The sequence below is a fragment of the Spea bombifrons genome, chromosome 3, assembly GCF_027358695.1.
Source record: "Spea bombifrons isolate aSpeBom1 chromosome 3, aSpeBom1.2.pri, whole genome shotgun sequence".
In the NCBI taxonomy this organism is placed as follows: Eukaryota; Metazoa; Chordata; class Amphibia; order Anura; family Pelobatidae; genus Spea; species Spea bombifrons.
In genome coordinates this window covers 101,598,274-101,669,072 of record NC_071089.1, presented here as the reverse complement: position 1 = coordinate 101,669,072, position 70,799 = coordinate 101,598,274, and the positions used below count along the sequence as shown (strand labels likewise).

General features: G+C 39.5%; 4 protein-coding genes, 2 long non-coding RNA genes and 3 other non-coding genes across 12 annotated transcripts in view; 5 read left to right on the top strand and 4 right to left on the bottom strand.

Annotated features, from left to right (window-relative positions):
• Positions 1 to 6,105, bottom strand: part of LOC128483058 (claudin-15-like) — a 13,748-nt gene extending 7,643 nt beyond the window's left edge. Inside the window, exons 1-2 of the mRNA XM_053459095.1 lie at positions 5,918 to 6,105; positions 5,332 to 5,613 (exon numbers count right to left, since the gene is read on the bottom strand). Coding sequence (XP_053315070.1) covers positions 5,332 to 5,551 — 220 coding nt within the window. The 5' untranslated portion in view covers positions 5,552 to 5,613; positions 5,918 to 6,105. The remainder of the gene's footprint in view (positions 1 to 5,331; positions 5,614 to 5,917) is intronic.
• Positions 6,106 to 12,808: 6,703 nt separating this feature from the next.
• On the bottom strand, positions 12,809 to 13,658 carry LOC128483871 (uncharacterized). The gene is made up of 2 exons (XR_008351119.1): positions 13,598 to 13,658; positions 12,809 to 13,430 (listed from the first exon to the last, which is right to left on the bottom strand). It is a non-coding gene; the product is annotated as an uncharacterized LOC128483871 (long non-coding RNA).
• Positions 13,659 to 18,445: 4,787 nt separating this feature from the next.
• Positions 18,446 to 18,992, bottom strand: LOC128482801 (uncharacterized). Its single transcript, XR_008351017.1, has 3 exons — positions 18,792 to 18,992; positions 18,674 to 18,692; positions 18,446 to 18,511 (listed from the first exon to the last, which is right to left on the bottom strand). It is a non-coding gene; the product is annotated as an uncharacterized LOC128482801 (long non-coding RNA).
• A 53-nt stretch (positions 18,993 to 19,045) lies between these two features.
• Positions 19,046 to 33,046, top strand: ATG16L1 (autophagy related 16 like 1). Of its 4 annotated transcripts, XM_053459918.1 has the most exons (19): positions 19,046 to 19,352; positions 20,996 to 21,089; positions 21,595 to 21,700; positions 22,354 to 22,427; positions 22,607 to 22,858; positions 23,820 to 23,885; positions 24,715 to 24,798; positions 25,397 to 25,456; positions 26,002 to 26,046; positions 27,258 to 27,360; positions 28,031 to 28,136; positions 29,047 to 29,117; positions 29,515 to 29,586; positions 30,263 to 30,383; positions 30,812 to 30,917; positions 31,131 to 31,280; positions 31,853 to 31,900; positions 32,058 to 32,159; positions 32,523 to 33,046. In XM_053459918.1, the coding sequence occupies exons 1-19, from the start codon at positions 19,220 to 19,222 to the stop codon at positions 32,614 to 32,616; spliced, it is 1,887 nt and encodes a 628-aa protein (XP_053315893.1). In that variant the 5' UTR covers positions 19,046 to 19,219; the 3' UTR covers positions 32,617 to 33,046. The 4 variants fall into 4 exon arrangements, with proteins under 4 accessions (XP_053315893.1, XP_053315894.1, XP_053315895.1 ...); XM_053459919.1 differs by lacking the exon at positions 26,002 to 26,046; XM_053459920.1 differs by lacking the exons at positions 25,397 to 25,456; positions 26,002 to 26,046.
• LOC128488296 (small Cajal body-specific RNA 6) lies at positions 27,458 to 27,732 on the top strand. The gene has a single exon (XR_008353720.1). It is a non-coding gene; the product is annotated as a small Cajal body-specific RNA 6 (non-coding RNA).
• On the top strand, positions 28,689 to 28,955 carry LOC128488295 (small Cajal body-specific RNA 6). Its single transcript, XR_008353719.1, has one exon. It is a non-coding gene; the product is annotated as a small Cajal body-specific RNA 6 (non-coding RNA).
• Positions 29,643 to 29,914, top strand: LOC128488297 (small Cajal body-specific RNA 6). The gene has a single exon (XR_008353721.1). It is a non-coding gene; the product is annotated as a small Cajal body-specific RNA 6 (non-coding RNA).
• Positions 33,047 to 39,222: 6,176 nt separating the features above from the next.
• On the top strand, positions 39,223 to 49,539 carry SAG (S-antigen visual arrestin). Its single transcript, XM_053459148.1, has 16 exons — positions 39,223 to 39,345; positions 41,709 to 41,791; positions 42,243 to 42,303; positions 42,592 to 42,636; positions 42,941 to 43,134; positions 43,405 to 43,464; positions 43,976 to 44,043; positions 44,333 to 44,468; positions 44,588 to 44,672; positions 44,792 to 44,864; positions 45,160 to 45,297; positions 46,562 to 46,639; positions 47,090 to 47,113; positions 47,475 to 47,530; positions 48,205 to 48,214; positions 48,805 to 49,539. The coding sequence occupies exons 2-16, from the start codon at positions 41,735 to 41,737 to the stop codon at positions 48,905 to 48,907; spliced, it is 1,188 nt and encodes a 395-aa protein (XP_053315123.1). The 5' UTR covers positions 39,223 to 39,345; positions 41,709 to 41,734; the 3' UTR covers positions 48,908 to 49,539.
• A 1,968-nt stretch (positions 49,540 to 51,507) lies between these two features.
• Positions 51,508 to 67,863, bottom strand: YEATS2 (YEATS domain containing 2). The gene is made up of 28 exons (XM_053460143.1): positions 67,684 to 67,863; positions 67,198 to 67,317; positions 66,123 to 66,220; positions 65,746 to 65,838; positions 64,375 to 64,605; positions 64,106 to 64,215; positions 63,661 to 63,822; positions 63,240 to 63,351; positions 62,120 to 62,164; positions 61,639 to 61,795; positions 60,953 to 61,177; positions 60,280 to 60,383; positions 59,606 to 59,713; positions 58,593 to 58,745; positions 57,850 to 58,099; positions 57,600 to 57,761; positions 57,142 to 57,254; positions 56,911 to 57,057; positions 56,017 to 56,190; positions 55,478 to 55,670; positions 54,999 to 55,110; positions 54,640 to 54,713; positions 54,460 to 54,539; positions 53,972 to 54,173; positions 53,235 to 53,458; positions 52,502 to 52,576; positions 52,276 to 52,349; positions 51,508 to 51,879 (listed from the first exon to the last, which is right to left on the bottom strand). Exons 2-28 carry the CDS (start codon positions 67,301 to 67,303, stop codon positions 51,756 to 51,758), a joined length of 3,708 nt encoding a protein of 1,235 aa, XP_053316118.1. The 5' UTR covers positions 67,304 to 67,317; positions 67,684 to 67,863; the 3' UTR covers positions 51,508 to 51,755.
• Between the last annotated feature and the right edge of the window lie 2,936 nt (positions 67,864 to 70,799).

Below are 70,799 nucleotides of genomic sequence, written 5' to 3'. Positions count from 1 at the left end.
ACATCTATGATACACACAAACAGTTATACAGTCACTCACTCATTCACTCTTTCATTCACATAATCATTCATTCTCTCACTCATTCACACCAATCATTTACACATATTCATTAATGCATTCTCACAAATCATTCAAGCAATTCATCCACACAATTCATTCTCTCACTCGTTCTCACTCTTTATTTCAATATTCTTATTATCCCCTTTCTCACTATCTACCCCCTCTCCTCCCTCTCACTGAGTATCCCCTCTCCCACTTCTCACTATCTACCTCCTCTCCCCACTTCTCACTATCTACCCCCTCTCCCCACTTCTCACTGTCTACTCCCTCTCCCCACTTCTCACTATCTACACCCCCCCTCTTGGAGTTCACTTACCTTGATGAAGTCTTGTGGTGGGAGCGCAAGCCTTCGGTTTTGCTTCTTTGCCGCGGCTTCACTGCTGAGCGCTGGGATTTGATGTCATATTCTGGCGCTCAGCATGAAGCGCCGGCACCAAGACAGAGGCCTTGTGCTCCCACCACTGCAGTCAGTACAGCGACGAGGTGGGTGGCAGTAGGGACCGGAGGAGATAGAGAGGTGCGGAGTCGTTGCTGAAACCTTTTTCATAAGCGACTGCTCGGCGCCCCTCTCTTGCCTCCACTCCCTGCTGCCTGGGTGCACACCGGCCCTGGCCTTGTTGATAGGACAGCGCCTGGCGCCTAGGGTGACCACATTTTATTTCTGCCATTCAGGGACACACTATGAAGCACATGAGATCACACACACAGGTGTATATATAAATATATATATATATACACGTTAGACATGCATTTTTAACTACATACTATGTACTTATCTCTTTGAAGTAAAGACCATGATTGAAATATGATTTCAAAATAACAGCTGAACTGGCAGTTTCTTTAATATTAGCCCCTGCTACCAATATATATAAATATTAGACCCTGCTGCTGATATATATTATCCACAGTTCATCCACACACTAATTCATTAATTCTCTTACTCATTTTCACTCTATTTCAATATACTTACTATCCTCTTTCTCACTATCTACACATCCCCCCTTTCTATCTACCCATCCCCCCTTTCTATCTACCCCCTCTCCCCCCTTCGTAGTTGACTTACCTTCAAAAAGTCCTGCGGTGGGATCGCGAGGCCTCTGTCTCCCTGCTCGGCCGCGGTGCGCGCTGCTTCACTATTGAGCGCCGGAATATGACATCAAGGAGGAGACGGAGGGGCTCTGAGCGGTTTCTGAAAACTTCATGAGCGACTGCTCTGCGCCCCTCTCTCTCCTCTGCGTCAATTTTAAAAAAAAAAGACGGTGTTTCAATTAGGCTGCACGGGACGCGGGCAATCCGGGGCATGTGGTCACCTATGGGCGCCCCTGCTGCCATGGCGCCCTGTGCGGCCGCACAGCTCACACACCCCAAAGGTGAGTTGGATCCAGCTGGCTGGTATTGAGCATCATGTCTATGCAATTCTTATCAGGTGTTGAACCAAACATATCTCCTACAAGGGAATGAACTGAGGCAAAGAAAGAAAGCAAATCCATAGTAGGGTATTTTAATGAATCTCTGCATGCGTTTACAAGGATACACCAAGCATCATATACATTAAAGTGTATATGATGGCTGAAGTGTCGCTTTAACGTGCTACAGAGTGCAATTACTGCTTTGTCTAAGTGGAACAGCACTCTTTAATTATGGCAATGGCAAATAATCAGAAAAAAAAAACAATGTTATCTGATATTCTGTACTTTGTTTAATCCCGTTAAGTATTTAAATGATCACATCTCTTCTTTCTCATCTTTCCTACAAGCTATACATATCTTCCTCCTATAGAGGGCACCGGTAGATTATTAACTAAATCAAATTTTATTAAGCAAAGTTCCACACTAGTCTGGCATAATAATTTTATTTAAGATTTTATGGATGGTGAGAAAGCCTTTGAGTATTTAGGAAAGTAACCTTTAGCGAATTTTAGGTTTAATCGACCACTTCTGCATAGCAAAATCAGTGTAGACAGAGTATCTACACTACAGAAAAGCCATTCATTTCCAAAACACTTTTTAGCGGAAGATTTGTTATTTTGGCTAGTCGTCATAGGTATGAGGTCTTGTGTTATGTCTCTTGGCCATCATTTCTAAATCAAATGTTAGAAATAAACCACTTTTTGAGTAATTTTAATTGCCAACAAAAATTACCACCGTCACACAAAAGACAGAAGACCACAAGGTCCATAAACGCTGGCGTCAGTTCAAATGGCTAATTATTACTTCTGTATGTTTTTATTCACGTTTGATATTAGTCTGGCCAGGTATTGTCATTATTTCACATTTTCTGTGATCTGAACATCTTCCCTCAAAATTCCATGCTTTCACACCAAAAGATTCTGCAGATAAATTGTGCTTTATGATAAAGCTACGCTGTGAAACATAAAAGTGCATTCCCTTAACAGGTTTTAAATAGCTGCACCTGCTGCTCTCTGCCCACACTCATTCCACTCTTGGAACAAACAGCACAAAAAGCAATTAATGTTTGACAGATTATTGATGTTCAGTGGGACTTAATCCTTAAGCAAACAGTCTCTGTCACAGTTTATTTTATCATCTGATTACGTGACTTACTTTGCTTAGAAATTGACCAAAGGTTCACTTGGAGGATTAATTCTCCGCTGACATTGTGTCACATCAATTTTATGACTCCTTCATGGGGTGTACTACACACACCTAATCACCATTACCTGATCCTATACCAGTTAAAACACCAAACAAAAGCAACATGAACCATGCGCTACAGAGTAGTGTCCTATACCATATACCATGTTAAATTGGAACAAAGACTTCCAGTATAATTACTAGTTCCATTTTATCTCTATTGTGCCTTAAAATCCTATGTTTTAAAGTACATTAAGTACACATATGTAATTGTATTTGCAAATTAAAGTAAGATATGTACATTATAGGCCTTAATCTTATACAAAAGAGAGCAGCCATTTTAACTTCCTGTTCACCGGGTTTCCATGATTATCTCTTTTGATTATGCTTATTTTTTCTCTCCTGTATTGGTAAGCTGATGATTTTGATCGGTAAAAATGGGGTAGGGGAAGGGAGATAACTTCATGACAGAAAAATGATTAGAAAATTCTCATTGTGCCACTTTTACTTGGTTTCCAAAGAGGCCCAATGTTATACTAAACAGGCAGGATTCAATGCCTCGATCATAAGTAACCGAACAGCAACCATAAACAGCAATGGAAAAATGACATAAAAGCATATATAGGCTTGGGTTCTTATCACTGTTTTATCTTGTTTTTCCCAGTGTAATCCATGGCAGTTCTACTATTCATTATTGAATCCAGCCCAGTATCTATGAAACAATTCTTCGGAATATGACGTGCATGTAGAGGTGGAAAATAGCGGGGAGGTGAAGGAAGGGGCAAATACACATGGCAGGGTTATGCAGCATACCCTCCATTCAATTACACAATGGACACCTTGAAAATTGAAAGGGATCACCTAGCTATCCAGTCTGTTAAAGTTCATATTATGGCTGGTGCGTCTCTTTATGTTAAGCTAATTGGAAAAGTAACTGTTGCCTACCCTAAATCCAATACATAAAACACATTATTGTAGCAACCTTTGCTCGAGCTCTATGGTTATAAAGTGGTATCAGGTGTGGTTGCAGTCTTTCATGTGATTCATACACATTACTAAATGGTATGCAACACAACTTTATCTAGACATTTTCAATTGCCTTATAAAAGTAATAGTTTTTTTACACTAAAAGTTTTACTTTTTTTTAATTCCATGTGAACTCTTTATTATGCATTCTCTGTTCTGCGATGTGTTATTATTCAGAATTTATGATCCTTGTCCATGCAATCTGATCTGCTTAAAAACAATTTATATTCCTCAAAAATGGAATGTGTGAAACAAATATCTATGTGTTTCCAATGAATTCCCCAAATCTGTACTCTCTATCTCCTAAAATGCAGTGTCTAGATGGTAAAGAAAGTAATCTGTACCAATAAATGGGCTTTCGATGCTTATTTCAGGAAATTATCATTTTAAAATATGTTTATTTTATTCATATATTCAAAATAAATTCAGTTTCTAAATATTCTAACCTTTTGACAGAAGAATACATAACACTAATGAGCAATAATACCCTATGTACATAAAAAAGGGAATTGCTGCACTAACAAAGTACTAATGTAAAATAAGCATATATTGCTGTAAATTAAAAATATATATATTTTTTTACATTTTTTTAAAGTGAACCGAACTTTTTAAAAAAGTGCAAATAGTTTGGGGGTTAAAAATTTGTCCTTAGAAGGAATATCTGAAGAAGAGGCCTGTGGTGTCCTGCAAGCAGGACAGGTGCCTTGAGATCTTACTACCCTGGCCCTCTGAAAAGAGGATCAAACTGTTAAACACTGTAACCTAACTATAACACTAACCTAACTATAACTAGATCTGTGCATTGATTTATATACCGCCATATTATTTCCCAGAACTGTACAACGGGGTGGTAACAAAGTGTTTTTCATGTAACAAAGGGTGATGTCATGGTTTGGCCACAGCATTGCATCTTAATGAGACAAGGTTGACCTGTGCGTTGCGACATATATTTGCTAATCCAGCAATGTTACCCAAGTACAAGATTAGGAACGCTGCATCGTAGGCGGTTCGTACGGAGTATAACCCATCTGGTCAGTTCAGGTTAACTACATTCAGCCTACTGTGTTTCACTTAAATGAAGCTATTTGTTACATCTGTGATGGTATCCCTTTAATACATTTTGTTGCCTATTACATTTACATTTTATATTTAAAAGGCCTAGATCCAGTTGTCGGACAGTGTTATTAATGCTTTAGACTTCATTATTGCATAGGGTAACAAGTGGTGTTAAATGGTAGAGTTACGTTATACATTTAGGTCAAATTCAGATTGAACACTGAAACATGCTTTATTGAGTCTGTTTAATAACAGCTTCTGCTGCCAGGTCTGTGTAAAATATGTTACTTAACGTGAAATACAAATGTGGGCATTGCCAAATTGTTTTACTTGGCATCTACAGCATCTACAGCCTGGATGAGCCCACTGGTGAGAAGGTTGCAGAATTTCTAAGTAGACAATTCACTGTGCGAACGTTATATCCAAGCCTATGGCGATTGATTTGGTTTCAATTGGACTATCTATTATTGGGGTACACTGTCAGCGAAAAGATTGTGGCATGTTCATTGTCTTGTTTCCAGCCTTCTGTGTCAAGTATTTTAGTGTGTAACAGTAGGTTTTTAGAAACATTGACATATTAGCTGAAGTTACTTACTGGTCAGGCTGAAGATAGAGGAAAACTTCTTGCATTGCACCGATCCCATTGCGTTGGTTACGCAGGTCATCCAAAGCCCTTCAAACGTACTGGTGGAGGTTATAATGGAGCCGGTGCTGCTGGATGTTTTCCATTTACTGGATACGGTGGAGACAAGGACACTGGTCATTCCAGCCAGTGAAAGGATCAAGGCACAAACCTGCAGAGCAGTCTTGCTCATGGTGCACTAGATGTATCCAGGAACCTCAGCCAAGCATTAGGAAAGAAAAATTCCAATCAGCCCTTCAGTTGAAAAAATGCAAAAAAAAATAAAAAAAATAGCCCAGTCATTTAATATAAAGAAATAAATATATAAATATCTAAATGTAATGTATGTCAGTATCTTATTTTGAAAACAAGTTCTATAGTTTGACAACCCAGTGGTTTTCGAGCCTAATAAATAACTTTTACTTAATCTACTTAAACCCAATATTTATTTTTGATTCCCAAAACAGATGGATATATAAAGGAACAAATTGCCTAGTCCCGAATAAAATAAAATAAAAAAAAGATGATTTTTTCAGTTTGAGTAGAATTTGGAAAATACCTTTTATGATGTTAATTCTTGTAGACGTCTAGTTTTCTTCCTTTCTGATAGGATAGGAATCCAAAATGTATGAAGCAGAACAGTGGGATTCAGCTACACAGAACAGATTTAAGAAAATATATACTGATTTTGGCTTTTTGCTCTGTGGACAGAGCAGGACTTTGCCACCGTCTGACTAGCAGAACATTTGCTGTACAAACTCTGGGCAGAATTTGTTTTACATCACAACACTATATGGGGTTAAATAGCAGAGACCTCGATGTCAGTTTACTTTAAAGTCTCTCTTTAGATGTTCCGGCAAAAAACCAAACATGTAAATAGTAACCTGTGCCGAGAAAGTACTTTCACCTTAAATGATGGGGGGGTTTTAAAATAAATGTTATACCTCTCATTATTTGCAACAATAATTATTTAAATATTTGGCAAGAAACAAAGACTAGGTGTAATGTATGAACAGGGGGAACATTTATGTGTGACATAACATAGATGATGTGGTTAACAGGTCCATCCTAGTAAATATAAATATAGATGAGATACATTAACAGGGTATACTGTAAAACACTAGATAGAAAAATCGCTCAATTCATGAACCACATAAAAAGATAGGTGGCTAAATTTTAATCTTCGCTACAAGAAACTGCTGGGCACTGGACACACGGGACACTAAACCAACATGAGGGTTGAGGAGAAACATGGATTCATTAATGTCACCACCAGCATACCCCCAACATCTGGTTCAGGTGGCAACTCCACTGTCCAGGCAAGATAGGAGACTTCTGTAAATAAAAAAAAAGAAAATCTACAAATAAAAGTAAAGGACAAAACCAGGACTAGAATATACAGTCAAGCTCAAGTGGACACTAGAATGAGTGTGTGACCACATAATCACAATACCATCTAATTATATATATATATATATATATATATATATATATATGCTACAAATGCACTTTATGTTTATTGCAGGGGTGCCAAGCTCTGGGGCCACAACAAGGCTCAGATTATTACGATATCGCAGCTTGAGCACTGGCAGCTCAAGCTGCAAAATGGTTGAAACTGATCAGATCACCTGGATATCTCACCCCTTTTTATTACATTACTATGCTCTTTGCTGGATGCTGACTTGTTGGGGCAACCTTAATAATGGAAGGGGCGCAAGAAGGTGTAAAAGCAAAACAAGAAATTAATTGATATGTAGGTTTTGCCAGCTCTAGCCGCATGTCATAGTCCCTTCCTGCAAAATCAAATATTGGCAAATCAATTATACTGATGGTGATACCATATGGTAATTGAAAATAAAAAAGCAAAATGTACCGTAGTTTTAATAACTAAGCTTAAAGTTGCTATGCTAAAAGTTGTAACAGCCCCCCTTTAATCATCCACATATGCATAGGCAGATTAAACAGCTACTAAACTTGTACTGATTTAAAGAGGCGATGTGATGCATATGATAGCTGAGTTTCCCCTTAAAGGGACACTCTAGCAATCACATGCACTTTATTGATGATTCTGCAGAATTCCCCAAATGCATTTGCCCCTTCTCCTGCCACCCTCAGCTATTTTGCACACAGGGGATATGCGAAACAGTCCTGTCTTAGCAAACTCTATACTCCTATTTATTTCAATGACACTGCCTTCCTGTTAGTGATTTTATCGGGTGCTTTAAGCCAAAGTGGTGGTATTTTGCAGATCTGGTAAGTGTTGTTTTTCTCCTTCATTTCTGGTAAAGATTATTTACCTCTACAAGTCACACTCCACATAAGGTTATATAGATGCACTGTATTAAAGAAAATGGGGTCATAAATATTATGTTCCATTGTTTATGCATAATTATTCTGTGAATTACTTGTTTTAAGGATAGTTCACTGATATACTTAGGGTTCCAGAAAACAAACAGCTGCCCACAAGCACCCTATTTTAACCTGTTTGCACCCCTAAGGACTTATGTACCAGTACATACTTAGGACCTGTGATAAGACGCCCCTTAAGACATCCCAGTATGTTCTGACTGCAGTAACAGGGACACCTCCCTGCCGCTATACAGCCTGGATTATTCTCTGTCAGCAGAAGCCATCATCTCTGGCACAACGTTCTATAAGGAATACCTGATGACACGATCGGGCATTCCCTTCTGGTCGGTGTCAATGCTGACACCCACCGGAAAGTCACTGGAGTACAGGAGAGCCCCAGCAGGATCTGACTTCTCCCCCCTGGTGACTGAACGCATGTATTGCGATCAGCAATGCAAGGTTTTTAGAGCCCTGCTTGCTGATCCCAGAGGTGATCAGCACAGAAAGGCCTGAGGGAGAAGAGACACAAAGGGGACCCATCCAAAAAATGAAAAAGAGGAAAATAAAAGGTGTTGGGAGCCCAGTGTTGTCACCATGACATCACTGGCATCCAAAATATATAAGAGATCCCCAAAAGGCTCTTGATCCATACTGCACTGGTAACAATGGGGAAAAGGAAATCATTTTTTTATTTTTTTTTCAAATTTAAGTGCCCCAATTTCACTACTTCAAAACCTCTTAAGCCAGCAGTATTAATAAATGTATAATATAGAGTAATATGTAAAGTATGGATGTAACCCTCCTGAAAATATAAAAAATATGTATGTGGGGCATTACTGTAATCGGTAGATGTTGCCGAACATACAGTGAAATATTCAGTAAAAAAAAAGGGTAGCGCATATGAGAATTTGTTTACTTGTCTTTCATAATATCTGTGTTGCAACACCAGAGAAATTCTCCATGAATATAAAAGAAATTAAAAACATATACAATACAAATATGTAACTCTGTATGATTTATATAAATTGATATCCCCTGTATTCCTGTCAGATTTATACAGCAAATGGATTGCAAATCCAAAACTAAATTAAGACTTTTACCACTTTTAAATCCTCCAGGAATCAAGTGTTCAGATTGTATACCTTGCTTTTTTCTGCCTGTCCCAAATTTTGTTCTTTATGAACCCCAACTCTCCCCCAATGGATTGTGATTTTTTTTTCTATACCCATAAAACCTAATAGTTTCGGCTTTGTGGGGTTTTTTTTCCCCCCATCTTCAACTTTTCTCCACCCACCATGCATCAATGTCGCTGTTAAAAAGAATGAGAAGTCAAGATATTGGGAGACAGCAGCAAGAATTCAGGTACAAAAAAAAAGAGGGAGCAGGTAAAGAAGCATTTCTTTCTAGTGATAGATCCTAGGGAAGAGAAAATGTGCTTTTTTGCTTTTATGTCCGATCTCTCGTCAGTTCTTTTTAAATTACTGTTTCTGCATCATAAGAGATACCATTATTCTACGTGGGATGATTCTCATACACTTTGGAATTCACAAACCATATGCTGCATAAACCAGCCCAGTTTTAAGAATCTGAGTACAAGTCTGATTGGAATATAGGGATATCCATTTATATAAATCATACAGTTACACATTTGTACTGTATATGTTTGCATTCACCGATATTTGTTATATTACATACTACTTGTTATGTCCTGTCTACCCATTGTACAGCGCTATGGAATTTGATGGCGCTATATAAAACAATAAATAAATAATAATAATAAGTTAAAGTTCTCTTATGCACAAAACACTTTTTCACTGACTTCCGTGTTTATTTGTGCAGTTTGGGGAAACAGCACAAGTGTTTTTGATGCACATTTTATTGATAAAATAAGCACCTAGTTCACTTTTCTATTTATAAATTTGTTCAGCTGTGGCACTTACAACGTAGAAAAAATTCTAGGCAAACCCCCCCCCCCAATACCGGATATATATTTTTTCCTGTTTTATGTCTTGCTATGCTTTTAAAAAAGGCCTGAAGAGTGTGTGCCATCTTGTGGTCTTCTTTGGGTACTACATGAAATAGGGCTTTCTTCTAATATGTGTAGTCTAACAAGATGTTCATCACATGACATGATATAATGGTACAACAAATATTTTACCCCCATTATTGCCAAACTAAATAATAAAAATAATGAAAATGAAATATTCTGTAAACCCCACCTCAGTAACATAGCCCATATAGGTGATATATTATGACAGGGTAGGCACAAATAAAATGGGGTTAAATACCATAAATATACCTAAATATAATAAAATATACTAATATCCATTTCCAAAATAATACTACCTGCTTTTAAGAATTACAATTCACCCCCATTAACAGTCTGGTTGAAGGTGAAGAGTTGCAGTCTTCAAATCCTAATCTGCCAAAAAAAATTAAATATACTAATATTGGCACCATTGGTAAACATGAGCAAAGAAGGCTTTGAAAATGTCTTAAGTGTTTAACCTTTTGACCTTTTCCTAAAATAAAAAAAATACACAAATATCTCATGGATATCAAACAATTTCAAACAACACAGGTTTATAAAAAAAAAAAATTGTTAAATTAAATACATGTGCCACAATTAATGGCACACTTTTAGTTAATAATTTGTGCTACCTCCCTTTGCCAAGATAACAGCTATAATGCCTGACAAGGTTGAAGAATACATGGCAAGGTATCTGAGACTGTTCCTCCATACACAATCTCTCCACTTTTGCAAATTTTAAGGTCGACTCTGGTGGACTCTAACCTTCAGTTCACCCCACAGGTTTTCTATTGTGTTCAAGTCACGGGACTGGGATGGTCATGGTAGGACCTTGATTTAAGAGTCCATAATGCCATGTATTCTAACAAAATTCCCAGGCAGAAAACCAGCCCCAAAACATTAAAGAGACACCACCATATTTAGCCATGGGAATGAGATATTTTTCATTTTGGCTACCTCTCTGCAAAGCGGGACAAAGGTAGGGATAGGCGGGACAGAGACCCAAAATCGGGACCGTCCCGCCCAAATCTCATATGAATTTATAGAGGTGCCAATAATTGTGCCACACTTATATTTGACATTTTTTTTATAAACCTGTATTGTGTTAGCAATTGTTTGATATCCATGAATGCAAAGATTTTATGTGTATTTTTTGAAGAAAAGGTCAAAAGGTTGAACAGTAAATTTGATCATATTTACCAAGGGTGCCAATATTAGCAGGGGGCACTGTACATTTATGTCTTTGTGGTTTATTATTGGCATTATTATCTTTGTTAGTTATTAGGGGAGAGTAAATTTGACAAATGGGTGGTGGTTGTTATGGAACAATGCCTGATCCCCTACATATTAACTGGGTCGAGGGAATGTGAAAAGTCAAAATTATGGTGGGTGCAGGCGGTAGGGAGTGCAGAGATTGTATGTCTGATTAAAGCTGCAAAGTCATAGGCTGTAAGGCTAGTGGTAGGGGGAATGACTGGGCAGAGTAGCAAATTCAAGATACCAAAGAGGTGCTCGGGGTTGTGATCCAATAAGGAGATAATGGTGATTCAGTAGGCTTGCTTGGCAAGGGATAGGGTTTCTTATAGGGACACAGGAAAGATGTATGGTTTGCTACTTCCTTTCAGCTACATTCAGAAGCTCATCAACATCATTTGGGAAGTCTAGTTAGTGTAGTGTGCCAGGGTTCAAAATGTGAGTGTTGTGAAAAGCTGGATATGGTTTTCTTCCTTATTTTAAGAGCTGATGCTAGGGTGGAGTGGATTGATAGATGGACAGTTTCTATTGAACAACACAGTAGCTAATAAAATGTTATGTTGTCCATACATTAAAATAACAAGAGTATGTGTGCACATTTATTAACTGCATTATGTACAGTAGTTGTCTTAAACACCTTGTCGTGACATTTGGATGAGTATTCCTCTCTATTTTATTACTGCTCCTTGTTCCCAGTAGTGAATTGTTTTTGGCAGTGTTAGGAGTGACAGTTTTATCACATGCCACCGAACATAACTTACTTGTGATGATTAGATCCCAAATTTACAAATATCTCTAGAACATTTACAATGAATGAAACAACCTGTTTTGAGACCACGAGTTTGTGTCATTTTTACCATATTTTTGTTAAACTATGAATTCTCTTTTCCATATTTGATCTACCGTCACATATTAGACATTGTTTTGTTCAGGACACAAAGGGCCTTCTTTTGAAATAAAAGAAATACGTAAAACCTAATAATTCTAAAAAGAAGAAAAATTCTTTTTTTTGCAATTTTGCTTTCTCCTACACAGTATGTTCGGCTGAGTATAAAGACTATTACTGTTCTCTATTGAGGTCACTGAATGGTAAGTTAGAGTACAGCTGGCGTTGTTGTGTGTGTGGTGTTATAGAATGTTTAAAAGTATCCAATCAGTAGAACCGTGTACAGTGGGTTAGAAACATAGATACATTTATTAAAACAAATACAAAAAATAGGGTCAGCTGCAGGGCCCTTGCAGCTAGACTCTCAAATAAATTGCATAAAATAACTTTCCTATAAGATAGGGTATCTCGTTATGATAAAAATTGAAAAATAGGTATAATATGGGGAAAAACAGGTTATTGAAATGACACAATATGCTCAATGCAGTTGATTATTGCATCAAGAGATAATGTCTTTCTCATGTAAAATATGTACAAATTTCATATAGTTGGTTTCTATAAATATATCAGAGACCGAGTAGATGACACAATAATATTGCTGTTTGTTATGTAAAGTATTTCAAATATAGTCCTCTGTGGAAAAAGAGTATATCATATTATTCACAGTTTGTAGGTAATAACACTTATCAGTGTTTGGTGTGTCTTCTATGAAGACTCCCTTAGCGATCCTTTCTATGAAAATGTTTTTAGATACCGTGTGTCTTTATTGTGATTTTTCGGGAGAATTAAATATGGCGCTTCTTATGTTGTGTCCGGCGGAGCTCTCACACTTACCCTGTAGGCTTTATCGATCGTGACTTTGGGGGCAATTCAATTCATTTAAAAATGTTAATGTCTCAAACCAAAGTGGCACACCAATAATAATACAGTGATTCTATCTAGTTAGATTTGGGCTTAAGAGACAGTATAAGGGCTAATGTACACTTATGATTTGCTCTGGTATTAAACATTTCAATCTTCTAAATGGTGGGTCCAGGGCAGAGGAAATAATTACAGTGTTTTGGACCTTTTAGAAAAGGATCCCCTTCCATCTGCTTTGAAGCTGGTCTGTTGCAGTGGCTTGGAAGCTCTTTAGCGGAGATGAGTCAAAATAGGCACTCTCATTTGACCACAACAACCCCTTCACAAGGGCAGGCATGGAAGATAGTGTTATATATTCCTGGCCACTCATGAATACAGTAGCGCATTCAAAGGGCTTAAGAGCAGTGGAAAGTTCTTCCAAAATACTCTACTGGTCTGGTTTTAATTCCAGATAATGTTTGCCCCTTTTTGTAACTGATGGGTCAGACAGAGTGGCAGTTACCGGACACCTTTGTTCAATGAGTCTGCCAACCATATAGTAAGTACTATTCCATCTTGTGCTTACATCTTAAAGAAGCTTGTGCTCAGCTGTACCCATTTGCTTCTCCTTCAACTTGCTGCTGGCTAGCTCACTTTTTTAAAATGTTCAACTAGTGCTCTTGCAGCACTAACAGCTCTCTAAATTCCTGAATGCTTTAATGCAGTATTGATCACCAGCTGCAAGGTGTGGTCAGTGCAGCAGATACTGGTCCACTCACGCTTGTCCTCCAAGATGTTTACAGCAGTGACAATATTTGCACCACTGGCATGCGCAATGGCAATAAATTTTTTTAGCCGGAATTCCAAATTTTGCAGTAAACCTCCTCTAACCAGTTTGCAATGTTTGCTGCTGTATGCCTGTCTTCCAGAGGCATGGTAGTGAGACAGATAGAAGACATCTTCTAATCATCCCCTACGTAGTAGCGTGTAATGCCAAGGTAAGCCTCGGTAGCTACACTTGTCCATATCTACGTTGTAAAAGCAATTCTGCTTTCATTAGTGCTGATGGCATCCTTTAAATTCTGAAATTCCTCTTAGTCCTTCCTCTCCACTAATTTGGTAAAATGAGTTCTTAAGGGAAAAGTATATCCAGGGTTTAGTACACTGACCATGCTTTTGAATCCTTGGTCTTCCACCATGGACGGTGGCTGCATGTCAGTGACTTGCGTTTTCAGAATAGAATCTGTTATAACTGCTGCTTGTTGTGGAGTGCGTGGGGGATTTCGTGGAACAAACTCTGTCATAGTGCTCTGTCTCTTCCTGAAATGAAAAGATTAACATATTAGATGATTAGTAGTATGCAGAAAAAGCTATGTAACGCAATTAATATATCATATTATCATATGGGTTTAATTTACCATCCTGATGTTTCACCTTCCTCTGTGAAGCCCACGTGTGTCCTTTGCCACGCAAGCTCCATATTGCAAATTTTGCAGGTAACAACCTTCTTTGCAGCATTTAAAGTAAAATGCTCCCATGCCTTAGAGAACCAGGGTTGCACACTTTATTCCACGGTTACTGTGCCAGCACCATGCAGATAGAATTCTTTTTAAAAGTGTGTGCTGTATTAATTATTGCAATGTAGTTATCTCAGCACTCAGTTGCACTCAGACTTGCCACAGCTCTATGCACTCAGACTTGCCCCAGAACTTTCTTTAAAAAAAATACAATGGTATCATTTGAATGCCAGTAGTACATTGATTCATTACATTTTTCCCCAGCACTATGCAATAAGACTTGCCCCATACTTGCACTCACAGGACAGGACTTACCCCAGATATGCACTCGCTCCAGGTAGCAGAAGAGTTTCTTTGGGAAGCAGATAGCAAAACTTTCTCCGGGCAGCTGACCAACACCCTTTTCTTTAACTGAGCGCTGAGGTCACATGGCTGCGGGAAGATGGAGACTGCAGAGCGGGTAGCAGATACCGGAGGTGGTGACAGAAGAGGGGAAAAGATTGCGGAGTAGTTGAAGCAAATGGACGAATCTGCAGAACTACTGTATTTGCTCGAATATAAGACGACCCCCTAAAATGTATGAAATTATCAATTTTATTAATTAGTTGTTATCTATCATTAGGTTCATGCATTCTGCAATTTGTGAAGTCACAAAAGACAAAAAAATCGTCTATGTATCTCATCATCCTCATACTGTTTTATCTGAGCTTGTTGCCTAATAGATGCTTGAGGGGTTAGCAGCAGCTAAAGTGCAAAGTGCTGCAGATATCGATTCATTAGGGAGTATGACCATTAATAGTGTCATCTGAAAAACTTTTATTTATCTTCGTTTATCACCCAAGCCTTTTAGATTAATGAATCAAATGAATCTCTCCAGTATATTAGTAAATGTATCCATACCATAAGTCTACTGAAATCCTGGAGTGGGTCAGCACCTATATTAGTTAGAACCAGGGGTATAACTAGAATCCATGGGCCCTGGTGCAAAAATTGCCCCGGGGCCCCCCAACTTTAACAGCTGGTCTGTGCCTTCTTTGCCCCTTGCCCCCCCTTACAACACATGTAAACACACACAAATTACACACACTTACTCATACTCACTATTACACACTCCATCTCACACCACTTACACATCCATGCTCACACACAAATACAGTCATGGTCAGACTTTTGAGAATGACACAAGTATTAACTTTCACAAAGTCTACTGCCTCAGTTTATGATGATGGCAATTTGTATATACTCCAGAATGTTTCGAAGAGTGATCAGATGAATTGCAAAGTCCCTCTTTGCCATGAAAATGAACTTAATCCCACAAAACATTTTCAGTGCATTTCAGCCCTGTCTCAAAAAGACCAGATGACATCATGTCAGTGATTCTCTTGTTAACACAGGTGAGAGTGTTGACGTGGACAAAGCTGGAGATTACTTTGTTATGCTGATGCTGATTGAGTTAGAATAGCACATTAGAAGCTTGAAAAGAAGGGTGGTGCTTGAAATGATTGTTCTGCCTCTGTTAACCATGGTTACCTGCAAGGAAACACGTGCTGTCATCACTGCTTTGCACAAAAACGGGCTCCACAGGCAAGAATATTGCTGCTATTATGATTGCACCTAAATCAACCATTTATGAGATCATCAATAACTTCAAGGAGAGAGGTTCAATTATTGTGAAGAAGGCGTCATAGCGCCAAAGAAAATCTGGCAAGCACCACAACCGTCTCCTAAAGTTGATTCAGCTGAGGGATCGTTAACACCAGTGCAGAGCTTGCTCAGGAATGGCAGTAGACAGGTGTGAGTGCATCTGGACGCACAGTGAGGCGAAGACTTCTGGAGGATGGCCTGGTGTCAAGAAGGGCAGCAAAGAAGCCACTTCTCTTCTGGAAAAACATCAGGGACAGACTGATATTCTGCAAAAGGTACACGGATTGGACTGCCGAGGACTGGGGTAAAGTCATTTTCTCTGATGAATCCTCTTTCCAATTGTTTGGGGCATGCGGAAAAAAGCTTATTTTATTATCTTAACTTAATGTTATTGTCAATAAAAGCCTTTGACGCTTATGAAATGCTTGTACTTCAGTATATCATAGTAATGTCTGATAAAAATATCTAAGAAAACTGAAGCAGCAAACTTTGTGAAAACCAATACTTGTGTCCTACACACATATACATAGAAGTACACATGCATCCTCACACACAAGTACACATCAATACACATATATCCCACCTTCCGCCCACGCTTACCTCGCAGCTCTCATGGAACTTTCCCTCTGGTTGCTCGCACACGCTGTGCGGGCAGCCTCGGTTTCACCACTGGGTCACGTGACCCCGATACGTTCCTATCTCCACATGCCAGTTCAAAATACCTTACAAAGGGCCATTCCGACCTGGTCCAGGTTGGAGAGGCCCTTTCAAAACAATATGGAACCGCCACGAGGAGACAGGAAGAAGGGGTCGCAGGGGTCATATCGAACCCCCTAGAGCAGGCATGTCCAAACTTTTTTCGAAGAGTGCCAGATTTGATGAAGTGAACATGTGCGAGGGCCGACCATTTTGCCTGTCATTAAAATTAAATGCAAATTAACCATTTAATGCAAAGTTTATATAAAACGGCATACCACATCTATCCCTTTCTCACTATCTCCCCTCCCTACCCCCTTCTTACAATCTCCCCTCTCCCTCCCTACCCCCTTCTCACAATCTCCCCTCTCCCTCCCCCTTCTCACAATCTCCCCTCTCCCTCCCTACCCCCTTCTCACAATCTCCCCTCTCCCTCCCTCCCCCTTCTCACAATCTCCCCTCTCCCTCCCTGCCCCCCCTTCTCACAATCTCCCCTCTCCCTCCCTACCCCCCCTCTCACAATCTCCCCTCTCCCTCCCTACCCCCCTTCTCACAATCTCCCCTCTCCCTCCCTACCCTCTTCTCACAATCTCCCCTCTTCCTCCCTACCCCTCCTTCTCACAATCTCCCCTCTTCCTCCCTACTCCTCCTTCTCACAATCTCCCCTCTCCCTCCCTACCCTTCTCACGATCTACCCTCTCCCTCCCTACCCCCCTTCTAACGATCTACCCTCTCCCTCCCTACCCCCTTCTAACGATCTACCCTCTCCCTCCCCCCCTTCTCACGATCTACCCACTCCCCTTTGTAGGTCACTTACCGTCAACTCCTGTGTTGGGAGCGCCGAGACAAACGCCTCACGCTTCCAACACTGCACTCTGGGCAGTGCAGAGGGAGGCAGCGGCGGCAGCAGCAGCGGCGGCGAGAAGAGGAGTCCTGGATTTCTCTCAGTCAGGGGGGCCCAAGAGGTGCCGAGCGGTCGTTTTCAGCAACCGCTCGGCACCCCTTGGGCCCCCCTGACTGGCAGAACTCCAGGGCCCGGTCGCAGTTGCGACCCCGGTAGTTCCGCCACTGCCTACAATTTCTTCATCAGATGCCCTTGTGGCTGTGTGTGCCGGCGCAGGGAGAAGGAAAGCCCAAATCTAGCGACGTCCGAGATCGCAAGATTTGGGCTTTCCTTCTCCCTGCACCGGCACACACAGCCACAAGGGCATCTGATGAAGAAATTGTGTAGGGGAGGGTTAGATTTCAACCCTTGTCTACAGTCAAACATGAACCCTGTTTAAAGTTACTGTAGACGAGGGTTGAAATCTAACCCTCCCCTACACAATTTCTTCATCAGATGCCCTTGTGGCTGTGTGTGCTGGCGCAGGGAGAAGGAAAGCCCAAATCTTGCGCTTTCCTTCTCCCTGCGCCGGCTAATGACGCCAAGTCCCGTGGCTCACTTGGGGGGCCGTATCAGTCCGGAACGCGGGCTGCAATTGGCCCGCGGGCCGGACTTTGGGCATGCCTACCCTAGAGGCATGGGGCTGGTTGCAGCTGCAACCGCTGTAGTTATGCCAGTGGTTAGAACCATTTTTGTATCTGTGATAAGGTTGTGACAGGTTGTGCTTCCTCTTTTTAGGCTTAAGGCTACGTTGGTATTACAGTATATGTTGCATTATTATTTCTCCCATAATGCATTATTTTACATTTGCCTGTATTGAACCTCATTTCCCACTTGCCTGTCCAATCCCACACTTTGTCCAAATAGAAGAAACTTCAAGGTTAGCCTGTATTACGCTACGCTTCTAGGACGTAGTAGAAGTAGTGTCCCACAGCAGCGAAAAGATATATCCATAGCTTTGACTGTATTTGACGGACACAGAAAGCTAGTGTTTTTTCCAATGGGACTCCATCTGTAACTCACTTCCCAAGTGTCCCTCTTAGGAGGAACAGTCCCTGTTTGGAAATCAAATATTTTGTAACAAAAAAATACAACCGACGGTAATATGTAAAGGATGATTGTGGCCCTATAGAACATAAAAAGCTACATATGTGGGGCATTGCTGTTATCAAGGAATGTTGCCAATCGTAGATTGGGACATCATTCAGCAGCCGCACCTACTGTGTAGAAGAATTCCTAAGCTAAATTGCAAAATATATATTTTTTTTATTTTAGTATAGGTTTATTGGAATAATATGTTCTATGGATTTCTATTATTTTAAAAGAAGGCCCTACAGTGTCTAACTTCCGTGAGCACATCAAAAATGGAAAATGAGAATAATGGTTTACCAACATATTGCTAAAAATAAAAATGACAAATTCTGGTCTTTAGAGTATGAAAAAAAACCCGGTCCCGAACGGGTTAATCAAAGCCATCCGGTAACCCTGGCACCTCATTCCGCAGCGACTATAAAGAGTTTAAGCTCCACCCTAGTACCGTCCGAAGAGTGCGACAATGTGACGTCATTTCATGTGCGCCGCGTCGCTGACGGCTTGTAGTGCGGGTGAAAACAGGCGCCCGGACTGGCTGAAGTCTTTCCCTTCTCCGGCGCAAACTCCATAATTGCCCCATGCGAGAGCGGGAAGTTGTTGCTTCGTAAGCGTCTCGCACGGCTTACATTGCGCCCCCTTATCTGCGTTTTACACCCCACAGCCTGGCTGCCATGTGGGGACTGCGGGACGGCGGTGCTCAGTTCAGGGCGCCTGGCAGCCCTGGCTGGAAGCTGCACATAGCTAGAGAGCTGAGGCGCAGAGACCGCGAGCAGAGGCAGGCGTTTGAAGAGCTCATCCAGCAATGTAACTATCAATTCCACGGACACGGCGGGTATTTATGTGTGATGTTTACAGGCCTCGGAAATAAACAAACAACCACTCCGGGAACATTAACCCACAAGAGGGTGTTTTATGCGATGACTAATAACCCCCCCCCCTCCCCGACATATATGTACTTATGACACTGTCCCTTTAAGACTGCTGTATGTACACATAATGGGTTAATGTGTATAAATAATATAATGCATTCTGTGAAACGGTGCTGTGGAGCGATGTATAACACTAAGCAGTGGGACTGGCATCTGTGTATTAGCCTCCCGTGCTCTTTTAAAGGCATTTCGTTTTGGCCGTAAGTGTTTGTTTTCCTGCGCTGGGGGTGATTGTGTTTAATGCTGTATTGGATCTTTCCCGGTAACGCAGGGTTAGCGCAGCACTACGTGTCCGTAAGTCTTCAGTATTTCAGTAAATCCATGGAGGTATTGCTAAAGCGTGACGTATCTGCGTCCGGCTGATAAAATGTTTTGGGGTTTTAAGCCGTGAGCCGCTTCTATTTAGTTAGAATTCTCTGTGGTGACTTTTTAAATAGATCTGGGAAAATATGTAACGTCTGTAGTCCGCTTTATCCGGCAATTCTCCTGAAGCACTTGAGGAATGGAGTTAGACGTGACTGAATCAACCCTGGCTCTTCTGCTTTCAATTAGTCATAATTTAATTAAACTGCAACTTAACTATCGTTATTCCCAATTGGCATAATTGCATTATTAAATGCATACCTTTCTCGTTACCAGCGTGAAGCTGCCGTAAAGTCACCTTTCATATGTTGCGCAGCGTGTATGATCGTTGTGCGTTCGCTTCCTCGTGAGCATCTATTTTTAGATTGAAATCCTACTTTCTAATTAAGGGCAAAATGGTCATCTTCCTATAATATAAGATACTTGCTGGTGTAATTTAGCATGCGGCGTTCGTCTGGCCAGTACATGGAGAGCCGTGAAGCCATTTTTAATATTAACCCCTTAAGGACAGAGCTGTAACAATGGTTTAACACTTGTGCTGTTGCTGTTTAGCTGTAATTTTCTTCTCTCTTTTAGTGCACCCGCACAAATTATATATGGTTTTCTGGACAGGAATGGATTCTTTAGATACCGTTAATTTGCTCATATTTTGACCCAGAAGGATCTTTACAGATCTGCTCTTCAAAGTGTGCCTGCAATATACTCACCTCCTGTCAGTTCCCCCTCAGGCTTGTGTGAGAGTTCCAGGGGTTCTAATAAGACCCTTCTTCTCAATTTTTGTTTTTTGTTCCCCTTTAGGTTGCGAAACGGATATTAAATCACTTTAATGTTTGTTAATCATAGCTAATCTGTGACACTGTACTGTCCTTTTACATTTTGTGTATCCTAGTCCAGTTCTATGTAATGTATATACACTTTTTGTTTGTGTTGTCTGACGTTTCCGTTAGGTGTTGTATGTACATGCTAGCAGCGAGTGAGTTAAACAGTATTGCCCCTTATTGATGAGTAGCAGTAAGTATAAACTGTCCGTCCCTGGGGGAAGAACATGCATAGACGCACTGGTCAAGGGCACAGATCTGACAGTTAAAGCACAATAACCCTCAGGGAGTAAGGATTTGTCACAATGCCAATTGCTTTTGTTTTCTCTTTTAACAGATAACCGGCTACTCGAAAAGTCTGACCTTCAGTCTGTTTTGGCTGATAAATTGCAGTCAGAAAAATACGACCAGCAAAGCCGCCATGACATCAGGTATCAAAATATAGGGGCTCATTAATGCGTTGACTTTTTCATGTATGTATTTTGTATGGATAATGCTACTTTGTGCAAATTAGTCTATGAATTCCTGTCGTGTACGGATTATTTTGGTTCAATTCATTGCATTATTAGGTAAATCACGTGTAACAGAACATATCTTTCCTGTCCACGTAATATTTAGAAGATGATGCAACATGTATTGGAGGCTCTGTTTTTCATCCTCCACCTACTCTGGTGGAATTTAATTTTTAGAACTATATATAGCATTTAAAACCACAATCTTTCTCAGAAATAACCATGTAAAAATTTGCCTTGTTTGTAATTTTTTTTAGGCTGCTGACTTAATGTAAAAGCAAGCACTAATTGATTCCCTTAAAGGCAAAATGTACTGTTTAATTAAACTTCCAGAGAGAATACAATGATGCTCTAAACTATATTTAACATGTTAGAGAGCTTAATTGTTTTTTGCTTTTAACAAATTGTACATGTCTGTTGGCAGCCCGGGCCCTGATGGGGTGCGAAATGACACACTGCTGCAAGACATGGCCCAGATGAGGATAAAACATCAGGAGGAACTCACTGAGCTTCATAAAAAGCGTGGAGAGGTATAAGCCTGTGTGTTTTTTATTTATGTATCTATTATGTATTGGGATATATTTCTGCACTTTATAGTCAAGGCAACTTAGATTGCTTTTGAGAGACCTACCACCCTGGGAATACAATGAAATAATGGGCAAGCTGTTGAATGCAATGAGTTGCCCAGTACTGTTCCTCCTCGCTTCCCTCCTACCACTCTGCTAATGATATTTGCCCCTTACATAATCCATGCTTTATTGATAGATTTTTTTCAACAACTGTGGAATCCTACACAAAATAGAAATACAGATTGTATTTCACCAATATTTCCTAAATAAATATATTTTGACCTAATGTAAGTGTGCTTACAGCACAGAATGGTCTGTTGCTCTCCCATTTTTTGTATAAAATTCTATTTAGAATTAACTAAAACTTGTTCAGTAATCGTGTTGTGTACTTAAAGGAAAATTGAGAAGCTTGGGCTTAAACTGCTCTTGTCTTGCCTTAATGAATATGTCATATTACATTGAATTGAACCTGCATTTGATTTTTTTTTTTTTAGATGCATTTTGTTCTGCATCTGTAGTCATGCAGCCCATTTTTCGATCCATTCTTTTTCCACTAGCCCCCTCCTTTAACTTTCCTCTTGCGAGCTGTTTGCTAATAATGCTCTCCCTCTCAGTTGGCCCAGACAGTGATAGAGCTGAACAATCAGATGCAACAAAAGGACAAAGAAATCCAAACAAACGAGGAAACGTGAGTTTAAATTGCATGGTATTCCTCCCATTCCCGAGACTTTTATTTAGCAATTCTGTTTCTTGTTCTATCAGTACTTCTACTTTTTTGCAAGATTATCTCTTATTCCACTTATTCTGATTTACTGGTGAGTCTGATAAATGTGAAGCACCATCATATTGTGCGATTTCCTACAACAGAATTAAGGAGTACCAGCGTATCATCAATGAGCTGGAGACAGAGTGCCAGGATTTGCGTAACAAATTGCAAGAACTTGAACGTGCCAACCAGACCTTAAAAGACGAGTACGACGCTTTACAGATCACTTTCAACGCTCTGGAAGAGAAGCTGCGGAAGACTACAGAGGACAACCAGGAGCTAGTGACCCGTTGGATGGCTGAGAAGGCCCAAGAAGCCAACAAGCTGAATGCAGAGAACGAGAAGGATTCAAAGTGAGCCTCCTTATATTTTTACGTTTTGTACGCCGAATGCAGATTGAATTTTTTTTCCATTTGTTAATTTTTTCTCAACTTGCAGAAATCTAATGAACTGTGAGATATCCCTGAATAATTTAGTTCTTGTCTAACACTTTGAGGTGGTACAGAGTTTGGTAATTGAGAAACAGAAAAAAAAAAATCTTAAATGGATGGCAACTGCTGTTTGGAATTAAGTATTTATTGTATAAATGCAGTGCTGTCCTGGACAAGGTCAGATATCAAATACGGTTTGTGGGCTTATGGACGGAAAGGAGATCTGCAAACTAGATTGGCCCCATGGCACCCGCATTCCTCCATCAGCACTTACACAATATTCAGATTAATTCGACACCCTCTGAAACAATACCCACATTTAGCAAACTTGCTACCTTGCTTTGTATTACATTTGAAAGTGAAAGATACAAACTAAACTCATGTGAATTAGCAATTCAACAATTGTGCATACCACCTCTTTTTCTATTAATATGCAATAGCAGTGGGTGTAGAGAATAATACTTTCAGTGTCATTGTGTGATTCATTCTTAGACTCTTGATATTGTGAATTTAATTTTGTTTGTAATCCATGAATGAGAGTTCACAAATTTCATATTATGAATTATAATGCATTATCCTTCCTGAGATTTTTTTTTCCTGAGCAGGAAAGGCTTAAATTTGTAGTGTCTAACTTTGAACTTAACCCCTTGAGTTTGGGTGTCTACTGTGTAATACATGTCTCGCCTCATCAGAAGATCCCCACCAGTCATTTGTTTGGCTAAGCATGCGTTGTAGTACACTGATGCTGGTAAACATGCCTGCATTAAAGGGCTTCTGGTTCTACTGGTGGTTTAAATCTTATCACTACTTGTATAGGGCACAAAATCCTTACATTAAAAAAGTATGCCACATGACATAATGTACATTCAACTCTATTCCTTAGGAGAAGGCAAGCCAAGCTGCAAAAGGAATTGGCTGAAGCAGCTAAAGAACCTCTTGCTTTGGAGCCGTAAGTATTATTCTGACCACAAACTAAGTAACTACGATACCCAGCCCTCTTCACGGAATGTTAATTCACTGGTCTTGTGAAGTTAGGTGCGTGTCACTGTACATGTTGCTCAGTGAAGCCTGGTTTGTATTGCAGTTTTCTATGATCATACTAGCTAAATATACAACTTTGAAGAATTAAGTCTTGTTTAATCATCTTAAAAGCTTTGTAATCCATTATATGTCGGCCAATAAAGTTATCATCTTTACCTAATGTAACCTTCTGAAATATGCTTGGGACTTTGTTTGTTATACTTGGACCATGCAGCAAGACCCCACCTGCCTGATTTTAAGTTTATAAGTGAATGTGAGAGTGTAAATCGGGTCTCGTGGAGTTGAGGGGTAACATTGTGCTCCAAAACAAGGAGGTGGCTTTTTCTGTACTTGAGTTCCAACTATTCTCAGATTATTATTTTTTTTTCTTTTTGAAATTGTATTAGTTTTCAGGCAGTTTATTCTGAAGTGCTGTTTGTATTATATTCGCTTTTTATTACATAGGCCTTTCTTTACAGAAATCTAAATATTATATATAATAGAGAGAGGGACAGATATATTCCAACAATTTGCAGGATGCTTGAAGGACATTCTTTTTGGTGAATGATGAATAGATGACAAGTTTTTAGAATAATTTCATTAAGCAAGGTGCTGTGAGATGTTAATTAGATCAAATTTACATAATCCAGTATTGTTCCTTAAACAAAGCAGCGCTGGTAAAACTGGTTGTAGGCGTTAAACATTCTCTCCAGGGATTGGCTGGTTTAATATGAGGGTGTGTCCTTCCCCTCCTGCAGTGATGATGATATAGAGGTGCTGCCTGATAGTGCAGATCCTACTGGAGAGAACTCTGCAGTGCAAACCTTGGGACGAACAGCCAGGTGAGCAAATGGAGCTGGTGGTAGGGACATTCTGTGGTTTTTGTCTTATGTTCTTCTAAATGAGCCAGTGTACCTTGGGCATGGTCACTTGTATACTATGTGCAACTGCACAAATAACTAAGGCCAGAGACAGGCAACAAGCCACATGGGAAAACTACCATTATACTTAGCTGCTAAAAACAAACCTTTATGGGAATGTCATACTTTTTGTGTGTTTACTTTGGATTTTTTAAATGTTGGCCTTGAACTCAAAGCAAAAATTAGTAAACTATTCCCAAGTACTGCTGAGAAGTAACAGCTGTGACTGGGGAAATAAAGACTATAGGCAGTGTACAATGTTTTCCAATGTACTTTCATTGTTGGAATAAACTGTGTACATGTCTGTTAGACCCACTGGTCAGTATAAAAGGATCTTTCTCTTGAGGGTTGGCTTTTGTCTTAGACTATTCATTCTCCTTGAACATTAACTTTCAACCAAGTTCCTTGCCCATAGACCGTATCAGTTTATATAAGTTGCTCTTCTGGTTATGGGGCTGGTGTTTATGGTGATGGGCTCTCTTCAACACTTGGCTTACTTCTGTGCTCCCTCTTTCTTTAGTAAGCGACTTTCTCAGCCTGCCGTAGGAGGCCTGCTGGACTCCATCACTAATATCTTCGGGTAGGTCCTTGCCCCTTTTATTTTTTTTAAATGCCATAACACTGTTGGAGTTTTTTTTTTTTTTTTTTTATATGTTGAGCTCAGGGTACATAACTTTATTTGCTGTTGCATTCACCATGATGCCAAAAGGGATGACCACTAAATGGGCATCATCCCTGCTGGCTACTGGCGACAAAAAGTAGCTATGACATAGCCCAGACATGGTCATCTTTATGTTGTGCTCTTTGCATTCTTTAGTGTATGCTCACAAAATGATTTTACGTCTCTAGGGCTATTTAACATCGCTCAATCATGTCGTAGACCCCATGTATTTTATAATGCAGGTCTGCTTTGGTATAATGTATCCAGCCCGTAGCACGTATGATTGCAGAACAGTTGGCTATTGGTCACTGTTTCGGCTTTCAAAGCTTGCATCCTGTATGTGCCATTTTAACCTCCAGGTACTGGAATTGCTGGCTGCTTTTGTACCCAAGGGCCTAACGTCATTCTACTGTTTTATGATTCTTGTTCCTCTCTCCCTTTGCTTCACTGAGCTCTCCCTGCAGTCTGTCTGATTCTCCCCTCTTGGGCCATCGTTCCGACACGTCCAGGTGATGTTTCATTTCCTTTCACACCTTTGCTTTGCAAGGCATACAATCCTTTAATCGTTGGGCGTTGATCCTTCATGGCTACTTAGAGGCCGTTACACTGCCGCGAGCCGTAGGGCGCAGCGTTGTTTTCCCTGTGTCTGGATTGAATAAAAAAAAAAAAACTCAGGATAAATAGTCGAAAAACATAGAATAAATATAAAAGAACTCACTCTTAAAGGTCTGGTCGCTGCCTTCAAGAAAGTTTATCCACCAGGGATACCTGTAGTGGCTGATAATAGGAAAATGACTGAGAATCAAAACCTTTAATTTATTTGAACTTCTATGAAGTCCGATTTAGCTGACACAAAAATGTGCGCACCACTTTATGTAATTATTCTACAAGAGACGGCTTCATAATGAAAACTCTGAGCTGGGAATTTCCTAAAGGGCTCCAGGACTGTTGTACACAAAACAGATTGTCAGACTTATTGGACATTGCCATTTCAGCCACTTAAAACCTAACAATTATGGACTCCATGCACATCAGGTCATTGTGATAAGTGCTGGCCAGCAGGTGTAGATACCCACTGAATGCAGTGTTATGAGTTCTACAGACTCTCCGGCAGCATTCAGATTCCCCGTGTTCAGGAGTTACATTGAAAAGATGGCTTTTCATGCTTGGTAAGGAGTGAGGCGACACTGAAGGCCTAAGACTACATCTGGAAAAAACTTTCATGGCTTCACAGTGTAGGGAATCGTTTAACTTTACAGTTCAAATATTTAATGTAATTATCTTTAGTCACGGCGTGTCTGAGGATTTTATTTTTTTTACATGCTGCTTTGCTTTTGTTTGTTTAAAATTTGTATTTTCCTCAGTTTCCTCCTGCAATGGTGTAACTTTTGTAATGGCAAGGTCAATGGCAATAATCCTCTGTTCTGATGGTCTTCGTTGCATGTATCCGATGCTTGTAATGATAGATGGTGCCTGCGCTTCTGTGTTTTGTGCTGGGAGATTTGTCTGGACCGACAGCCACTGATTTACCTCGCTTAGTGATTCTTTTTGTATTGTTTTATCTTAAGGAAGGAGACCCGATTACTTTGCCCCCTTTGATTATTTTAATCTGACATTTTGCTTATATCAAGACAGTTCTAGGGTGGTTGTGTAATGCACGTGCATATATAGAACAAATACTCAATAATTTCAATTAACTTTTAGCTTTATTTCCCTTCAGGAGACGGTCTATATCTTCCTCACCAGCCTCTCATGACTGTCACGATGCTCAAGCCGGTGCAAACCGCAAAGTATGCGTTCCCTCGATGGCTATTCATGCCTTTGTAAGTAACACTCGTTTCTTGTTGCTTTGATACCATTGAAGAAGAAATGTCAGAATGGTATTCGTTCCTCGCACTGTTAGGTGGTTGTTTAGTTTGAGGTCAATGAAGAGAAGTAAAAGGTGTGAAAGCACTAAAGTTCTCCCACGCCGCAGCAAGCTCCCAGCATCCTCTCCTTTTCCCTTCAAGCACCAGTAATGCTCTGATAGGCTTGAGAGTATGCTGACACGCTCGGATGCACTCTAACCCGCATTTACTTAAGATTCACTAAGTGCTGGCTTTAAGAAGCATCTTACATAATTAATGAATAAGGAGATTGAGGTGTTTGGGTTGAACTATGTGTGGTGCATGATCTTTAGTTTTCAAGCTGAGACCTCATTCAGTAGGGCATTTTTTTATACACTTGGATTCTGTACTGGACATTCATGTGTAAACTATACAATGGCACAATCTTAAATTAACGTTTTGATAAACTTTTTATTCTAGTATGTTCATATATATATATATATATATATATATATATATATATATATATATATATATATATATATATATATATATATATATATATATATATATATATATATATATATATATATATATAATTTTCACAAATAAGTTAACTTTAAACAGTGTTTGTTGCAAATTAATGTTCTATACACTTTTCTTTAAGGATGCGCATGATGGTGAAGTCAATGCAGTGCGATTTGGCCCAGGTTCCAGATTATTGGCCACAGGAGGAATGGACCGAAGGGTAAAATTGTGGGAGGTGATTGGAGGTATATTCTTTCTTTACTGAATTTCCATAAGTGTACAACTGAAACGTATTATGTTTTAAGTGGTGATTATTCCACTGGAAGGAAGCCTACAGGGCAGAATGTTTTCCAGCAATGTGTGTTTACCAGCGTTCCTCAAGCCAGCGCGGATGGTGTCTGTTCTATAAACATATTAAAGCGCCATCTGATCTCATATGACAACCCTGTAAGAATGGCAATGTGAGACTGCTCTGGAACATTTCATTATTTTTGTTTGGCTATAGATTATTTATATAGTGCTCTAGCGTAACTCGATAAATCTGTCATTTGTTATCTCTCGGACAAGTTTACTCCTTTTTTTTTTTTTTCTTCTAAATCATTTTTGCAACGTTTGAGTTCCTGAAACACACGCAGGAGTTGGTCTATGTAATCCGATGTTTTATGTCTAAATCAATTTATAAACGCTGCGTTGACCGTATACTGTAAATCTTCCTGAGCTTTATCGTTTAATCTTTGGGGTATGAGGTTAGGCAGCAAGCTGCTGTTAAATTTGGGATAACTTCTATAATGTGTTGAGGTCCATGATGTTAAGTAAAAGGTCTGAAAGCACTGTTGTCCCCCTGCCACCAAAAGCTCCCAGCAGCCCCTTTTTGCATAATATTCTAGCTGTGCCATTATGCATCTCAAGAGCTGCTGACATAATTTGGATATCCACTATTCCATGTATCCACGAGACTACGGGTGTGTGGATATTAATGGCATCCAACATTTTTCCTTAAGGAGGCTGTGGTGCAGGAGCTGGGCACTATGCAGTGCGTGATCTCAAGTTTTCAAGCTGAGACCTCATCTTCATTGTTCGTTATTCTTTAATCCTTATTTGCCACATGTTCTTAGATGTGTACTTAATCTTACGTGGTTGTCTTTATCTCTTCAGATAAATGTGAGAGTAAAGGTTCCCTCACTGGAAGTAACGCAGGAATCACCAGCATAGAGTTTGACAGCGCTGTAAGTATTCATGCTCCTCTAATGCAGTATCTTCTGCAGTACTTAGACTGCATCTTTACTTAAAACACCAGTCCTATCAGTGTGTGCCTTCCAACAGAAGTAGTAGAGATTACTTGCAGTCTCTGAAAAGGGGGTAAGAAGTCCACTTACTGATGGCAGTAATATAGGGGTTTAAATTAATTTTACCATTTTGAGTACCATGTGCTTTCAGTCTTGCTTAGCAAGCACCTGGCTTCATATTCTGATTGCATTCCCTCTGGTTGATCTTCCTGGCATCGGCATGCTCTTCAGTGTACACGTTGACAGGAGTCTTCATAGTGCTGCCTGCCAAAGTTACTGTAACAAGATATGCTTGGCTTTAAAGTTTCAGTGTTAAGATTGTGATTTGTGTCACCAGGGCTCTTACCTTCTTGCTGCTTCCAATGACTTTGCCAGCAGAATCTGGACAGTAGATGACTACCGGTTGCGGGTAAGAATGTGACTTGGTTAAAATAAGCTAAATTTCATGTATTCCTTCTGACAAGAAGTCTGTGATGAGAAGTAAAAGGTCTGATTGCATTGTGCTCCTCGCCATACACCCTTCTAGCTCCCAACGGTCTCTTCATTATCCCATCCTGCTCTAGATGTGCAGTGAGTGGTGGTTGAGACTGCTGACACATTGGGAAGTCCCCCACACGCACACCTTGTAGAGAACAGCAAGGCGTGGCAATGGTGGACATCCAACATAACCAACCCCTAAGGAGTCTGAAATGGATGGAGCAATATACAATGCTTGATATGATTTTTAAACTGAGACTTCTTTATGTAGTGGCTCTCAAAATTGTGTCCACACTGTGTACTGTATTTGCAACTTTGACTTGTAACTTCATAACACAAAGCGCTAAATTTACAAAGTCTTGTATAAATTGTATTACTATAAAAAAAATTACTGAGCATAATTTTAAATAATCCCAATTTAGTCCTCCTTTGTACGTTTTTTTTAAAATAAACTTTTTTGTGTTTTTCTTAAGTATTTCTGAGACCGTTTCTGTATACATGGCTTCTCATGTATCAAAAATGGTTTACTTGGCTAGCATGGTTTCAGGTATTATGCACTTTGTTAGATTGCCTTCTTCAGTAGTCATATTTGTTTTCTTTTTCCTCAGCACACACTAACTGGTCACAGTGGGAAAGTTTTATCTGCCAAATTCTTGCTGGACAACGCTCGGATTGTTTCAGGGAGCCACGACAGGACATTAAAACTCTGGGATTTGCGCAGCAAAGTCTGTAAGAATGTTTTCTATTTGCCATTGTTCTATAGCAACCCCTGTATAGACTTTACCATGAAGGCCTTTCCTGATCCTGGTTAAGCCATGAGCCTTTACTCTGTGCTCCTAAACATGCAGGAGCTGTGTAACAGGATGCGTGTCCTAATAGTAATACGTGCATTGAATCCAGAATTATATGGCAATTGTGCGTGTAAATGGTGCCCTCTGCCAGGAAAGCGCTGAAGCACTATTCTTTGCTGTGTAAGTCAAATGTACATATAAACGTATAACCACATCTTTATTTCCTCTGATGCTCAAAAACCATACAGCTTGTTTTGTTTTTAACTGGGTAGATGGTGCATTCTTTTAGGTATTGGACTTATAAAGTTTGATCTGTCTCATTGAACAGTGATACATGTAGTAAATACATATGTGCTTATTTCCCAGGTATCAAAACTGTGTTTGCTGGGTCAAGCTGTAATGATATTGTCTGTACAGAACAATGTGTGATGAGCGGTCACTTCGATAAAAAAATACGATTTTGGGATATAAGGTATAACAGGCATATTTCTATGCTCATTTGATACTTTAATAAAGCTTTTTTTATTTTTTATTTTTTTTTTTTTCTTTCCTTCTTTCCTGAATCCCTTCCCTATCTAATCTTTGTTACAATTGAAACATTATCCCTTCCTGGTTATTTACAAAAAGGCAAAAAAAAATTTCCCCCTAAATTTTGAATGTTTTTTTTTTTGTTTGTTTTTTTTAGGACAGAGACCATTGTTCGAGAATTGGAATTGCAAGGTAGAATCACTGCTCTAGATTTAAATCCAGAGAGGACAGAGTTGCTCAGCTGCTCTCGTGATGACCTTATTAAGATCATTGACCTGCGTGCCTGTGCTGTGCGGCAGACCTTCAGGTAAGAACAGCGGGTAACAATGAACAATTTTTTTGTGGCTTAAAACTGTAATTTGGTTGTAAATGGCCAATTGTAATGCAAACAATGCCCAGAAATAGCACTGGTAACTTTCTGTTAAAGGTACACTGTCATGTAAAGTTTAATTTGCTCTAATAAGTACTTATCGTCTATCGCCCTCAGCCAGTGCACTTTACATCCTAAAAATAAATGCATAGCACCTGGTCAGTGGGAAGCTCATGTTTTCTGCCATAGCATGGACACAACTTATCTGCGTGTGTCAGAGTGGGAATAGAATGATGTAAAATGTATATTCCTTAAAGCTAGATGTGTATGACCTTGTACATTAACCAGGAAAATGTTTGTTAGGATGCCATTTTTACGTGACTGTCCCTTTTAACTGTTCACGCCTACAGTCTATCTTTTTTGGGCTTGTTTCTGTTATATAACTTCTATGCTAAAGAAATCAAGCTAATTTGTAGGTTTTCTGAATACAGACAATCCCCAAAATGTCATGCCTAGAGAAAGCCAGGCATGAAAGATGAATGTAATCCTTTCTCTGTTCCTCTCCTCAGTGCTCAAGGGTTTAAGTGCGGATCTGATTGGACCAGAGTCATTTTTAGGTAAGTGCTGCAGTAAAGTTCTTAAAACCTACATTATGCTTTCTCTCTCAATAAAATATTGGGATTTAGCAGCCATATCCTCATCTGAATTTCAGGACACCTTTTTAATGTTATAAATGATCTGTAGCTGCTAATCTATCTCTTATTTTATATATAGCCCAGATGGCAATTATGTGGCAGCTGGTTCAGCCGAGGGGACACTGTACTTCTGGAATGTGTTGACTGGCAAAGTGGAGAAGATGCTTGGGAAACAACACGGGTAAGAGCGTGTATGAATATTGCAAAACGTACCGTGGAAAGAACTGAAAAGGATGCAAGCTTCAATACATTGCTTGTGATTTAAGAACTTAAAGCACTTAATTTTGTATAGTGCTAAATTCCATGCCTCTCTATAACTGGAACATGCTTCCCTTTTAAAACTGTGCGGTGCTAAATGTGAAACACCAGTCCCACTCCTAACAGTTAAATGAAGGATAATGGGTTTGTAGTTCATATACAAATTATTTTCTTTAAAATATGTAGTGAAAAACCATAGATTGTTGTTACTTGTAAAGTAATCTGTAAAATATAGCTTGTAAAAATCTGCGTTTGTTTAATGACAAGTTAACATTCTCTCTTGCAGATCTTCTATAAATGCTGTTGCGTGGTCTCCCTCTGGTGCTTATGTGGTCAGTGTGGACAAAGGAAGCAGAGGAGTTTTGTGGTCCGACTTATAATTGCTAGCCAACCCAAAGATGGAGCCTCTACTGCAAGCAACTGGTCTCGGAGTGGTGATGGAGCCAGCTCTAACATCTGAGCACCCAATACCAGCTAGGTCTCCAAGCTCTGTGGTGTGTGGACAGAGAGCTACTTGCCACCAAGTACTGCAGAGGTCTTCTTTCACCTCATGGTTTCAATGAAGGCGAGGACTTAAGTGATTTAACATTCTGAACACTGATGAAAACAAAACTCATAAATGCAGATAATGTTGTATAGAAGACGTTCAAAAAAATATTTTTAATGCACAGCTTGGATTTTACCTGTATCTTAATCCTTCTTGATGTCGTTTTAAGTAGCACTTGCTGTCATGGAAAGAGCCTTTTTGTTTTAGATAGATTGGAATATTTTATTAAAATGCACTTTACAAAGTATACTTAATAAGAAAAATATATCAATTTTTCAGTTTTTTTCCTTAGACCAAAAGGGCAGCTGCCACTGGGCTCCTTTGTGTGGCGAGGGCCCTAATATTATTGCAGTCTTATGCAGCCTTAAAGAGAGTCGGGGAATAGGTATTAATCGGCATAAACCTGTCTCTTTATGTGGGTGTAAGGGCACTTTATGACTGTGAGGAAACATATATTTCTGGAATCTGGCATCTGCCACATCTTCTTACTGCTCAGAAAGTTAGTGGCCATCAATTGTAACAAAGTAAGTTATATTTAAATACAGTGACTAGTTCACTGAGCTTTGAATACGTTAACAGGTTAAATCTACTTTACCGTCTACTGGCAGCCCACCATATAACTTATTGCGTATCGTCCCAACAGGTGCCAATAAATAATCTCCTCAAAAAAGCCTTATACCACAAATCTGGAGTCATCTTCTAGCCAAATGATCTCACTTTATGTTCTCAAAGTGCAGCGTTTTCCAGTTTTCACCACTCGCATTACACTTTACAAGAAAGATTCAGATTGTCATTCTTCCCTTGCATACTGTTTTCTTTTGTTAATTAACACATGGACTTGGGAGTTAGCAGCTATTATAAACTTGCATTACCACAGAAGTAGCAGTATTTAGGGATGGACTGCCCTGTCTATGCCTGATAATGAACAGTAATGTGGCTGGGTACAGTCCTTCCTGTATTCACGGTGGATAATTCCGCCTATTTATGATGAGGGGACGGCCTTTACTTGTCAGCCATGTACATGTACATACAGTTAATGAGTAATGAAGGACATTTGGTGACATGCTGAGCATCTGATAAAGATTCTATGGCTTTGACTATGGCTTTGACTGTGATTGGCTTGGTCTCCTACTCATTTGTGTTTATTCTTTGTCACTTAGTAGCCTGACAATGTAACCTCTTCTTTTAAAGGCTTAAATCCCACAAGCAGATTGGTTATAAAATCTGTAGAACCCCAAACCAGGTAGAGGTTACAGATTTTTTTTCCTGTATATCGGTTCAAGGAGTGACATTTTTTTTGAATACTTTTCTTGTATTACAAAGTAAAGTAACGTGCTTCCTAAGATTTCTCATTACGGTGGAGTAAATGCTGGATTAGTGTACAGTTTGTCACAATAGATGGTTTTATCTTCTTCAGTTTTGAAGTTGCATATATTTCCAGCTGTTTTGTTTTTCTCCAAGATAATAAATCATGCCATTGCCAAGGTGAAAATACATTCAGCCTAGTAGGAAGCCTATTTATTTTGATGCCAATTGAGGGAAGAAGCTCAGTGGTCTTGCATAATTAAGCATCGCAGAACCAGCCATGTGCATTGCATTTTGAAAATTGAATTCTTCTCAGCCTGCAACTTGCAAAGCAGGACGGATCCTTTTTTCCACGTTGCTGCATGTGGAGAATGAATTGGCGGTGTGTTTTATATATCTGCAGCACTATACAATGTAAATGTACCTGCAGATAACCAGCACTGTCTCCTGATTATAGAAGGCAGCCATTGGGAAAGTGTACTAGAAGGGGTCTGCTTGGTTTACTGAAAAGATGGTTTGCCTTTTTTCCTGATATCCACCTCCTGTTAAAGATGGGATGTTTACATCAAAACTTTATTTTTCCAGTGGCTCTAGTGAGACGGTAACGTTGTGTTTTCTGACGTATGTACATGATGCACCCTAAAGCATTCTTCTCTGGCATATTTCAGTACTCGGTATGGATGTTGGATAATGGAAGGCAACAGGATCAAATTGTTAAAGCTTACTATTTTTTTCCCTCATACAGCATTAGAAAATTCAATTTCTAATGGATTTATACACAATTTGTTTTCCCTTTTATCTTTGCCCCTGGCTGTAATTTTGGTTTCCTGGTCACTTCTATTTTCGGTTAAACCTTTGCTGTTGAATATATTAAACTGCATTTCACTACAGAGCAATATACTGTTGCAGCATGACCGCACAATCTTTAATCTCACCTTTTGAATGTCTTTAAAGTATTTATTTTAATAAATTATTGTAAATATTAAGTTGATGTATATTTTTAAAACCAAGCCTTTATTAGGGTTAACTTCTATTTTGCAAACATAGCAGTTTAAGGCTTTACTTTTATGTTTGTTTACATCCACTCAAATGGGCCACACAGAAGATGTGCGTCTTATGTACTGCCAAGCCATGTTGGAAATAAATGTGTTATTGTGTTTCAAAGACTTGACCTGTGTTTTCAGAATCCTTCCATAGAAATAAACACCAGTCCAAGACAAGGTGTTAAAGGGAACCTTTCACTAATGTGAGGATCGTGGCTTGAACTCCTTTACTTTAGACTTTCTAATGAACGGCCAACGCTAGAAAGTTTTTCCAGCAAGATGGGATGAGCTGGCCCTGTATAATTCATAATTCAATGCCTAAGAAGATTTCGGTCCCTCAGATATCTCTACCCAAATACTCCTGCCTGTCTCTGCTACTTTTGATATTGTTGATCACCACATTCTTGACTCGCTTGCTTCTAGAGGTATCTGTTTGTACTTTCTCTGGCAAGATATCACCCACCTCTTCCACTTCAAGCTACCGTCCCCCAAAGGGTCAGTCCTTGGCCCTCTGCTCGTCTCTTTACTCTAAACCAATTGGCAAAGGATAATTTGGCTTCCGGTATCGCCTATCTGCAGTTTATACTCAAATCTTACCGATCAGCGGTGTTGAAGTTTAATGCTTTCTAACGTGCCATGAGTCTTAACTGGAGTAGGACGTGAGGGGGCAGAAGGTCCTGCAGCACTGGTGGGCAAAATCTAGTTAAACTGGGCCAAAGCTGCTGCTACCTTTAGAAAATGTAATGATAGTCATAGAATAAATGTTTTTTTTTACCTTAACAGCGTTATGCAAATATTGATCGAATTCTACCCTTCTATTAGGATATATAGCACAGATTACATCCCCGTAGAGCCTAAATGCCTGAACAAGTTATTGTATATATTTTTTTGGATCCCTAGGGGTTGCCTGTAAGAGAAAGCTTTATTAGCCAAATCATGAGAGTTGACAAAGAGGAGGGCTACTAAATGAATGTGTTCCCTTCTAAAATATCTTTCCTATGATTTCACTTCATAAATTGAGCTGGGTTAAAAGAGGGAGACCTGTTTGGGAGCATACCTGACCCCTGGAAGTGCAACCTGCAGGGTGGGCAGGACATTAAGGGTAAAACTCCACTTGGTGACAATAATAGATGACAAGGTGGACTAAAGCAAATGAATATAGATAACGGCGAACAAATGGTGGGTAGTATCAGGTGATACATATCTAACAAATAGTTAGATAAAAGAATAGTGCTGTGACTTATGTCTCGATTAAAATAGATACTTTTAACTGCTGTGACTTTGAAGGAGACTGAACTTGAATGTCTTGTGCACAGGATAAAGATTATGTCAAAGGACCATGTATAAAACATTACCACATAGCACAGAATCAGTCCTAAAGGACTAGGTCTGTCAACATCCTAGGAATAAAGGAACATAATGATCGGGGTCTCTCAGATGCTTAATTCCATAATGCTGTTCATCCAGATCATTAGTATTTTCTCAGGAGACATTTTCAATTCAGGGCCCTGCCATTTGTTTTGCACTTGGCACTCCAACAAGAAATGCAATTCCCTGGGCTCTAAATTATCAATAGGTCCTTCATGGAGTCTCCTGGTAGACAACACCATTACAACAGATGCCAGCCTAACAGGATGGGGGCTCGTTTGGGGAAAGATGTAACCCAAAGGATTAAGTCCAGGTAAGAATTGATAGAATCTTCTTTTATCCCTGGAATCCCAGTCTGGATTAAACTTCAATAATATATTGGACAATTTGTTTGATTTAAAGCAAAATGAATAATGTTAGGAGACAACCAAGTGACCAAAAAAGTACTGCCTCCTAAAAAAAGAAATAATTCAATGTTTTGGAAATGTAATGGAAACTATTAATAAATAGCATGCAAGTGAAATGTTAATTTGTCCTTCATCTGGTCCTTTTAACTAGAGAGGCAGAATCCTTTACAACAGCCACTCCATTGCATTGCTGAAAGCATTCTTATTAGAAGTCAAACAAAACACAATAAAGGTCAGACAAAACACAACAAAAGTATAACATTAGTCTCACAGCATTTTTGGCTTTAGGTTTGTCTCTAGCAGTAAGTAACCACTATTCACTAAAGTTTGAAAGAGTGTTCAACATTTCAACTCCTTGATTTCACTTTCACATTATCAAGGACAAACCCCAGTGAGGCTCTCATGCAGAAGGGCTTGGCTGCCCTTACATAATACATGGCTAAATCTGTGAGGAACGTCTTAAGGAATCACCCAAATCACTTATGCAATCAGGCCTGGATTGGCCATCTGGAACACCAGGTCAATGGCTGGATATACCTGGCTGCAGTCTACCCAAGTATGAAAAATATCCAATGGCAGGGCTGGTGCTACCTATGGGCAAGGTATGTGCCGGCAGATATGCTTGGGGGCAGCTCCTCTGCAGCAGGCTCGTCTGTCCTCTCCTGTAGGAACAGGGCCTCTTGGGGAGATCATTGATCTAACCAGCGGTGCGCTTGACCTCACGGTGCCTGCGAGGATATGCCATATCTGTGCTCTGCATTACTTAATGACCTTGACCCTGACCTTGGCATTACCCTGACCTTGCGTTTCATTGCTCATTCGCGTTACTGCCAGCGAGTGATCCTGCGGCAAATCCAATGAGTGCAATCTGGGTGTCAGGACTGGCCTCTGGGTTGTGCAACCTGTAATCTATGCCTGTAGTTTAGGGTTTCCATGCATTATTTGTTTGATCTATACCTTAAGTGCTGAGTTGGCTTTTGATTTTTCAGTTGAGCTATACCGGCAATGCTGTGTTTCCATATGATGTTTTTTTTTTATCTATACCTGAACTACATGGGGGCGGGGGGAGCACAGTGAAGGAGGGGACAGAGGACACCATCAATGTGGGGGTATCATGTGTATGATCTGCTCAAATGAACCTGCCCCAAGGGCAGGCCATAAAGGTGTAGGGCGGAAGGGGTGGAGCCTCCTATAATAGTAGTGGGGCCCTTGGCGAGCATCTGCTAGTATTGGTTAGTTGTCATATACATTTGCAGTGTGTGGTGTGTTGGCTTTAAATGCCTATAAAAGATGTCCTCTAGTCTGAGTTATGGGTCATTAATGTTTCCAATCATTGTAAATTCATCCCATTGGAAGTTCTCTATGTGTTACACAGAACCCTTCATTGTGGTCCTTTGTCCTTTGTGACTGATGTTATTCTTTCTTAATTTAGTAGATTATGTGAGGATTATGGGCAGCTCTCTAATTAAAGCTGGCAGTGAGGTCAGGTGTGGCTGCATTGTGAGAGGCTTACAACTCATTTGTGAGATGATTGATAAAATCACAATTGATGTTGGGTCCGTACATGAGAAATATGTTTATATTTGTTTTTTAGATTCATTACTAAATTGGGATCCGCACAAAACATATATGCACAGTGAATATGTGTAAATGGAATCAGGACCCAATTTAGAATAAAACTTTACCCTTGTACTTTCGATATACAACCTCATATACAACCAAAGTATTACACTGACCGCATGAGGAGCCTTAATGGTGGGTGCGAAGCATTAGAGGGCAGCAGCCCACAGAGGTTTACCCAGTTTACACAAGGGTAATCCTGGTTGCAGTAAATTACTGTTTATGTAATGTTAAGATTTACATACATGCCAATTTGGGCAGATTGGCAACTTTATGTGTTAACTCACTGGCCTTAATGATGCTTTTATGAAATGTTGCAAGTAGCCCATTCTGTTATATGACTCCATTTGGCTCCACCAGCCCAGTGCAAGGGTTGTTCATGATACTTAAGGTATAGAAAGTTGTACTTTATATAGCTGCCTTCTCGAGAGGTCATCTGCCCTCATGTAGCATCACTGACCTCCTTGTTCAGAGTTACCCTTACTGTTGACTCGTAGAGAGAAGTAGATACATCTCCTATGGTATCATTCTCATAGCACCTCTCCCCTCCTTTGTTGTGTTCTATAACCTCTTGTTAATGCTACTCCATGCTGACACAGATACTTCTGGCTCATCTCCTAATCCTGCTATCTTCATACCCTCAGTATGGGGATTAATGGGACATTTTCTCCACCCACTCCCCTGCTGGTGCTACTTATTGCCCTGGAGGCACATCTCAGGATAGTGTGTGTCATCTTCTCTTCTGAACCCTGAAAATCAGTCACCTTTGTTACATTGCAAGATTCCAGTGTGGGCATTCACCTCTACAAAGTTACTATTGTGAGTTAATATTCAATGCTACACTGTTATTTAACATTAATAATGTATAATGGTTATTATTAAGTACATTCATGTAGCTAATTGACTAAGGAATAGCAAATTAATATTTAAGGGTATTCCATGCTTAATGTTATTGAATGTCCCATTTAAACAGGTTCTCCAGTGGCTATTACACATTTGCTTTTAGTGGTTTATTATCGTGGCAGTGAGTTATTGGTTTGATGAGATGTTTCATCAAACTGACTGCAATATGCATTCTGAATGGTCATGCAAGAAGGTTTGAAAAGTATAATCTATTCCCAGCTTGCACTGATGTCCAACGTGTGCTAAGGAGAATGAGTGGACCTCAAACTAGGATGCAGGGAAAGACAGCTATGCCCATTGCTGATACATCAAATTTTGGTTTGCGTTGGTTGAGCACTAGACTTACGTAGCCCTGGTCTAGAGGGTTAGGGGGGGGAAAGATTTTTAAGCTGCACTGAATATAAAAGTACAAATTAAGATGGGATTTGATACAAATTAGTTTTTATATGAACACCATGTTATGTTCATTATATAGGGGCAAATTGCAAACCCCTGATTAGCAATATATATATATTATAGATAGATATGTCTTTAGGTTGCCCAACACTATTACCGAAGGCTCATCCCAGAGATCCAGAATATATGGGAAGCTCTCTATATGGAGAGACGCTAATCGTTATGGTTCTGTTGATGCTAGATCTTCCATGATCATGGACTGATGTGTGCCAACAGACTAACAGAAACATAAAATGTGATGGTACATAAGAACCATACGGCCCATCTAGTCTTTTCCTGCTGTACAGGCTCAATCTGAGACAAGAGTAGGGATTGATTAAGGTTGAACGATAGTCATATGTCTATCCTATGAGAGTATTTACATACCCTCACTGTATTAGCCTCTGCCACTTCTGCTGGGAGACTGTCCCACTTTTCTACCAGCCTCTCGGTAAGGTAAAACATCGTTACAATATATCTGAGTCTCTGACCCTCTAGTTTTAGTTCATGGCCTGCTGAATTAATATTTGTCCTCATGGCCAATTTTTTGCTACAAACTCATGGTCGAAGTTGCTGGATCGCAAACAAGCACCATATTGTTCTGTAAAAGCCATGATATTGCATTGGCAAAAGTCTTATTGTTACTAATGATAAAACACTACTTGATCCCCTTAACATATAGCTGATGTGCTGAGAGGTGGACGTATAAGTACATGGCAAAGAATCACAGTACTTAAATATAATTCTCTACCTTGCTAAAATCAGATGATGGATATTCTTTTTCAGGGTCTTTTATATTTACCTTTTCATATACATATATACATAAATATAGGAAATAAAAATAATTTATGCAAACCTTATAATTGTTGCCATCAGTATTGAGTGTAATGACACTTTGTTCCGAATCCCTTAATCCTTTAGTAGAATTATCTCACTTATTCACATGCATTAGGATTCAGCCATAATCCAGCCAGAGGAAAATCTCATACAAACAATCCCGAGATCAAGTCTTAAACCTGTTTACACCTCGAATGTTCAGGCTGGTGCCCCTTACAAAGACCCAGATAAATATCCTACAACGGCACCATTTTATGTGCTCCAAACGTCTTGTACGCTTAATCTACCAGGAACAAAGTTGTACCCCATGGCAGGATGCCCTGCATTACTACTAGTCATGGATAGTAGCCAAAATTACCTGTAGCTATACCCCTGATCCTCTAAACGTGGATTTATATGCTCTGTTGTAATATGCCGCAGTACATTAAAATATTACTTAACATTTATTTCAGAAGCAGCTTCACTAGAAGTGGAATTCATTACCTATCAAATTCACTTAAGTGCGAGCTGGATGCTTTTATTTAGCAAAGAAAAATATAGAGGGATATATAATGAATTCTAAGGATAATAGCACATTGGTCCAGTGAGAAATTAGATTGCCATTTTGTAGTCAAGGGTTTTTTTTTTCCTTGCCTGGCATGGTCCTTGGTCTTGTCAACCCTAAAAGCTTTCTAATCATGAGCACTGATGGGGAAAGGCATCATTTATTTCCTTCGTTTGGTTCCAGGAGATAGAGGCGATAGGATGACTTTAGTTAAGAATGTTGATACCAAGAGTAGAAGGTGTGTAGGGTGTTTCCCATATGAAATTAAACCTATATATTCCATGTTGTAAGCTCGTATGGGCAGAGCTCTCCTCACCTGTTGTTTCTGTAAGTCAAATTGTAATGTTATATACTATTTGCTATGTCCTGTCTACACATTGTACAGCACTGCAGAATATGATGGCGCTATATAAAACAATACATAATAATAATACTGATGATGATGATTGATTACTTGGAACAGGTGACTGGTGACTGGAAGACAGCATCATGAGTGACAAGAAGTCCAGGCATGTTATCTATAAGAAAACTTCCCGTGACAAAGCGGTAAGTAAATATTTTAATAAGAAAATAGGTATTGCTGTATTAGCCCAAGAGAAAATAGAGAATTGAATTAAAGTTAATACCTTTTGTTATATATCTACATAGTAAAGATGTAAATGTGTTGACAGGAAAAATAAACCAATAGGCATTGGGTCAACGCAATCTCACATCTAAGCGAAATACGCTTATCTAGAAAGGAGTCCTTATCTAGTAGCAGGATAATCATTCAGGTCTGTTCAATGAGAACAAAAGTGGGCAGAAAATACTCCTTTTTACTTTTCACCCAAAAGAAAATGTAGGAAACAGCCAACCTTTACTTCATTGTGTATCAACAAAATTGTTCTTGGTGTTAAAAAAATAGTAAGAACCTATTCCACAACGTTGCTGAATGTGCTTTCCCTGTCCTAACCCCACATGTTGAAGTAACGAGTGGCTTTCTCTATTTTTATCACAGGTGAGCGTCTACCTGGGGAAGAGGGACTACATTGATCATGTTGAATCTGTGGATCCTGTAGGTATGTGTTGAGTAAGTGATAGATAGCCCAATGTGTACTTGTAGAAAGTCCCATACAAAATTCACAAATCCATATTCACACTTCTAAGAATCAGATTTAATTCATTCGGAGCCCTAATATCTGATTCATAATGGATTTAAGTATTTTAAAACCTCTCCCACCAGTAATATATTTTGTTTTTGCTTAAGATAGGTTGAATTTTAGGTCTTGATCACATTGTTTTGTTTTCACAGTCCCTATTTCTCTCATTTCTTTTTGTTTGCCGACTCTCTCATTTCATTTTGACAGACGGGGTTGTCCTAGTGGATCCTGACCTGCTCAAAGGGAAAAAAGGTATACGAGCGCTATTATTTACTAACAAAGCCACAAACAGTAATGTTGAAAGGACACACCACAATGCTTTGATTCAGTTTTATAGTGTAGATGTTTCTGGATATCTAGCAATATCTAACAATGGTTACAATTAGTTTTTGTGATTTACAGGACAATATTTTAACCAGATAATGATAATAATTAGAAAGATGACGTGTAGATTCTGGTGGTATCAGATAGATAGTTCCAGATTAAGAGTTAAACCATAATACACAAAGTACTCTGACTTCTCTAAGCCTTTACAATGTCTCTATTTGTTTTGCAGTATACGTCACTTTGACCTGTGCATTCCGCTATGGTCAGGAAGATATCGATGTTATTGGCTTGACCTTTCGCAAAGACCTTTACTTTGCTCGAACCCAGGTTTATCCTCCTGTGGAAGACCCAAAAACTCTCACCAAGGTCCAGGAGAGGCTAATGAGGAAGCTGGGAAACAACGCCTATCCCTTCGTGATTGCAGTAAGCCTAATAAATATCTGAATTCTCTGGCAGAAGACAACCTTTGTAAACTCTACTCCAGACATAGGGCTGGCCCCGGAGTTTCTATCACCCTAGACAAACTGCATCTTTAGTGCTGCAATCAACTGCTTGCTAATCTAGAAGTAACCAAGATTTCTAGGCAGATGCCTAGGTTTGTGCACTGGCCAGTCTGATCCAACATATCCTTGTCCCATTGGTGTGCGACCGTCTTGGAAATTGCTTCTCTGATTTACCATTTCTCCTTTGCAGTTCCCTGATTATCTTCCATGCTCAGTATGTCTCCAGCCATCTCCTAATGATGTGGGAAAGGTAAGGTTAGAAACATTGCAAAAATATTTAGGATTTTAAGGGAACATATTAATTCATCTTAATGTAATATAAATACTATCTCTTGGTGAACTGGCAGGTTTTAATATGGTATCAATTGCCTCCATGTACCCAATTTTTGCCTTATGCTAGATGGACTCATAGCCTGCTCTGTTCTTTATTATATGCCTATATGCAGTGTTATGGGGTCTGACCAGACATTTAAATAATAGTTCCCTTCTTCTTACACAAATTACAAAAATATGAACTCAGATCTCAAAGTAGTTCTTAATGCACAAAATTAACTACTGTGCAAATATTACTACCAAGGAAAAGTGTTGACGTCGGGAACCATCTTATCTTTTTAAAGAGGAAATGGAATACCACCAATTTATAAACACATATACATGCCTGATATATTTGAGAATAAAATCTATACAGATCGGGACTCAATATTGCTTAATTTACTACCCGTTCCTGCTTCTCGCTACTTATTTCCTCTTCCTCCTTCCAGGCCTGCGGTGTGGATTTTGAAATTAAAGCATTTTCTGCAAGCAACTTGGAAGACAGAGTTCATAAAAAGTGAGGAGCCTTTGAAACTTTCTAAGGTTTTACAGCATACTAGATCTGACTGTAGGAAAGAAGGCGTTGTATGGTTCACTCTCGTGTTAAGGAGTCAAATTTGATTCAGTTCAGGATAGCTGTTGTGTCCATTTAAAGTATATACATGCAAATGGTCACTTTTTTTACACTCTCAGAGAGTTTATTTGTTTCTGTCCCTGTCTGCCCTTTTTTTAAATGTTGCCCCATCTCCTTTTCCCACCTAACAATATGGTGTATTACATCCTTTCATACATGTGTTTACTCCAAGAAACTCTGTACGTCTGTTGATCCGAAAGATCCAGTATGCCCCTGACCAGCCAGGACCTAAACCCCGAGCCGAGACGTCATGGCAGTTTTTTATGTCAGACAAACCTCTTCATCTCACGGCCTCACTGACTAAGGAGGTAAGGTGGCCTGAGACGTCCATTACATGATGTAAAGCATATACCTATATGACATTCATATATTCAGTATAATCATAGTTCACAATCCGCCTAATGCTAAACAAATGGTCTTGGTTCAGGTCTTTTATCATGGGGAACCAATATCAGTGGCAGTCACTGTGACCAACAACTCGGAGAAGACCGTCAAGAAAATATCCACATCTGGTGAGAGTGAACCTGAGTAGAATACTATTTCATTAGAACTCTCCTGTAAGCGTTCTTCTTAGGAGACCTTAGAATGCTAAAATGTTAGAATAAATATGTTTTTTCTTTCTTTTCTACAGTGGAGCAAGTTACCAACGTTGTCCTGTATTCCAGTGACTATTACACCAAGACTGTGGCTTTGGATGAGACCGAGTGAGTGAATCTCCTCCCGCAGGATTGAAATTGGTCTGATATGGGTTTCAACAGATTTTTTTCCCATAGCAGTGCCAAGACTAAAATGTTTTTAAAAAACATACTCCATTAACCCCCTTTCACCCATCTTACCTTATTTAGAGTAACATCTGCTCCGATCTACTATTGTCGTTTTTCATCTTGAAAAATCTTGACTGATTTGTAAATGTCTCCCATGGCTCAACCAGAACCAAAAAAATCCCTGTGGTGTAACTATGCTTACTTTGCTGGACCCCAATCATGTTTCTCTCCCCAGGGAAAAAGTGCAGCCCAAAGGCTCATACAGTCACACCTACTCTCTGCTTCCTCTTCTGGCCTATAACCGAGAGAAACGAGAAATTGCCCTCGATGGGAAACTCAAACATGAGGACACCAACCTAGCTTCCAGTACCCTGTGAGTCATTCCAATGCATCCTCTACATTTAGTAATGATTTAGTATATAGATTGTTTTCTTTTTCTTTATGTTCTCTTAGCAGTTCATGAGTATATAGAATATACAGTACATGCAGTATATGTTTTATTCATAAAACTAAGTGTATGCATGAAATATGTTGCAATCAAAAATCTCACGGCAAAAACATAAAAACAAAAAATGTCATTTCAGTCCCAGACGATGAAGCTTTTGTTCTCTCACCGGTGCTCAGTTAATTAAAGCCAAAAGGCTAAAGAGCAGTGTATTTTTTTATACTCCATAAACCCTGCATGTTAAAATAGGAACAAGACTACTAGGCAGGTATACGTAAGAGATATAGGCCTAAAGAGACAGTTTGGAGCTACATGCAGTATCACCAACAAACATACTTTAATATGCATTCTTGAACATGTTAAAAAAGATAAACTTATTTTCCTTTGAGAGAAGTTGCAGCTCCCGGGCTCCATTCTCTTTATAGTTCCACCTTCACACTCCTGTTGGCTGCGTAAAGAAGCGGCAGGAAAGTGCTCCCATTGCAACCAAACGGATTGCATTCTGTACATAAGGAGTCAAGTTAGACTCAATTGGATCAAACTTTCACGTCCGCCAAATGCAAAGCAAATGTATTTGGATAAATTCTGCAGAATCCTCCCATGCATTTGCCAGGGAGAAAATATTATTTAGAGCGACCACTCAACTATCACATGCATTAAAGGGCATTATAATGACTGGAGTGTTTGTGTAATATATGGATTTTACAAATGGTAATTTCCATCAAAAGCCTACCCTCTGGATCAATGCGAAATGGACATAATACTAAATTTCTACTGAAGAGACAATAATTACAAACTCGGAACACAACACAAAATACACCTGAAATGGAAAGACAAGATGGCCAGGTGTGGATTCATAATTTAATCATTTTAACTTTTCTCCTGTTTTCTCAACGGCCAACACGGTAAAAACCCTTTTATTTAATTTAATTTAATTATATATATAATGCATTGTTCAAAAGACTGGCGAGAACTCACTGATTTAACCATGCATCATATAGGGCCAGCCAAGCTCTTCCAGCATCAGAGGCTCACTGAAGTTGGCCCTTTATGATGCATCGTGAAGAGAAGGAGCTGAAACACAACCCCCCTGGCAACTCTCCCTTTAGGGAATAGACTCCACCGTGTCTGGAACAAATATAAAATATACAGGTTCAGTACTGATTGCTCTTTTGTATTTGTCGCTATACAGGCTGAAGGAGGGCCTCGATCGTACAGTCATGGGAATCATGGTTGATTACAAGATCAAGGTCACAATCACTGTTTCTGGGTGAGTTCCGTCGTTTTTCTAAGACCTATGTCATTACTGTGTAGTAAGGACTAACACTTTAACAACAACTTTACAGTTCTGTATACTTTGCGGTGTAGTAAATTTGTAGTAATTTGTCAGCAATTCAAAAAGTCACGTGTGCACACTATTAGAGCTAACTACTCTTACAATATGCTATTCCCAGAGAACATTCATATCGATTGTATTATTATATTGTATGGATATAGATCAGTCTTCTCGTTATTGTTGGTTGTTCTGTATATATTATGATTTTACATATGCTTAACTCATCTGCTCCATATATACCTCGTTTAATAATATAATTTACATCAATTGGACATTTCTGGTTCCAAAATATAAGACAAGGTGTAGTGCAGTAACTAGTATGTTTTCATGTTCATCTTTAAATTATTTACTGTTTTTTTTTCTATTTCCATTACTCTATGGCAGCCTGTTGGGTGATATGACTAGCAGGTATGTAGAGACCCTACCGTTCTTATAAAATGCCCCTGCCATGCCAGTTGTATGTATAAAAAGGGATATGGTAAGGATGGAGCTCCAGGCCTAGGTGGAGAAAGTGTGACCATTTATATCCTGACTTACTTCCTAATTGACCTGTCCTTTTTTTACTTAGTAAGCCTATAGTAATGTATCAGGGAGAACTCTTTGTATCTCTTTTTACTCATTGTTCTACCCTTTTTTAGTCTGCCCCTCTCATTAGTGTTAAAATTGTTCTAAGTCACCAAGCAATATTATTATTATTGTCACAAGAATAATAAATGCAATTCACATACATAGTATATCCTCACTAAATGGAGTTGTTTCCAATTTACAGCGAGGTGTCTACAGAGCTTCCCTTCATTCTTATGCACCCTAAGCCTGACGGCGGAAGTAAGTAATACATCTTGACATGCCACAGCAGGGGTAAAAGATGAGACATAGAAAGGGGCTTGTGTGGATAGACATACAAGGACTTCATCACAGGATGCATAGGAGAATTGTGACACAATTCTTTCATGTTATGACATCATGACAAAACTGAACAGATGTAACAGTCTCCTTTGAGTATTAAGAGCATAGCATTCGTTAGTGATGGCTCGTTATCCATAAACACATAGGTGCCAATCAGAGAATGTGGAGCGTTGTCTCATAGCCGGTGGCATGCTTCTGAGCGAGCTGTACTATACATAGGTCTGCGTGACGTACATCAACTTATGCAGATGAACAGTTTTGGTGATAAAAAAAACAATGTTACTGTGTCCTTTATCTAGGAGACACGTCATCATTAGCATGATTTTACGTATCTTACCTGGTCCTGGTGGTGTTTATGAGAAATGTAGCGACGTTCAGAAGGCTTATACTGGTTAAAGTAGCATTATACAAAAAAAAACACTTTTCTATTAAGCCATTTACAGCCAGGTTTGTGCCTTGTTATGAAGATAGATTAACATCGGGGTCTTTTTTCCAGATTCATTGTACTTTTAAGTGATAATAAGCACTACAGAAACCTGTAACATTCTTATTCTTTCTTATTTTTCAATTCCTGCTTGTCTTTGTGATGACAGCCAAGGAAAGGTAAGAAATGCGACAGAGAAAATATAGCTGAGGTGGTCATGGGAAAACGGGTGTCTAAAGCTAGTTGTGAGACTTTTGCAATGTGTGGTGTGTGGAGCTAGATCTATGAACTTGTTCTGTGAAACTAACACAGTAATGTGGAATCTAGAACATGGTAAAATATTACAAATACGCATAGAATGTACAATATTATTTACTGGCGTTGTAAATGCATATTGGCTGTGATCTGACCAGGTTTGATGAAATGGTCAGGACAGCCAGGCAACAAGCCAAAGGTCCCACTGGCATCCTTGACTAAACTGGGGCCGTTGGCATACCCTGGCATACTACAACACAATAACAAGTGCTCCAGGATAGCTGTACACAAAGCCTCAGCGTGATTCACAATTGTGCAATTCTACACGAGACGAGCCAAGCCCAATTGCAAGAGATGATGTTATTATGCAATAAAACGCTTGTTAAATGCTAGGCTTTATCTGTGGTGTGCCAATATAAATGTGCCTCTCAGGAAATTACGTTTCCCCCCCACATCTCCTTCATGTCGTAGTGATGCTAATGGTTCTAATACATCTTCTCATTTGATCTCACAGTGAGCAGGATGATGACATGGTTTTCGAAGAATTTGCCCGTGACCCGCTTAAGGATGAATTGCAAGGAGAAGAAAAGGAGGAAGAGGAAGAAGACGAGAAATGAAATAGTGAAATCCAAGAATAGTTATAGTTGCTGCCCAGATTCACTTAGGGTGCTACGTCACCGTGGGCACGAAAGGTTTTCCAGTGGAACACACCTGAAATTAAATCGGTTAATATTTTAATGCATTGTACATTTATAGAGAATTAGATTGAGATGGCTGTATAGTGGGAAATATGCATGGAGGAATATCTACATCAGTACTAGGGTGGTCAAATGTGGAGCTCTCAATTTAAAATCAGCATCAAAATAGGACAATCTTGTACAGAGTTCCTTTATCACTCCCATCACTCCTGTGTTCCAATGGCATGTTGCGTTCGCTGATACAAGTTTAAAAGGATAATTGATCAGTAGAAAACCCTCCTGCTACAGCTAGAAATTGCTCTAATTGCCATGAAAAGCCAAACCTTTCAACAGTAGTGTATGTACCGTATATATTTTATTTCTCATTGACACCGTAGAAAACCAAATAAAATATGAATTGTCGGGCAGCAGCGGAAGCTGATGTGTGTAATTCAGTACCCAATACTCAATGTATATAATTTAAACGTGTCCTGGAGGAGGTGGTTAGTTTTTGGCATATTTCACATGTAAATGGGTAAAATGTAATAAAGGAGAATTCATCTTAGTAATAAGCATGCTTATGTGGAAGTTTCTTTCAAGAAGATACGCTGTGAGGCAAGTGTTGGATTCTCAAAACCCACCAAGGCGCATGAAAAACCTGACAATTCTTTACTGCCAAAAGATCAAATCATGTAAAGGACACAGATTCCTAACATGTTTCCACCCTTTGCTCCAGTTATGGTTTGTGGAGATTAAATGGCGATCAATCTTGATGTCTTCTGGCAGTGGTTTTAAGGCCTCTTCACTAAACTGTGGCGTATTTGGGGAGTTATGAAAAATCACTAATTTAACCATACATGACAAAAAAGGCCATTACAACTCCATCCCGTAAATCAACCTGGCATAATCTATTTTTAAATCACTTAAAAAGTGTCATTAATTCTTTACTTGTTGAGCAATCGTGATGAATGGTCATGTTCTAATACTAAACATTTGATTAAAACAAGTCCAGACAATCCAAGCAAAAACAAAACCAAAACCTCCATTAAATGCAATGATAACTCAGCACACCTGTGCTGCGGGCAGTAATGTCAATCACGTTGTGCTTTTGACAAACCAGTTGTGTTGTAAACCAGTTTTATTTTAAATTTTGTATTTTTTTTGAGTAATGGAGCATTTATACCGTTTAGCACGGCATCCAAGCCATGGAAACCAAGTCATTTGCCATAATCTATTTGCCGTATTACTGTCAGATTGGCTACTTAAAACAGGACATAGAAACTACACATAATTTAGGCGAGTTTTGACAAACATCACCTAAACCTTCTGTAGAATTCATAGATCTATTTTACGTCCGGTTGGGATCACTTACTATGCACCACGACAAATTCACAAATGCCCAAGTTGAAATGGCTGTTCCTCTAGTTCCAGCGTATTATAAGTATTATCTTTTCTGCCACAAAGCGTAATATAGACTCTGTTCAGTCAGATTTTCAGTGGCTTTTTCACACAAACTTGCAGACTACAATACACATGCTCTATCTGGCCGACAGTGATTGGAGAATACGAGTTTCCACGAGAATACCCGTGACTGAATATTAACAGAACAAGTTTATATAAAGATGAGTGACATATGCAAAGTCGTTCAACGCCTTCTAATCGTTACAATCAAGCGCAAGATAAAGGATATTTAGGATTTTTGAGGTCACAATAGTGTGATGTGGATAACAAGTACACTATTTTGTACTTTTTTTGTTGTATATCCATAACAGAATGGAAGTGACATTTGCAAGAGGACCAAATTACAGCCCATGTTTGAGACCCAGCGTGTCCCACCCTGGCCCAGACACAGATGACTTTGTGACAATGACAAACATTGGCTTCCATGACCAATGTTGTGAACACGTTTACCAATAATGTCTATTAGTGTTTCTTTACATTTTAACTGCAGAAACAGATTTGTGAGACCCGTGGAGGGATTGCAGAGGGTTACAGACAAGGGTATTGCCCCAGGCTTGTTTTTAGGCCGCATGGGCATTACAATGGGTTGTTGTGTTTCCTTACATTATTGTTCTTCAATAAAGTATTTGGAAACTAGCCATAACATGGTGCACTTCCACTGCTTAACCATTATTAGCCTCTTAAGGACAATGGGTTGCCCTTAAACCCATTAAAAACAATGCATTGTGAGCCTGTACATGTACGAGCTTTGTCATGAATGGGTTAATTATGCTGACCACCAAATACTATGAGAATAACGGTAACCACTGCAGGTTTATATGTTTAAGACACAGAAACATAGAATTTGACAGCAGATAAGAACCATTTGGCCCGTCTAGTCTGCCCGTTTCTCCTACTTTAAAGACTCAAACCTTAGATTCAGGAGCCGTATGCCTATCCCACGCATGGTTAAATTCCCTCTCTGTGTTAGCCTCTGACATTTCAACTTATCTACCACCCACTCGGTAAAATAAAAATGCCGGTCCAGTTATTCCTACACTTTGCAAAAGTAAAATAAATAGGATTTCAGATACTTTCAATTTACTGCAGAAAAGGGGTTTCTTTAATGTTTCACCTTTGAAACAGACAAAGTACACATAATATGTACACACATACATACACATTTATCACCTATGTGTTTGACTATTTACACTAGTATAGCAAGCATTGTAAAACCGCAGGTCACTCGGTGCTGTAGAGTCACAGGTCCGGCCGCGCAGGATCCCGATGGCTCACGTCGTGCTGGCTATATTGATGTGGGTTAATGACAATCTGAAGCGCAGATATTTTATTTCAAAGGAAGATCGTTATCCGCGTTTAACGCACCCATGTGCCGGTTGGTGAGAAAGTCAAATAACGGAATGTTGCAGATTGCTTGCTGGATGTTGGTAACCGTAACTTCTCTTGGCGCTCTACGCAAGGAAAGCAGGCGTTCGATTACAGACACATGCATTCTTATATTACTTTTTACTAATAAAAATAGTATATTTAAATGCAGAAACTTCTTTGTTTAGCATATTGTAAGATCTAGGGGGAAAGGACTGCAACTCTGAAGAATAGAGGAAAGTCTCTGCCTCCGCTATGATATAAAGCCTATATTAAAACCGTGCAACTATTGATACATAAGCACAAGAAAAAAAATAAACGGGTTATCAAGGGGAAACCGAATCAGAATCATTTCAAAAAAAGGTTACCTTTGGTGCACAGGGAGTCTAACACATGATAGGAGGAAACATGTAAAAATAAATAAATAAAATCTAAAACATTTGCTATTTTTTCTTTTAAAGCAGCACAAGAAAGCAATTTACCGATTGCGAGAGGTCATTTGATATCCAATAGATAAGGCATCGCGGAGTATGTCACTCACAAACTGTTCAGTAGCCTAGACAACAAAATACATATTCAGCGTTTTAGAATGCATTGGGGTGAAATCACTAATAGTAGAATGTCAAAACAGTGCATAAAGTTTTAGCCCATTTTGTAAGCAGAACACAAGGAAAACCACCAACATTTTCAATAAAAAGGAATTCCTACCTTTAAAATCATTTCTTCGACAGGAGAAGCGTAAATATTTGTTTGCACTTCGATTGGTTGTAAGGAGACGCCAATCTTGAAATGGGGAAAAAGCAGCACAAAAATGTCATGTTCCGTGTGAAATCTTTAAAGGAATGCAGACCACAACCAGTGCAGCCAGCCAATACACTAAGCTTTCGAATAGTATTCATTAATTCATTTAATGACTTTTTATTTAATGCTCATATCCAAAAACTATGGCCTGTTTTTGACCATCTAGGGCTGGAGTTAAAATTCACTGTTCTAAACTATAAAAAGAAATTCAGAAATTGTACAGAAGATATACCCACAGGGGTCTACAAGAAATAGTCCAAAAGTCAGATGGCAGCAGTAGCGGCCCCCGTAGAAGAAACAGAGAAGAAAAACGCAGAATTTCTTACAAAGAGCTCAGGGATTCCAAACGCAACTGCCTACTCACATTGACACAAATGTATATGTTTATCTTATTCAGATTACCTCTCCTCTGGAAAGGAAACCATTCACACAACATCATGCAGTTCTAGTTCCCATTTAAATAAATTCAGACACACCACCAGGCAAAGAATCACAGAGGCACTAAATGCCGATTGCTCCATACCCACGTAGACGCGACATGCGACAGCTAATGGACGGTTAGTGTAACTGTACTGCACTGATTGTACTCGTAGAACCACATTCAGGACCCATGAGCTATAATGAATACAAAAAGCCTCACCTCTTGTGCCGTGTCTCTAACGAACTCACAGGCAGGACTGGGTGTCAGATAATATTTTAACTCATCGACCGTTTCATTCTCTTTTTCACTTTGCTGCTTCTGTTCTTCGTCTGTACTCAGAATATCCACGTCTTCTTCGACTTCGGTTTCCTTTTTCAAAATCCTCTCGAGTTCTTCTACTTTTCGACAGAGAGCCTCCGCAGAGGAGTATGATGTGGGTAAGGCTAGAAACAAATGAAAACATAGAACATACGGTCCAGTGATTAAATTATTTGCGTACATAATTTTATATTATTGGAACATGGCGATTGCTCCCAAATTTAAGAACATCATCTGTATTGCACAAAACACCGATCCATTCACTCCAATCGCCATGTGTTGTTGACCCCTCTAACACACATTTGGCTAACAAACTACATTTTACACTAAAGCAGTACTCACCTCACATTTAACGCCAACCGTTTGTATGTTCTATCTGGTTATTATCAGGCCAAACATTTGTGCTTTTTCTAGCCAAGAGCTGGCACATCAGATCCAATATCTTACTATTACAGGAACACTTCTTAGTGCTCAGATGGAAAATAAGCCTTCACCCCATAGCCACCTCACAGTGCGAGTACAACATCAAACAGTGGGCCCTGATTTCCCACAGTGGCACACTGCTGAAACAAACCCATTCTGTTGTGTTGCACATACAATCACAGTACATGCTAAAAGCACTAGACATAGCTTCTTACCTGACTCATTGTCTATACGAGTCAGCACATCCTCAATTGACTCTCGATCATCCCCAGTGGTTTCTGGGTCTGGAGGAGTGTAGCCGTGGATGCGACACCAGTGGACAATCTGCTTGGTTTTCAGTGGGCTGACGTTACTGAACTTTGGCTGCCTTTCAATGACGTCTTGCAGCATTTTTCGCATTGTCACAGCCCGTTGCCACTAGGAAAGTGGTTCACAATTAATGATAAAGGCTTGTGAGTGCACATAAACAGTTTGCTGAAATAGTTCAATGACCACACTGAAGAACAGATCACGACTTCAAACAAAGCCAGCTGGAAAGGGATACATGCAAACTACATACCTTTCCCTGATAACATCAAATGTTTTTCCAAACAACAGAAATCAATACGGTGAATGATACAGCATCATATAAAGACCAAACACATATCCAAATTCATTTTCAATAAAAGAACAGAAACAAACTAAGGAATATTTAAGTCCGTACCTCTGCTGCTCTCCTCTTCCCAATGTTCCAGCTGTAGTATTGTTCCACCGAGCTTGCGCAGAAAGCATACCCATCATCACCTACGCAGGGACAACAGAACCTTACTTTCCCAGTCCTCTCAGTTTTCATCCAATACTTTTTTAGACAGTAACAACTTGCCTTGCACAAAATGTTCCTTACTTTTTTCAGCTATAAGTGGGACCTTCTTCACGGTGGCTGTCAGCAGCTGTTTGAAGTTTTGTACGTGTTCCGTTCTGCAATGGATCCATCAGAAATATTACTTAAAACGCATTCAACAATAAGATTTCAAAGACAGAGATTTAGAGATTGTCGTCATCCAGTAACTACGGTTTTCGTTGAAAACTAAATATTTGGGGAGGTAAGCCAATGCGGCACCCATATTTTATTTTCACACGGCGTACATACTGGTATTAATGGCTGCACATTCAATAATTACTGTACTTGTTTCTTCAAGCTTGTACTAAAAGAATTAGAATAGCATGTAAGAAAAAAAGACTGATCAGAAAAGAAAAGATTACTTCACAGAGCAGGTTTCTATGTCCAAATTGTCTTCCGTCTTTACTGGCGCATTTCCAATGCTAAATGCAAGCGCATTGCCGGAGTTAACAGGTGTATCCGGCTCAGTTTTAACTAGAGAAAAAAAAAAGTATTAAAAAAAAAGTATTAAAAGTCAAAGAATGGTTTGCATTCGAAAAGTCTAAATTATGATTCCATTCCAAACTTCCCATTCTTTAAAGGGAGAAGTTTAAACCTTAAACACTAATTTTCATATATTTGGAGCCAATAACCATGATGAAGTTGCTGTTTAAAATAGTACAGATATCGTACCAAATCAAACATAACGTTTGGATTGGGTATTGCCTCCCATTCATGATAATCGTAGGTTTTTTTCCCCCACGCTCGTCAACATTCCACCAGAGTAAAAACCTCTACTTCTGCGGGAAGGCTGCTTGTGAAGCCGTCGCGACCGTCTCGGGGAAGACTGCTTAGTATGTACCTGTTAGCACTGAAGTGGAGTGTGCGGGACTTGGTGTGGCTCTAGAGGTAGTCGCTGGAGCAGAAGAAGTGCTGGGTTTACTGACCACCAATGACTTAACATGCGCTGCACTGGGAACATTTGGCTGCTGTTGTAACGCAACCTTGCTGGAGGAATTACTATGGGAGACGGGGGAGCTGGCTGCTTCTACAGGCTTGGAAGAAAGTGGAGAAAAAAAAAAAAAATCAGGTCAATTAAGATATTCTACACGAAAACAACATGCAAACATAAAAACAGGGACAATGGCCCCAACCCGGAAATCTGCTCTGACTGTGAATAATGCATAAGCGCAAACCCTATCTCATCGCTCAGTATTTCATACCGAGTAGACCACCCGAGAAGTAGCTAATGACATAAATACTGGTATTACAGAAAAAAAATTATCGGTAACCCAATTCCACTTTAACTTCTGGGCACTTTTTATTATAGGTGTAACTCACAGTAGCAGAAAGATGGGACGTATTCAATTTATATACCCCCACCCACTTGTGTGCTTTTACCTGCTGTGCAGGTCCATTACCAGACAGAGGCGGTAGCGATGAACCAGCTGCTGTTATGATGCCCCCTGCTACCCTCAGTAAAGTAGTTCCTGGTTTCTGTGTCTGGGAAGCCACCGGCAGAGATTTTAGCACACTTTCTGCTAATTTTGGCTGTGAAGCTGATCCACTGTTTCCCTGAGAGCAGAAAAGGAAAAAAAAAATCTGTTTGCTAAAGTATCTCTATTAAAACCAAAAGTATGCTGGTATCACAGAACAGCGGTGCAGAATAATCTAAAAATAAACTAAACATAAATTGGTATTAATGGTGGTTACAACATGGTTTGTGATTCAACTCCGTTTAAAACCAGGTTTCCACTTCAACACTGGGGCACGAAAAACAAAATTCTAGAAAGTGACGGAAACAACCTTACCAAATATTCAATGAGGCTCATGTAACATTAAATTCAATTGACATTTGCTGCCAGAAATCACTTATGACACGGTGTTAACTATTTCAAGGGGGAGTAATATTCTAACTAAAAAAGGGTTTTAAATGTAACTCTTAATAGTGGCAGATGTTTTAAATAAGTTAAGTCCATGCTAACCCTGAAATACATATAGATACGAAACTAAACTATTCCTGAATATCGATGTCCCACTAGGCACCACTACTTGCATTGTAGATTATTATATGAAATTAAGACAGTTAATGCTTTTTGGCCTCAATTTGGAGCCGCTTATTTTTTGTGGTTTTTAATTTAAATGACATAGAATATACATATGTAAAGTGTTATTCTTCATTACATGCTTATGTTCACTGGGAGTCGAATTGCTTAACAGAGAGCAAATCGGATAGAGTCCCGGATATTTAGGTAGATGACATAGGTAGGGAAAACCATATTGTTAGAAACGCACCTGCACAAGTGCACTGGTCTTCTGTCCAGGGGTTACTTTTAAGACCTGACCCTGGGCAGCTGTTGCCGCATTCCCTTGGACTACCACGTTCTGGGCTGCCTGCTTCCCGGATGCCTGTTGAGACGGTTGTCCAACTAAAAATGTTCCCTAATGAGAAATGGAAGCCACATTGTTAAAAGTAGATAACTTGTACGTCAACAAAGCCAAGTGATGCCCAGACATCGCCCTCACCTGCGGCGTCTGCTTCAGGATATAGGAGGTGTAGGTGAGGTGCTGTGGTAATCCACTGGTGGTAGCTGCAGCACCAGTTGCATTACTACTGGTGGACACCCCAGACTGGATATCTGAAAGACCACAGATGAATTGAGTGAAGAGGTGGAATCAGTTTGCAAATAAAACAAAAAAGGCATACTATAAAAAAACAAAACATATGGCTTTCAGCATTAAAGCCATTTTAGATGTATGCAGCGCTCCAAAGTAGTATTGGTTAACAAGCTGCAGAGATAGCCCAGCTTAAGTGAATTACACTTTTTTCATTTACCAGTGAAAATCCATTAGGCCCATAAAGAGCCTAAGCGTTCCTCAGCCGGGATGAGCCGTGCGTGGACAGAAAGTCTGTCATACCATGATGTAATAGGAACGAGCATACTGGGACATAGACAGAGTGGATTATTAGCGTTGTCACTTACTAGCCGTGTTTGCTGCCCTCAGGATGGCCCCTTGGGGTATGAGAAGCAATTTTCCTTTGCCGGAAGGATTCTTGCTGTTGGTTGTGAGGTAAAGTTTGGTTCCAGGAGGTAGATTGGCAAGGTTTGCAATATTTGTAGCTGGTAGTTGTAGAGTCGCCATCACTAGAAAATGTTCAAAGAATTTGTATCATATTATTTGTATGAAATTACACGTACATGATCCGGCACTAGACCGCACGGAGATCCTTACCAGATCCTTGGGATCCAGATTTCACAGTTGCTGTTGTTACTTGGGTTTTTGATAAGCCCTGCGCAGACTGGGCTATAACATTCCCGCCGCTTACAACAGCTTTTGCCACTCCCTGAGCAACCATCTGCTTCTGACCAACCACTTTGGCAGTGGAAGGAGTCGCTTTGGCAACCAAAATTTGGCCCCCGCTTATGGTCACAGATGGTTTAATGGCTGCCGGAACTGCTGAGCCAACTGGAATGCTGACAATCTGAAACAAAGGGCGATTTTAGTGACTGACTTTCCTGTAACACAAAGGGTCACACAGGATCGTCCCCTTTTGTTACAGACCCACAGAATATGCTCTATAAATACCATGCAATGTAACAATGACTGCAATTTACACTTTCCTGCCTTCTTGACACATGCAAAAGGGCCAAAAACAATACGGACATATTTTTCAGTTCGTTTTTGGCCCATTCATTTGCACTCAGTTCAAGTAAGAAGATACGGAAGCGGTAGGCAGTGAAAGTAGAGACAATTCTAAGCTTTTTGCTTCATTTTCATCCGATTCATGGGTGTCTGGCCTCGCTTTTGTGGCTTTGTACGAATCACCAAATCTACCCAAATCTGGTAAATTTGCAATTCGTACGAATCCGAATGCACGAGTCTACTGCCTTTCATTCAATGAATGGGGGGGGGGACCTGATTACTGACACATTCTCAGTAACAGCTCTCGGTATAAAGTAGAGCTTCTCCGTTACCTTGGAACCTTCAGACGTGCTCAGATTTTTCTGCGGAGACACAGCAATCATTTGATTACCCTTCACTGTCACAATCTGCTGGATAGGTGGCTGCGACGTCGATGGGTTTTCCTGCTGCTGAGAAGGTTCAACAGGTTCTTGTTTTATAATCACCTAGGGAAACATATTTTAAATTATTATTTAAGAGGAAATCTTAATTTTATAAAAAATCTTGGTGATTTCTTCAAAACAAACATAAATGGTCAAAAGAAAACAAATAGAGGGCAAGAGGAAATATTGTATGTGTGGGTTATACAAAGGAAGTTGTATTGTTAAGTCATAGAACTATCAACCAACGGGAACAATTTTCAAATAAATTTTTTTATTGGCTAGGATCTCTGGACTTCTGCCAATGGTTCTGCCGTTCAAGAACTACTGATGGTTTCTGTGACGTAAACCTCAACTTCCTTTCTATAGTTCACACAACCACAATTACCGATAAAGACACGCTGTGTGGTGAAACACACGTAGGGACAAACTGTACATCTCACTGGCCATATACTTATACTGCTTAGGAGGCTATTGGTATTTTTGTCCTGGCTCTAGTTATTTAGGCAGAATTAGCTAAAGTAGTGATTTGGTGGCACGGGTCCTTTATAGATCCACTATAGGATTCCACCAGCTATTTTTCTCTTGCTTCCATAGGGATCAAATCACTCTCAATGTGCGGTTTCTTTTCACGTGGCTCTGTATTTTTACATCAGGTTAGTGGAGGCTATTTCTCTCTCCCTTCCGTAGAGATCGGGTCACTGTGACCAGGCACAGTTTGCTTTCAGGTGGCTCTGTATTTCAAGAGTTACTTCATACATTTATAAGAAAAGGACGCTTAACGCACTGAACACATTCCATTAACACACAACACTATGCACATGCAACACGCACTCCTGCCACTCTTCATAACCCCCAAAAATATTGCGCGCTAGTGCTCTGGTGACTTGCAAATGCTTAGATTTTTTCCATTAAACACAGTTTACCTTTGTAAATGCACCAAGCCCTCCAGCGACAGTCTTTGGGCTTTGAGCCTTTGGATGACTTCCAATAGGACAGAGTGGAGGCATAGCAGCAAACATGGACTCCTCCTGCTAAGAGGAACACAGAAGCTGTGAACACTCATATACAAGAAGTAGTTTTTTTTGTTTAGGTGCAATATACTTCAATTTGAAAAACAGTATTAATAACTACAAAAATGTTTATATTATAGAATGTATTGTGCATCTTTTACCCAGAATACTTGATAAGTAAGGGAAATACGCCAAATGCCATATCATTATGGCTCCAGCATGGCTCTTTATAGCTCTCTCACTGAAATGCTAAGAAAAACAAGCAAGTGGATAGAAAACACTGTATAGTACTTCACCCAATGCATTTATGTCTTACAGTCTGGCCAATACTATCAATGGCTCAAACTGCTAGCACATAAGAGCTCTTTTGTTGTAGCCACAGTATAGTTTGGCCTATCAGTACCCACAGCCTGCCACGTAAAAAAGCATTAATCGGAAAGTGAGACTGGGACAAAAAGTAATTTTGGGCAGCGTTTGGTCATTTAACAGTATAATGGTGCATGGAGCTGAAAAAAGTTCACCCAAACAAAGAAAACTTCCACACTGTGGACTGTACAAACCGGTGTATAGCTACAGATACGTCCTACCTTAATTGTTGGGGTTGTAATATTGCTCCCATGAACCTTTAGGACTGGAGATTGTGTTCCACTAACAGCTTGTGACGCACTGGAGTGTTTACTGGTGGGACTTCCTATGTTTTAAGCGGAGAAAACATGGCAAAGCTGTTAATTATATCCAAAACCACTCACGTCAATATCACCCTATTAAAATGAAATAGTGTACAAAAATAGAATTCTCACGTGCAGTGATGTTTGTCAATCATAAGCTAATGTTCCTAGTTGTGATTTACAATTTTGGAGAGCTGGCTACATGCTCTGGCGACCTGATCCCTTTCCTGAATAAACACGTTAGACTAAGGGTGCCAACCACGAGTAAAACATGGATTACCAAGCAACAGTTTGATTTAGAGATTGCAAGCCATGTGAATAAATTCACTGGGCTGATATGGTAAGTACAGTGCAGGGGCTGTCAACATAGCAGCAGAAAAGAAAGAGAGTGAACGAGAGCATGAGCAGGAACTAGAAGTAGCCGCTAAAAAAAAAAAAAAAAAAAAAAAAAAAAAAAAGCTGTTGAGAGAAAGAAAAACACTTGGATTCCTGGAATCTTTCACATGCTTCTAGGCTTGGACCATACAATTTATTAACTCACAGTAATACTTCCAGAAGCCTAAAAATGAGAGATGTTGAGCGAAGGCAGTACCTGACACAATCTTGCAGCTCATTGTGATCGGCTGGAAAGATTTCCCAGGCGACTCTGCCAAGGTAGACGCCTGCCCCTGTGGCACAATCTTACAGCTGGCCGTGATCGGCTGGAAAGCGGTGTTGCCATGAGCTCCGAATGTGAACCTCTGGGTCATTTTGGTTGGTGTGCGCTCAAGTGATGCAGGATGGGGGTAATATGATGGTTCAGGAGCCATGGTAAAACCTTGTAAAAAGGTGAAAAATATCCTATATAAAACCTTGGCATATAGTTAATTGTAGACTAAAATAATTCACCATTAGAAAAAGCCTGAATAAAAAGGTTACTTTATCCTATGATGTAAAACGTCATACTCTTGTGGGCGTCTGTTAAAGGGACTTCCCTTCAACATGGATATTAATGTACTTTGTATGCGTACACCAGCGAGTAAGTGCTCATGTGCGATGAGCTATACAACTGCTGTCGTTAGTAACCTACAAGTTAATAAAATGTTATTGCTCTGGGAACGCGTTTGCACAAAGCTTCCTCATGTGCTTGCGTGCGTTGGAGTCTCCGTCTGCTAAGCAGTGCTCCATGCAAGGAGGAAAAAAACATCAGGACGCTTAACTATCATTGGCACTAATGTGCATATTAACACGAGGGATCGATTAAACACATATCTACTTATTAATGCAAGTATTACTTACCCTTCTCATTGGAATCATGCCCCCCTTTGACTGGAGAAGAGGTTTTAACCAGGGCAGGTAAAGGAGTACTTCTATCTGACTGGCAAGACTCATTCGATGACTGGGAGTAGAGAGCATCTTCTCCAAAGGAGTGTCTGTAAAGCTCGACCTCCACAACCTGTAGGTTGACAACCTCAGATGCTTAACACGTTACAGTAAAATGTATAGCAAAATAAACTTCACAAGTACTCTACCCACACTTCAGTGGAAGTATCAATCAAACCAGTGTTCTGTATGCTTGGTAAAAGCTTTGTATTTGCTCAATTTGGGTATAAACACACCTTGTTACATGGTGGACTGGATATCGGCTTGTAAACGTAACATTATACGCCAGAATTCAAGACCTGAAATGGTTCACCGTGCGCAGAATTATGAGGTGGTGTATCAGCCATTGTAAGGAGAATCCATAACATTTTAACCATAAATGGGGAGTATATCATACCGTTTCTGCTCCAAGGGTCTGCAGACCAGTGTAGGTCCTGTCCAGCTGTACAGATATAAAGAAGATACACAACAAATAAGAACAAGATTCCACTCGTACAACCAAAGCACTTGACAGATTAAAGATCAGTGCCTTTTTCAATGCCTATACTTTACGTGTTGACATACAATATGTAAACAACATGTAACAAAAACTAGAAAACCCTCTTATGTGTATACCATAAAACCAGCCATCTTAGCTTTATTTTCTCTGCATTATTATTAGCAGTTATTTCTACCCATTAAGCGCTCTATCTCTCCCTATTCTTAAGAACATAAAACTGGCTGGACAAGTTCAGTGGTATGTTTATCAGTATTAACCGCTTTGAAGAATCAACATGAACACCAGATAACAAGACAGTAAGCAGCAGTCAGAGTAAACAATATATCCACGACAGTACGCAAAAAAAAATCTAATTTAATACAAATGAACACAAAAGACTCAGATTGGATCAACAGACTGGTTTAGCATGTCCTCTGTACATTACAGAAAGAATGATAAACATTTTATGTTAAAAGCTTAAAAGAAAGAGAAGGCTTTATTCACTAAAAAGGGAGCTGCAATTGGACCTTTATAATGCATATTTGATTAATAATTTGAGCTAAAAACACAACTGTTTGAAAATGTTGAGTTGGTAAGGTGAGATTGGCCAATTATCGCGGCGCTCCGGATTTGCTTCCAACTCACAGATATTTATATCGGAAGAATGAATCCATATTGTATCAATGGGGGAATTCTTTGCAAGCGAAAAAAAACTGTACAAAAAACATAATGCATAAAGTGGAAATTGGAGTCTCAAATGTGGCATTTTCTACTAAAATGCCTGTCCTGAAGCCCCTCCAAAGACTTCTTGAACTAGTTAACCACCATCAGCAACTCAATAAAAAGAAAGACGAAAACAATGGGAAGGAATAATCGTGGCGATTCTGAAAAAGATATCTTTCCCTAACACATACAGATAACGTGGGTTTCCGATGCATATATTTCTTATTTGAATCTGTAAGAACGATAACCTAAAGTACAGAACTTTAAAATGTAGAGTTTTGGAAAACAGACTCCCCCATTTTAAATAGATGCATACCTTTAAGTTGTGGATTATATCTATCCTCTTGTTCCTGCTGTCCTTGAAGTGAATTTGCACTCTAACCGGGAATTCTCCCCAACCACGCCGTGTTAAGTGGAATGGAGGCTCTCTGAAATTAAACGTCTACATTTTTCTATTGTTTTTTTTTTTTTTACATTTATACATAAACTTATTACACAAATAACACGCTAACAACAAACAGCCAAGCTGAGGCAACAACTTTTTTTTTTTTTTTAAACTAAACATGGCTGCTGTCATTTGTATAACACCAACTGCCAAAGTCACAACTTTACATACATATTTAATTGTGTTACCGTGATAAGAAAACATGGATACATCCTTAACACATTGCAGTAAATGGTTCCACATAAGGTATGAATATTCAAACATATTTAATATTTAACATCATGGTATTTACCGGACTTCCACCAGATCATTAGGTTTGTAACTTGGGTGCAGAAAAAACCAGACCTTCTTCACAAAGTGGTCAATACTTGGTTCCTTCCTAGAGCCTCTCACATACACCATCCACTTGTGGGTTGACTGGTCATTTTCCTCCCTTTTGTCCGGAGGAATATATCTGAAGAGGAAGGGATACGTATCATTAGATATGGTTATATTTAAAATGAGAATATACAAGTTTATAGAATAAAACAAAATGCATCTTGGGTACTGTTGGGTCTTTGTCCTTGGTCAGGCCTAGGCCAGTGCCCACAAAACAAACATGGCCGCTTGGCTATTACTTTTATCTCTCATGTCCAGAAATAACCGTAAAATAGGGGACTGTATTGTTATCCACTGATTTAACTATATGAACCAGAGGCATTGGCAACATCACAAAAAGTTTAACTGGAGATACAAACTTTGAGACATTTCCAACAACAATGGTTTTCTTGACAAAACGGCGATTAGCATCTTCAGCCCTTGCAAACTCTTCATTTTGCTGGTCTATGTTTTCTGCTGTGAGTGAATCCTGTAAAATATTAAAACAAAATCATACACATTAGTTCATTTGATTGAAGGTTAACGGGAACCCCCACTTTTTTGATCTCCCTTACAAATAATCAATAGGTAAATACAACAAAAAACATGAAAGTCATTGAATTAATCTTGGTATTATTTGGAAGTTTACCTTTCTAAGTTTGGCATCGGCCTTCGGTACCACTTTGTTGCCAGCTGTTGTCTTTACATCATTAGCACCATCTTTATCCAAGTACTCATTATGGGTACAAACAGATTCCGTTTCAGAGTTATTAGCAGATGGGGTCTCGGAACGGTTATTAGCAGGAGATGAAGCTCTGGAAGGGGACTCCAAAAACTTCTTTATAGATGGATGGTTTAGAATTGTTGAATCTGTAGAACCCTGTAGGGGGGGAAAAAAAAAATAAAAAAAAAAGACCTTGGTGTTAGTCCTGAGCAATTTCCATTTGCATCAAAAATAAACCTTTCTTGGATAGTGATAGTGAAGAAATAATCAATAAAGGGAACAATATACAATTTGTACAGAAGTGAAATGGAAAGATTATAGACATGTGGAATTCAGTTTCACCAAGAGAATACAAATTAATCTAGCGTCACATAATGACTGGCAAAGCCTAATCCTTTTCTAATAGTTTTTTCATAGGATTCTCCACGGTAATCACATACAAAAAATATAATTGCATAATCAAGAAGTAAGCAGGGCAAGAACATTGGAAACAACCTCGGCACATTCTGGAGTTACTTAATACTATTTAGAAGCCTTATAAGTGGTTTCATATTTTTTTTTCTAATCACAGAAAAGTCAAGCCTTTTGAGTTTGGGCTACCTTCCGTATTTGAATTCCAAGCAGCACTAGAGCATGAAATGTTACCCAGTTTCTTATCTTGCAGAAGGATCCTCAATGCCAAGGCTCAGTGAATGAACACAGCCCATATAGCCCACACGGTACGTACAGGCACTGGAGTGCATTGGCTGGAAGATGCATATCTATAACCAGCAACGCCTCTTCCGTGCCAGCAGTATAGAAACTTAGTAGGAAGGGTGCTGGTGCGAGCAAAGGTGTTTCTGATCAGAATTCCATGCAGCACACTTAGGCGGTTGGGGAGGCGTTGGACTTAAAGTATAAAAAGACCAATTCATATATTCTGATTCCTTGTTTTAGGGATATATTAATATACTTTGCATGACGTTGGGTACTAAGAACTGACCCTGCGAATACCCTCTCAAGCAAAGCCATAAAATATTCTTTACGGGAAAGCGTGGTCCCTTTAGCTCAACTATACACAAGCCTCTAGAATCATAATTTAAAGACATTAAGAAGGTTTCTAGAAGACAGATTAACTCTACATTCTGGCCAAGATACTCCTTGGTTCCTACTGTTCACAAACTAAGAAAGAAAGGGTAAAAGAAGACATTGTTCTGTTTTACATTACACAAGGAAGTGAAAATCATTTGGACACAACTCAATGCTGCATTACATCACACTAACACAAAAACAGTCTGTTACGCAAGACATGCATACCTCATGGCCTTTGTTGAGTGCTGCAGATGCGTAGTAATTGGCGACAATGCATGCGCGGAGTTTATCCATCATCCGTCTGGCTTCATTAAGGCGCTGGAAAAAGCGGAAAAACGTAGGAAAAAGAATGGTCAAAAAACGAACATAATAGGTTTTAAACATTCTGCTTACGTCTTTACTTTACACAGTAACCCTAAATGTGCCAACGTATACACCCTCTACGCTGTTTGTTGGAGGTTCTGAAAATTCCAGTACAAATGAATGAATATAACTGGCTTCTGTCACAGAGCCCAAACTTACTGGCCCTATTCGTATGTAGTAAAGAAATTGGTAAGCAAAAAAAATCATTTTGCTGCCTCATTTAAAGAAAATGGCAATACCTGATCAATAACTTCAATTTCATGTTCTTTATTCTTCAATTCAACAGCAAACTGTTCTTTAACAATGGCTTCAATCTTCTGGATGGTAGCATCGCGAGCTAGAATAGCGAAACAACAAAAAAAGTAAATAAAAATATATTCTAAAATTCTTTAATTAGTTTTTATTTTATTGATTCTTAAAAAAAATAAAAATAAAAATATTCATACAATGCCAGTCTCTTGCTATGGAAAAATAGGGGACGGGACAAAATAAGTAACATATCACGTAAGAATATATATATTTCTTATACAGACATGTTGGTAAGTACTATGGGATGGGACACACACACACATATATATATATATATATATATATATATATATATATATATATATATATATATATATATATATATACACATACACATATAAATAAAAATGTCCTATCCCATAGTACTTACCAACATGCAACTGGTTGAAAGAGCTAAAAAAGGGTAGTAGCAACTTTTTATGCGGTTGATCCGTATATGAATAAAAACAAATTTCTGTATTTTTCTGAGCCCTGAGTGGGAAGTCTGGTTCTGTAAGTCACGCAGGTAATAAACATGTTCTTCTTTCACGCAAATTGCGATGCTCTTAAATGTCTGTATAAGAAATGCGCTCATGGTAGCCAAATTATTGAGTAGGTCAAACCAAACCATTGCAGATGTAAATCTAAATACTATAAATGGGATTATTAATGGGATTTAAGTAAACGACAGTTATTAAGCCACTTCTACTATAAGAGACACAGCTGTCAAGCCCTTCAGTGTTGAAGTTAGAAAGTGGCCGCTCAGAATACAGTAAAACACCCAAAATGCGTGAAATGACGTTACATTTCTTTATATAGCACCGGAAGATTCCATAGTGCTGTCACAATACAGGACGGTGAGAATATTTGACAATTTAAACAACATTAACACCCTAAACACACAAGAACAGGAGGAGAAGAGGGTCCTGCTCACGTGAGCTTACAATCTATTGCAGATCAACGGCAGATATCAGATCTGCGTGCGATTCTGACAGTTATTGGGTAGACCAAAAAACGAAGACATACCTGAGGACTCAATTGCTCTGTGGCGTTTACTATGATGCACGACCAAGATGTCTTCGTAATCCGGATCCTTGTCTTCAATGGCCCTTTTTACTCCGGACATTTTCATTTACTTCTTGTCAACTAGATCAAAAAACACAACGAAAGCCGTAAACGGAGAATATTCAATTAACAGCAAGAGAGAAAGGGGTGCCGGCTGTCAGATTCCAGTCACACACAACCTTCCTCAGAAAGACTGCAAATTCACATGAATGAATATCATAAATAAAGATAATGTGTGCTAAGAATTCCTCACACAATTATCGTCTGTTTTGAAGAATCGCGACATGCTGGGGATACCCACAGCACCACAGTGTATCCCTCCCAGGGCTGTGTTGTGGCACTAGGGAGTTAAATGGCATCTAATGCCAGGCTGCACGACTGCCTATGGTGGTGCTGTGCATGTTTTACATGAGCTGAGGTTCAGTCAATAGTAGTAATGTTACTCACCCGGCAATGCGATGGGAAGGACCCACGCGTGGGGAGAACACGTGACCAATTATGATCCTACAGGCAAATCTCGGGTCTGCTCTGATCCGGCCTCAGCTCCGTGTTTATAAAGCAGACACTTTCTCCGGCAATCGGCGTGCAGCCACAAAGCAGAGCGCCTATCTACTCGATTCACAGCAAGGCCCCCTTTCTGGATAGCACGTGCGTAGATGCCTGCGCCTTTATGTAAATAAAGTACATCGGGCTCGGAGATGTTACGTCATGTTGTAGGAAGCCCGAGGCCGCCATCTTGCACTCTGGTAAACAAAGGGCAGCGGAGAGTATGTGGTAAGTGTCACGTTTAACTGGACAGTCCTGCGTTTGCTCAGGAAAACTTTTAATGGAAGCTTTTGGTATAATTAAGGTCCTTAGGGCAACCATATGATCCAGTATTGCTAGGTTGCTATATAAGGTTACATTTTTCTCTTTAAAAAGTCTTGCTAACATATTTTTCAATACATTAATAACTTACGTTTATATATTTTTATGTTTCGGATTCAATAAATGATAAAAAGCCCATTAACTCAGTATGCTATTATTATTCTTATTTCTAGAAATACTTTTGGGTTGGTGGGCAACAAAGCTTATTTTAATTTTATATTTCAACTGAACATGGTACAAAACTTTACTTTTTAGGGGGCCTCACTTTTAATTTTTTTCCTTATTTCATCTTTTTTTCCCTTATTTCATCTTTTTTTTTCCTTACACAGTCCTCATCATAGTGTTACCTTGTTATCTGACAGATTTGGGATGGAAAGCCTTCAGGATCTCCCAAATATTTTATCTCCGAGCTTGAGTGGTTAATTATGCCTTGGCCAATTCATATAACCAAAACCTCTCATTTATATTTATGTTTATATATTTGTTGCCAACTTTATTAGTGTGAGAAGCGCAGGCAGTATTTGCTGCATGCTCACACCTGTTTGGTAGGCCTCGTATCATACATTTGTATTAGGGATGCACCGATATATCGGTGACCCAAAATACATCGACCGAAAGGGGCATTATCGGCAAAAAAAACGGCTGAAAATAATCCATAGGGGCTGGGTTGCTTACTTGTGCGTTGAGCGCACAGTGTGCGAGCAGCGTCTCTTGTACTGGCCAAGAAAAGCAGGAACTCAGCTGAGTCATGCGAATGCACATCACATGACTCTGCTACCTTCCTTCTTCCACTGGGGGCGGGGCTAGAGAAGTTGCTCGCACAGCTGGGACCCTGCAGAAGTCTGCGAGTGAGAGATCTGCAGTTCAGGTTAGGGTGTGAGGGAGGGTGTATGAGCAAGTACGCGTGATTAAGGGAATGAATGAGTATATGAATGTTTGTGAATTAGTGTGTGTGATAGCATGGATGTGTAAGTGTGGGGGATAGCATGGCATAGGGAGCCTGTAATCACACTGCTATCATTATTATTATTTTAAAGGTTGGGGGGTCATTTTCGGTTTCGGCCAAGTGAATCCTGAATTTTAATTTCGGTGCATCCCTTATATGTATTATTTGAGCCTGAGACTAGCTTAGCGCACTGACATTATTCTTTTCCCTATATGCACATATTTGAGGTTGTTGGCTCCTCATCAGTCTGGTTGCAGCTTGCTGTCCAGGGGTTAATTGAGAGGAGGTTTAATTGTACCTCCCCAACACATTAATAAGGTTTTGGTAGCAGTATAAACTGCTTTGTGTGCCCACTATGTAGGAGGTGAGAGTAGGTTCTCGCCCTATGGAGAGTGTGCCTTGACGTGGCAGAAGAGCCTAATTATGCTTTGGTCAATTAATATAACCAAAACCTCTCCTTTATATTATGTTTATATATTTGTTGGCAACTTTATTAGGGTTAGAAGCGCAGACAGATTTTGTTTCTTGAATGGTTAAGATCAACCTCTAGGATGTTTTATATAGTGCCATCAAATTCCATAGAGCTGTACAATGGGTGGACAGGACAAAACAAGTAGAATGTAACAATTTGACTTAGGCTAGGTTTCCACTTGGGTTTTTGTCCGGCGTTTTTTTCTTGATGAAAAACGCCAGGAAAACTGCCAAGAAAACTGCCACTGCATTTAGCTGCGTTTTGGCGTTTTTTCTGCAGTTTTTTCTGGCGTTTTAGCCTTTCTGTGGAAATTGCTTTTTTTGACCTTAGGCAGTTTTTCCAGCCTTTACAAGTTAGAAGTTTCACCCAGCTAAAAGGGATTAGGATAAATGGCAAGTATCTGCCCTCTCCTGATGTCATTTACTTGGTAGACCCTTTTGTCTCTTTTCTGTGGTTTGTAAGGCATGCTTTATTTCGAATGTCTGCTCCTCTGGGAAGATTGGCCCCAAATGATGGTGCAAATTGTTTGCTGTTGCTTTTGGCACGCAGGATCCGGTCGCGTATGTTTGTTTGTAATGGCATGTTTGTTCCAAATGGTGTAAAATTCAATATGAACCAGTCCAGGACTTTGTTTTGTGTGAAACTGTTTGTTTTCAGCCTATTTCTCGTAGGACACACAGATACTGGGTCCATCCTCTGCATTGTAACTGTGGAAAAAACGCCAGAAAAAACGCCAAGGCAATAAACCCACATGGCTTTTTCATGGCGTTTTTTCTCTCCCATAGACTTCTATTGGAGAAAAAAAGCCAAGATTTCTTGCAAAAAACGCCAGAGTGTCAACATGCTGCAGTTTTGAAAAACTGCCACAGAGCCCAAAAAAGCAGAAAAACGCCAAAGAGGACTGAAAAAACGCCAGACAGAAAAACGCCAAGTGGAAATGGCATTTTGCGATTTCCTATTGAATTACAGCTAACATCTGGCTGCATGCGTTTTTCACAAAAAAACGCCAGGTGGCGCTATTGGCGTTTTTATAGGCGTTTTTAGCAAAAAAAAACCAAGTGGAAACCTAGCCTTACAGAGTCAACAGGTGAGGAGGTCATATCTACCCTGTTTGGCCCTCAAAGGTTTGGTACTCACCAGAGGTTAATCAAAGACCTAAAGGTTCACCTAGGCTTTACCACAGAATACTTCCTGCCTCCACAGGATCTTCTCACCGGTCTTCCACGGTCCACGTCGATCACAGCCAAAATAGGGACATAGGTCCTATTGGTCTTTTAC

Coding starts and splice junctions, on each gene's coding strand:
- SAG (XM_053459148.1), top strand. CDS start 41,735: ATGAGTGACAAGAAGTCCAGGCATGTTATCTATAAGAAAACTTCCCGT. Junction 43,465..43,975: donor CTCCTAATGATGTGGGAAAG/GTAAGGTTAGAA, acceptor TCCTCCTTCCAG/GCCTGCGGTGTGGATTTTGA. Junction 46,640..47,089: donor GTCACAATCACTGTTTCTGG/GTGAGTTCCGTC, acceptor ACTCTATGGCAG/CCTGTTGGGTGATATGACTA.
- YEATS2 (XM_053460143.1), bottom strand. CDS start 67,303: ATGAAAATGTCCGGAGTAAAAAGGGCCATTGAAGACAAGGATCCGGAT. Junction 63,823..64,105: donor GTTGTTGGAAATGTCTCAAA/GTTTGTATCTCC, acceptor CTTCCTCTTCAG/ATATATTCCTCCGGACAAAA. Junction 58,746..59,605: donor GGCTTGGTGCATTTACAAAG/GTAAACTGTGTT, acceptor ATGTTTCCCTAG/GTGATTATAAAACAAGAACC.
- ATG16L1 (XM_053459918.1), top strand. CDS start 19,220: ATGTGGGGACTGCGGGACGGCGGTGCTCAGTTCAGGGCGCCTGGCAGC. Junction 21,090..21,594: donor CAAAGCCGCCATGACATCAG/GTATCAAAATAT, acceptor GTCTGTTGGCAG/CCCGGGCCCTGATGGGGTGC. Junction 27,361..28,030: donor CGATGGCTATTCATGCCTTT/GTAAGTAACACT, acceptor CTTTTCTTTAAG/GATGCGCATGATGGTGAAGT.